At 35.1% G+C, this 72,089-nt stretch overlaps 1 protein-coding gene across 2 annotated transcripts; it reads right to left on the bottom strand.

Annotated features, from left to right (window-relative positions):
• Positions 1 to 31,738: 31,738 nt before the first annotated feature.
• On the bottom strand, positions 31,739 to 59,045 carry LOC125832110 (protein CHROMATIN REMODELING 19). Of its 2 annotated transcripts, none has more exons than XM_049511286.1 (12): positions 58,493 to 59,045; positions 58,277 to 58,394; positions 52,741 to 52,781; positions 52,388 to 52,638; positions 49,804 to 49,984; positions 48,562 to 48,747; positions 48,228 to 48,398; positions 47,989 to 48,147; positions 47,561 to 47,635; positions 47,338 to 47,474; positions 33,356 to 33,574; positions 31,739 to 32,345 (listed from the first exon to the last, which is right to left on the bottom strand). In XM_049511286.1, the coding sequence occupies exons 1-12, from the start codon at positions 59,018 to 59,020 to the stop codon at positions 32,189 to 32,191; spliced, it is 2,223 nt and encodes a 740-aa protein (XP_049367243.1). In that variant the 5' UTR covers positions 59,021 to 59,045; the 3' UTR covers positions 31,739 to 32,188. The 2 variants fall into 2 exon arrangements, with proteins under 2 accessions (XP_049367243.1, XP_049367310.1); XM_049511353.1 differs by having other exon boundaries at positions 32,294 to 32,379.
• Between the last annotated feature and the right edge of the window lie 13,044 nt (positions 59,046 to 72,089).

Here is a 72,089-nt window from a genome sequence, read left to right as displayed (position 1 = left end):
CATATCCTTTGATAAAACCTTTCCGTTACAAGTATAAGAGACATAATACAAGTCAACATTAACATATAAGACCATAGCCAACCATACATATACTTAACATAAATCCATATACAACCCATGCTTAACTTTAGAAGGACACGTGTCATTTTATTACCATAGGACCTCTACCTAATATAACCTTAAGACACACTTGAGTGAGACAAGAAGTGACCGCCCACACGATCCTCTTCAAGCACACTTAAGTGTTGCCCAAGATTACCTTAGATAAGGACTTTATAGGCAACGTGCATAATCATACCCGATAGATAGCATATTAATGAGATGATATGTATAATGATGCTTACATAAAATAAATCATATTTAGTAGGGCGTAGTACATGTGTGGTGAGTGACCATCAATATAGTATTTCCAAGGCCTACCACCCCCTTGGAGAGGCGAAAGAGGTACAAACCCCTCAATGTGGTTACCCGGACCTACCACCCCCCGAGCTAGGGACCAAGGTACAAACCCCTCGATATGGTTATACGGGCCTACTACCCCCCGTACTAGGCAACCAAGGTACCAACCCCTCGATATGGTTATACGGGCCTACTACCCCCCGTACTAGGCAACCAATTCCATAATTCAAGAGTTCATAAATAATCATAAGGACCCATAAACTTGAAGTAGAAATAGAGGATAAATGGTTGGACTTGTGGAAAGGAAGGTTTCCACAATCAAACCCACATACCTCAACTTGTTCACGAGTATATCAACCTTAGAAATACAATTACATAACTTATTTAACTTCTATTAGCTCAGTAATGATGACGTAAAATAGGATCATCATCATAAGTAAGCCTAGCATGTACAAATACAACTATGCTCCCAAAACAGGGAATCTGGCCAGCCTAGTACCTCATGTTGCATCTTAGATTTGAAAAGGAAAATGGCAGAACTAGACTTTATAACCTTCATGAAAGATGTAGATACATCTCTTAGGGTTGCAAACAAACAAGGATCACCGCAAAATATATTTTGTACAAAAAGATATAGTCAAGACACTAGCCGCTGGTCATGCAGGATTTCAATTCTCGGAATCTGGGCAGAACTTGCCCTATGTTGCGTCCCATATTTCGTATCCATAACAGTTAAATTAGAATTTTACATAAACATAAAAGTTGTAGGTATACGAGTTAGCTTTCCAAATCATATTTATTCACTGCAAACTAAGTTCTAGAGCAAGAGATATGCCTAAAATACCAAACACTATCCAGCTCAAAAACAGGTTTCGTCACTTACATCCGAAAGGAATGCCATATCCTATCGATTCATATTCAACAAAGCTTCTAATGTATCAAGAAGAGGCACCTAAATCTACCAAGTCAAGACACACATCACATTATAAAGTTCCTTCACATTCCATCATCATCACATATGAACAATAATAGAGGACACACTTTCAATCACAATACAATAACACTTTAAACAAGATCACCTTGAGATCACATGAACACCTTTATATTCACAACATGATTGCCTTTACTTCATTTGATTCTCATTCAAGTCCTTCACATCCCATTCACATATATGATATCATGTCAACACTTCAATTCCTCATATAATGCCTCCAAGGCCATAAACACAATACATTCAATAAGTAAACACCTCCACCATAAGTGGATCACACATCAATCTATCACAATTCTATATCAATTCTACCTTAACAATGAAGTTAAGTCCACTTACCCTTTTTCCCAAGCCACAATCACCATTCCTCAACTCTCCAACAATTCACAATAGATAAGCATAGATAATAATAGAAGTCAACTATTCAACTCAATCCAAGCATACTTCCGTCATCATTCAATCATAAATAATAAACCCACTTCATAAGCCAACTTTAGGAAACTTGCCAAGACATGGGTTCATGGAAATTTCTTTCTTAAAACCATCAATAGACACCATTAATAACGTAAATCATCAAAAAAAATCATTTAATGCAAGAACCCATGCTTAGAATCGAAATTAGGATTTTTGTGTTTTTGGAAGAACTTTGAATCATTTGAATTGAGCTCCTTGAAAGGAAGAATAATCAAGGATAAAGAATCCCCATACCTCTAAGTTGAAAACCCACGAGAATTGAAGAAGAAGGAACTCAAAATCTTCAATCCTAGCTCCAACATCTTCTTCTTCTTCTTCCCCTCTTCTTCTCTTCTTCACTCAAGGACCCTAACTCTTACTCTTTTAAAATGGAACAAAAATGATCCACAATCAGCCTAACACAATAATATAACCTCAAAAGAAAAGATTTGTGAAAAGACCAAAATGCCCTTAAATTTCCGGACGGACTCCTTGCTCACTGCCCAACTTTCAAAGGGCATAACTCGCTCATACAAACTCGGAATCGAGCAAACTCGGTGGCGTTGGAAAGATCGTTCCAAGGGCTTTCCAAACATAACTGGAACTACTCCTGGATCATTCTGAGCTAGGAGTTATGACTACTCAAAGTTGGCCAAAAACTCACTGATTTCCCACACTTAACCAAATTTCCAGGTTCTGAACTTTTTCCAAAAGTGACTACTTCCAATTTCAAGCTACTTCATATTCATTTTAAATTGTCGGATGTAACACAATTAAAATGAAATTACATAAAAACCCCTCATAGAACCTCATTATAAAGTCAACACAAAGTCATAGGCTCTTGCTTAACCTATAATTTTCCGAGTCGTTACATTCTGGTATTCCAACTAGTATGGCTGAATTCTGAGCATTTCTTCAAATTCTATCCACCCTCTTGGATTTATCAGCATATCTATGTAACTATGCATAATAACGGTATGTGAAAAAAAAAAATCACAGCCATCCTAACTACATTGTTACATTATCCCCCGCATCTAGAGTTACTCTTCTCAATGTGCCAACACGAGTCCTGTTGATCCATTCTTCATAGTTCTCTATTGTGTTGTGATGGTGATGAATTGGCCTTTCAGTGGCTTACGTACTTCAATTAAACAATTTTGTAACACCACATTTGCATCACCAAAAATGAAGTCGATGATGCCCAAAATTATACATTCTCTGTAGAACTGATTGCCATTGTTCGTGTATAGAGTGTCTTGAAAACCATTAAATTGACATCTATAGAGGGTGGAGGACTGGCCAAATGTTCTTAAAGCAACTGCTTGAAAGTTCACAACTCTAGCAATGTTTGGGAAAATAAAGTCTTGCACCATGAAGTATTCCCCATCCACCCCTTAGAAGGAAACAAATAAACAATCGTCAGATCAATGATATTAATATATATACTACGTAAACCTAATAGGAATAATAACATATATTTATATGGTTAATTTAGGTGATCTAATCAGAAGTTGAAGTACATTAACTTACCCACAAGAGTTGAGTAGTATGTCCATATTCCATCTCTGTAGCTCTTATTTCCCCATATTATTATTTTGTCCATTCCTTCTCTGATTAAAACAATATTCGTTTTTAAGGATTCAATTTGGACATATTTTTCATAGATTCCTTGTTTGGTTTGAATATAGTATTATACAATACTATTATTTAGACTCGTGAATACAACAACCATTACAATGTTATTATTTTCCAAATTCATCCTTGGCTACTATAACATTAGGAGGATGTGTAATATATTGACATCCTCGTCGATGTAATATAGATAATAACAAAATTTGCGATAGCCAGAAGTTTTGCGTTACACAAGTTGAATAAGCACAAAGGTTGAAACATATTTCTATGTTTATTTTGAGTGATCTGATCATAAATTAAAGTAAATTAAGAACATTGAATTACCCACTATAGCTCTTCCTTCTCCAATGATAATGATGTTCATTTTACATTCTTCAGTTTGAACATATTCCTCATGAATTTCTTATTTTATTTGGATATAGTATTTTACAATACTATTACCACGTGCATTTTGTGTGTCACGCGTGCATTTTCTGTGTTACACGTGCATTTTGTGCGTCATACGTGCATCAATAAGTAAAAATGAGAAACAAGTCAGTCTTTAACCAGGAACAAAGTATCATATATATGATACTCATGTATGAGATTTGCAGTACCAATAAAGAGTGTGATGAAGTGTTAAATATCGATTTATTCTTAATAGGACGTTTCTGGTTCGACTTCCACTGAGTATGGAGTCTCTTTTTTTTAGGAAGAGCTCTAACTCCATCCCCCCATGTGAATTTATTGAGGAGAATTCATATTTAGTTGGATACATATGATATATTTATTATACATAAACGATATAGATTTTTCTCATATCGAAATTCTTTTCTTTTCCATATCAATATAATATCACTTAAGTGCCTTTTCATATTCTATAAATTTGTGCTTAACTGATTTGGTGCAAAAATGCTTAAAATGTTGGAAAAATTCCTACATAAAAATTGGTCCAAATTGAAGAATAATACCTACATTGGTACAAACTTATCAAATCATTTTCTAACTAAGCATATGAACCACGAATCACAAGTTTGCAAGCTTAAGAACAATCTTCAAGCACAAGTTGTAGAAGTAGAAATCAAGGAGGAGCAACTTTTTAAAATTACAGTATCTAAAGCAAAGGAGGAGTGCAGTCATTTTTAAAAATAATAAGCTACCTAGTTTTAGGATGAATTTGAATTTTAACTATTTGTTAGGTTGTTTTAATTGTTGAGATTCTTTAGTATTTTTAAATTCTTGTTATGCAGATTTTCTGCAGATTATGTTATCAAGTTGGCTATTTAAAGCCCTATTATGATTAATAAAATATTGAGAGATATTTTCAATCTTTTTGTGTTGCCCCATTTTTTAAAAACACCAACAAAATGCAAGTTCGCCAACTCTTATTGTTTCCACGTGGTAGCCATTGAGGCAGAAATATAAGGCGACGTAGCAAATCATAAACAATTGGAACCCAATTCCTTTGAGTTTCGGGTTTCTCAATTTTGTTTAATTTGAACATAATTATTTTATTTAGGTTTTCTACATCTACAAATAGTCAGGAAAAATAATTCTTCCACATTCCACAATATACAACTTAGAACATAGAACCTACACATAGCATATAATTTAGATTTTTATAGCTTGAGAACTTTGAAAGAGATGTCGTGGAGGCCGGAGAAGTTTGGTTTATTCTTTCTTCTTCTCTATTATTTATTTGTATTCATGATTTTTGATTTTCACCTTGCTTCCTTGAGAACTTTACCATAGACTGATTATAATTGATAAATCTGAAGAAAAAAAGGGATAGTTGAGTGAAAAATGTAATCAATGATAACTACAAAGTGATGAAAAAGCCCTCTTTGAAGGAATGTGACATGAAAATAAAGAAAAAAAATATTGAAAAAAACATGATTGAAGCATTCTTGAGATGATGAGAACTACTTGTGAAACAATTGTTGAAGAGAGGGATGAAAATAAAAAGAAGAAAATAATGGGTGATGAAATCAAAAATTGTGAAGTTCTTACAGAAGTTTAAGTCACTGTTATATAGTTTTTCTACCCGTTCCCTAGCCTATATTACAACCCGTTAAAGTCTTATTTGATTTTATTCAAGCATACATAATTAGTGGAGATATACATAATGGGAAAGCCTATGGTTCTTTGTGAATACGTGTGAATTTCATTTTTGAGTGTGAGAGTGCTAAGTCCTTAATTTATATTATATCTTTTGAATTGAGTGTGTGAACTATTTCTTCTTTTGAGGGCACTTGTGTCAGGATAGATAGGTGATGTTTTAAGCTTTCTTTTATGTGAGTAGGTGAGCGCCTAAATATGATGAGTTTAGAGTCCTTTCTTGAGGTTAGGAGGTTAGAGATTTGTTGTTTATTTGTATATCTTGTATAATGATAGGGATGTGTACTTGATGTTTTGAAATTTGTATATGGCCTTAATGTTTGTATCAACCAAAGTGGTGGCATCCCAATTTTAAATTTTTTTTAGATGAGCTTTAATATTTGTTCGAGGGCGATCAAAGATTTAAGTGCGGGATGGTGATCTTGGGCGTATTTATATCCCCATTAACTTTGATTCACCCGCATGTGCCTAATGTTTCGAGGATGATTTTTATGATAATTGTTGTGTTTTTATTAAGTATTGCAATGAATGCACACTAACCTGCATGATTAGTATATGCGAAGGTTTCTAAAGGAATATGAGCTAAATAGGAGGCGACGATAGCGAAGGGAAAGTGAGCGCGAAGAAAAACACACCTAGAGCAACCTTGGCACACCACACCAGGGCCTAAACTATTGAAGACATGCTCCGGCATACTACTGGCGCGCCGTCGTAGCAGTCCTAGTGCTATAGTGGCGCGTTGCCCCACGAATGCCCTGACAAGAATTCTAAAATTTAAGGATTTCAAATCAAATTAAGATAAGGGATTATTTCCCCCAACTCTATAAATAGAACCTTAGGCTTCTTTTGTAGGGTAACTTATTCTTTTTCAAGTGCAAGAGGCAAGGAATAGAATTCACCATTAGGGTTGTTTTCTTCTTCATTTCTTAGATGTTAGTAGCTAAAGACTCTTGTTCTGGAGGTGTAGCCATGGGTAATTGTTGAACGTCAATTGTTTGAAATAATGTTGGTTATAATTTAAATTACTTTAGTATTCTTTTTTTGTATTTCATACTTGATCATCATAAAGATAAATATATTGTCTATTTTTGAACTCGAGAGATAGAGAGGAAGATAGACCAAAGAATACGAAGAGCTAGATCTCTCTTGCATATCACTTATTCACATTCATGTTCGGGATTGACACTTGGACGAACACCAAGCTTGTTACAAAACAGGATGAAATATAAATGCTCGCTAATCAAGTTTAGTCTATCCCTGCTTGACGATGTGGTTAGACATTCGATTGGAGCAAGTGATTAGAGGTCGAGAGATAACGATCATAAAATCTACCAGGTGATTAGAGGTCGAGAGATCACGATCATAAAATCAAACTTCTAAATCAGTAATTTGATAATTGTAGTTCATTCCTTACATGAGATGTGATACATGAAACATTACACATACTGCAACCCTAGAATTTCCCCAATCATTGTATGTAATTCTATTATTTTATTCTTACATTCTTCTGTTTACAAATAATAAAAATCAACTCCTTTGGAAAATGTGAATAAATAATTAGACTAGTATAGTTTAGTAAAATATTTAATAGGCAAGTGCTTTGGATTCGATAATCAGCTCTTCAAAAGCCACTATATGACTTGTGCGACCACGTATACTTGAGTGTGAAATGGGAAGCAACAATCGACAATGTGGTATGAGAGAAAATTCTTAGTAGAGTCTTGTAGATCGATGCAGAGACATCTATATCCTATATATATGAGGCTATAGGGAATTCTTAGGAAATTCCTTTTTTGACTCCCTATTGTGTCCTTTCGCTTTGATTAGCCTCCAAAATTGCTTCATTGCAATTTACTCTCTCATATATAGATAGCACAAAGAATTCAATGGGTATGGATGGAGCATTAGTATATTTCACTAGATTTTCAGCACATGATTGGGCTAGAAGGCCTCAGTCATGCAAGGACCTTGCGGTCTGAAGTACTCTTTAGCATTCAGAGAGTTTGGGGGGAGCCAAGGCTTTGAAAAGGTCATTGGCTACCTTGGTTCCTTGATATTCAATGTTAGGAGTTTTGATCTTCTTCGAGGGTACACCTCAAGTAGGTGAAGTAGGCTGAGAAGTCCCCAATAGGGTTTGTCATCCATTTTGGACTATGTGATGGGATTTAAATAGTGGACTGGGCATAGCCCCACATTACTTTTTGCATATCATGATTTGAGTCAGAGGTTTATCAGAGGTTGGCTTTGTCATTCTAGTTGGTGTCCGAGCATCTGATATTAGCAGACTCTACCTTCTCCATGTTGTGAGTCATGTAAGGGTTGTGCAGTAGGCATGCCTCAAAACTTACAATGATAGTTGCAAAAGGCCTTGCCATCAATACATCGGTGGTTTCTTAGAGCAGAGTAGGCTGAGAGGTCCCCAATAGGGTTTGTCATCCATTTTGGACTATGTGATGGGATTTCAATAGTGGGGTGGGCATTGCCCCACATTGCTTTTCCCATATCATGATTTGAGTTAGAGGTTCATCAAAGGGTTGGCCTTGTCATTCTAATTGGTGTCCGAGCATCTGATATTAGCGGGCTCTACCTTCTCCATGTTGCAAGTCATGTAAGGGTTGTGCAGAAGGCATGCCTCGAGACTTACAATGATAGTTGTAAGAGGCCTTTCCATCAATACATCGGTGATAACAATCCACTTCAAGGTGGGTATTAGTTCAGCCAGGGTCATCTTCATTCTTGACCTATAAGGCCTATGCCAATTGCATCTCAGGTCCCAAGGGGTTCTAAGGTAGGTTTTATTTCCTACAACAGGAAAAATTTAGGCTATACTTCTTTTGGTGGTCATTTTGGACCATCGGTGGTGTGTCTCATATTACTCTCACTAGGTTATTATAGCAGGTTACTCTTGGTGATGATTGTCATGAATGTGGAAAGGTAGGGCACTACGTTAGAGATTGTCTCAGGGCCCAGTGCAGCTAGCTAGGAGTGATTATGAGTTTTGCAAAAGTAGCTAGGGCAGCTCATTGCATTCTTCATATTCGGCTTCATGCTAGAGAGGTTGTTATAATTGTAAAAGGTTTAACCATTAGTCTAAAGAGTTCCCATGTTAGATTTTATCTCCCATGCATTAACAGTATCTAATAAACCCCTGGATATGGTGGCATTGTTGTATCTATGGGGAGCATGGCCATGAGTATACAACTTGTCCCAACATGGGACCATAAAGAGAGATAATTAATTAGATATGTATCATGGGTTGTTGACTCCTTCAATCAGAGATGGTGACTTTGGCGTTGCCAATACTACATTTGGAGTTCAGGTTGAGGTCGGGCATGATCTGTTATATGCTTCTACAGATTGGCCAGAGGCCGAGGCTCCAAGTATCTCTTCTTTTGATGCAATTTTGTGGTTTATCCTTTTAATTCTTATTTTTTGTGATTTGGGGTTTTCATGCCCATTCAGGTTTATTTGACTTGTTATCTATCATTAGCTTGTTACAGTAGCTTGATTTTAGGTTTTTGTTTATGTTTTACCTCCCATAGTTTATTCCTTTTAGAAGTGGATCGACTAGGTTGTGTCGCACCGACTGGGAGTAGTGTTTGGGTAGCTCCCTGTGTCTTTACTTCATAGTCTTGTTGTGGTTGTGGCCTTGGGATTGTTGGTTTCCCTTTTTACCACCCTTATTGTGTGATTTTTTATGATATCTATCCTTCTTTGATAGGTGGCGATTTGAGTTTTATGTGTTGTTGAACCTAGTTGGCTTAGGAGGTTGGCTTAGTTGTGTGCCATCCTTTTTTACTAGTAGTTGGGAGATTGCTAGTGTTTAGAGTATTGTGTTAGGTAGTTAGCCTTCTTTTGTTGTGGTAGTCCTTCTTGGTTGATTTCCTCTTCTGTCGTAGTTTTTCTTTGATAGTAGAGTTGTGTTTTTGCTCATTCGGCTCCTTTTGGATTTAGCTTCTTCTTGTGGTCTTGGGTTTTGGTTATGGCTAGCTAGAAGCTGGAGCTGTAATCCCTTATTGTGTCTGGATTAGCTGTTATGTTGGTTCGTTTTTTCTGTGTTCATATCTCTCGATGCCAATGCATGATTTAGAATCCAAATGGTTGTATTCATCGGGGGTTCAAACCTTAGCATCTATTGGAAAATGGAAATTTGCCAAGAAGGTTGATCTTTAGGATGGGGTCAAAGTAATTCTTGGAATCTATGAGTTAGTTCTAGATAAGGATGTGGGGTTTGATTTTATCATGCTTGCTAACTTCTATGGTTCGTGATGGGAATTGGTGTCCTGGGAATTTACTAGCTCGTTGACTATGTTAATTCGTCGCATGTCGGCTTGGTTTCCCTTAGATTAGGGTGGTTGGTTTAGATTTATGGTGGCAAGTAGTTTATGGACTCATGGTGTTGGTTTTTCGGAATCTATTTAGCTTGGAGTAGGCCCTTAGAGCTGGGGTTAGTGCAGACTTGTCATCCGCAGGATGGGATAGGCATCATTAGCTTTAGAAGGTTGTGCTCCAAGTGGATTTCTTGGTCTTTGAGAGCCAAAGGTTGGTTTTGGGCCTTGCCTTCAGTTGAGTTCCTTGTTTTGGCGGTTATTATTCCTTGACGTTCAGGTAGATCTTATTGTCCTTCCGAGGGTTGTGTTGTGTGGGTTTGTAGGCATGTTTTTTATGGTGCTAGAAATGTTCAGGAATACTAAGGACAAGTAGAATGCTTTTGGGGGTTAGAAGATGTTAGATGTGGAGCGTAAGTTTAGTTTTTTGATTTGGGAAATAGGTTGCACATTCCATGGTCCTGCAATGCTCGATTGTATGGTATTGGTGTTTTGTTGGTCTTGTTAGATAAATCTATTGCTTTTAGGAAATATCAGTTCCATTGGGCGGGAGTTGGAGCCCAAATTGGATTTGGAGATGTTTTTGAAGTTCTGAAGTGTATTTGAGGATGATCCTTTTAGCCTGAGTTTTGTGATGGAGTTGCTCAATCTGAAAGGGTGTTTGTGGGTCAGGCAGAGCACGCAAACCCAATATTCTCATATTATCATGCCTTCTACTATTTCTATCCTTCTACTTTTATAGATGAAAGATTTTTTAGCAGTGGATGTTGTAATGACCCTCTAGGCCATTTTCTCCATTTTAAATTTTTCAATATTTATAGCTTTTTTGTAGTGACCCCAAGTTATTTATGACTTTTTGGAACTGACAATTCGATTGTTGGGTCTTTCGTTTGGGTTTTGTGCAAGTTTCTATGTTTTGGAGCATTTGAAACTTAAACAGTTGACTTCGATCAAAAGTTTAGGAAGACGACCTTAGAATGTAATTCCAATGGTTTCAATAGCTTCAAAGGGGGCATTTTAGGATAGGGCATGTCTTGTTTGGTCCCCGAGACTTCTTGTGTGAGTTTGTGCGGTTAGGCGTTTTAAATTTGAAACTTTGGTCAAGATTTGACTTCGGTCAACATTCTTGATAAACGTGCTCAGATGAGAATTATGTCAGCCTGGTTAGCTACAGAATGTTAAGTTTGGCCTAGAACGACCTTTCGTGTGGTTCTTGGGGCTTCCGATCTCATTTTGAGCCTTTTGTGGATTTTAGCTTAACATGTAACTTGGGTGTAGGACCCACTTTTCATCAAGATGACCTCGGGTGGATGTTTTGATGGTTCTGTTGAGTCCAGATTGCCTAATTCAATGGTGTAGCATATTTCATTTGCACGCACGAAGCTCTGAATGAATCCTAACACCTAGTTGAAGAATTCGGAGTTGGAGCAAACCAACTGAAGTGTTGATATCTAGTTCATGCTTTTAGCGACCAGAGTTTAAGCCTTTAGAGATCGGAATCGACCTTTAACAACCATTTCCGGCTATTTATATCCCAAAATTTTAGCTTCAACGCTCATTTCTAAAGTGTCATAGCTTGAGCTTGGAAGCTCCGATTGAGGTGAATTGAAGTCGTCGACATCCAGAAACTTTGTGGCTACGTGTTAGAGTGTTCGAGAAGTGTTGGAGGCTCTTTGTTTGAGGTATATTACACCCCGAAAGGGCTTCCATCTCTCTTTTGTATTTCTTTAATTGGTGTTTTAAATACATGTGGTGGTTTGGGTTGTTCCGAGCATGAAATTGAGCCTTGCTTCAGGCACAAGCTCTGTTAGTCGTTCAGGACCTTTTGACAGAGTCATTTTTTGGATTTTTCTAGTATGGGTACCACTATCGCAATTTTACTTGATTTAGGGTCCATTTCCAATTGTTGCAATTTTAGTTTCAAAACATTTGTAATGACATCATGATCGATAATTTGATAGATTCGCAGTGTTTGGAGGCAATTTGGAAGTGGATTGCTATTATGTGGTTGATGCGAAGCTCTCGTGATCATCTTTGAGGTAGGCTTCGGTCAAATTTTTTGATTGAGCTTGTTAGGTAAAGCCTAGTATAAATTTATGTACTTTTCGATTGTATTTTCTGATTATTTAGCTTTCCTCTTGTTATTCCATCCTTTTATTATTTCATAGAAGCCTTGGGCATAGTATGGGTATTGGGGTCCTTAGTTTAGGCTTGTAGTTTTTCTTGTGGTATAGATGATGTTTCTTATCCTTATTAAGATTGATACTTTGTGGACTTAGATTAGGTTAGACTTTAGGTGCTTCAGATTGTGTTTTACCGCCCTCGAAGTTATAGTTTTCTCCTTCTAAGGATTGTATTGGGTTGTTCTCCTTGCGTTGGAGCTAGAGACTTTGGCGGCCCATTGTAGTCGTGGGTTGGTCCTAGCTATGTTTAGTCACGGACTGTAGCGGTATGATTGGGGTGGGGTGTCATCCCTTGAGTTGGTTCCCCTTTTTATTGATTTGAGACCTCTCATTTGGTTCCTTCGCTTGTTGTTTAGCGGTAAACCTGTTATACTATTACTTGAGGTTAATTATATTATTAGGCTCGAGACCGTATGCAAGGACCAATTGGATCCCACGTTAGTACTCTTCTCTTTGGTAGCGTGTTTTGGTGGGTTGTATGGTCATTTCACTTTAGTGCCTTGTTTTATTATTGGTGATGGCATGTATCGATTGTTTGTTCATTCTCATCCCGATTCAAGAATCAACATATTTATTATTCATGATGAAATAATGTTTTACATGACTTTTATCCTAAACTGGTTTTAACATTAGTAGTACCACCGAGACCACTTGATTTTATTGGCTTTTATATCACGAGGTGTCAGGGATGTGCTCTTTTTATACTTAAGATATTAGAGGCATTTGGGATGCACGAAAATTTTACTTGACTAGTCAGCGCGTCATCGCCCTTTCTTGCATGTTTTTGCTACTTTAAGATCATCTTCAGAGTTGACACGCCCCCGGTCACTCTTACTAGGTAGGAGGCGTACGCCCCTGGGAGTAGACTGGCTGGCTGGGTAGCTTTGATATATTGAGATCCTCTTCGGAGTCAACACGCCTCGAGTCACTCTTGCTAGCTAGGCAATGAGTGAACTAGCTGGATGGGCGGTCTAGAATTATTTGTCACTCTTGCTAGCTGGGCTAGGAGTTGACTATGGTTGTGGTTACTTGGGCTCGAAGCCTATTTTTTGCTTCTTGGGTTCGGATTCGTAGCACTTCTATAATGGTCCTACTGCATCCTCTTCATTCATATGCAATGTCTATCACTAGTATACTTGTGTTGTTGATTGTACCCTCCGATTTCTGGGGGTCGGTTGGGTTATGTTTGATGTATGTACCTACCGGGCTTATGGGCATCTAGTTAGGTTATTGTTTGACTATATTTTGTTCAATGATATTGCTTTCTTGTTAGCTTATAGGCTTTGACTTTAGAATTGTGGTTGTGGGTCCTCCAGAGCCTTGGTAGTTGACTTGTTATCTTACTTGCTCACGATTAGGTTGTTTCGCCCTGTTCTAGGGACGTTCTTGACTCCGCTTCTCACTCCTTGTATCATGTTTCTACTCTTTATTATATATGAAATTTAGCATTCATGTTTAGTTACTTGTGCTATGCTCTCCTTATTACTTGTTATTTATGCTTTTGTTATCTTTTAAGCTCCGATGTATGTGCCTGTTGAGTACCATTTTCGGTAATCATACTACACTTCTGCCCCCTGCAGATCCTTGTTAGGGTTATCGCCAGTTATTTGGAGTCGTGCGGAGCAGCTTGGAATTTCAAAGACTTGTGTGATCTCCTCAAATTCGGAGTTGTCGATTTCCGTCTATTTGTGGGTAGGCTTAGTCTTTATGTTGTATTCATAGACAGTCTTTAGGTATTTAGTATTTGCAAAAACCTTTTAATCTTATTTTGATTAGATGCTCGATTACTGATTGGTGTAAAGTCTTGGGATTATTAATGTTTTGTATTTTTGTCTATTATCCTTTCTTCGCTTCTAAGCTTTATGCTTCTTATTGTTGAATTTTGGTTGGTAGTTCGTTGTTTATGGCTCTAGGCTAAGGGTTAGGCTTACCTACCATGGGGTATAGTAGGTGCAATCATGACCTGTGAAATCGAGTCGTGACAGGTTTTAGTCAGTTCTCTTGGTCAAGTACGGCGAGGGATGCCAGTCGCGCCTCTCCTCAGTTTTGGGGTATGACACTAAGTCAATCCCGAAATCTTACATTGAAATGACTACATAGAAGATAGCATCTGGGAATCCTACATTGGATCATTTGTACAGACCTTAGCATATTTCAGAATCTTACATTGGAATAGTGGCAAGACTTACTAGCCCTTCCCAGAATCCCATCTCAGGCCAATTATAGCACTAAAAGGAATAGGATCCTAAACGAGTCTAGATAGTCATTTTATCAGAGTCAACCAGTCACACATACCAATAGGGCTACCTAAATTTCATAACCTAGCCTAGAGGGTCGTATCTAACCTAATCAATTCATTAATCTAGCCTCACAGACCACATAAACCATTATCTAAGGAAAATATCTGCCAACCTAGGCTAAGGTTCAATATCATCGACACTAAGGTATTTCTAGTCTATTCACAACTCACAGAAACAATATAATATCGAATTACTCGTGATCAATCTAATAATTCTCGATACAATCAAAACAAGGCAAAATCAATCATATAATAATAACACGAGAAATAATGTTAAATACCAACCCAACAATTGGCAAATTATCATGCTAGGACAATCAACCAGCAATGTTTAAGGATAGTAAGTCGTAGTCTCTACCTCGAAGCTAAACATGCGCACTTCAAACCTCTAAATCGATGCTTTCCCCTTTCGGGTCACCTCTTAATGATGTCACACTATCAAAATATATGGTGATCCTAACATAATATGCTCTTTTTACACTACTAAAAAACAGCTTAAAAACGACGGACAGAAAAGCGACAGACGGCGTCACTCCAAAAAGCGACGCCTTTTGCTACACTGTCCGTCGCTTTTTAATTAAAAAAATTATTTTGTTAAATTATTTTACAAAAAGCGAAGGACGGTATCTCTTAGTCCGTCGCTTTTTTCGCGGATTTTTGCGCTAAATATATATATAATTAATAATTATTTATTTAATATATATAGAGACGTCATCCGTCGCTTTTAATTAAAAATAATTATATATAAATTAAAAAATAACCACGTTGTTCGTCGTTTTAAATTTATTTTATTTTATTAATTAATTTTAAAAAAAGTGACGAATGGCATCTCTTAGTCCATCGCTTTTTGGTCAAAATATTGGTCAACTATATTTTAAAAAAGCGACGGACTTAGAGACACTGTCCATGGCTTTTTATTAAATATCTAAAAGACATATTGCCATTTTCTTATTTTTCTCTCTCTCTTCACTCTTATTCTCTCCCTTCTCTCTCTCTCTATATATATATATATATATCGATCCTCCCGTCGCCGTCGCCGTCGCCATCGCCATCGTCGCCATCGCTGTCGCCATCGTCATCCTCTCCCAGTGCTCCCCTTCCCCGTCCCCTGCCGCCCTTCCCTGTCGCTGCAGGTAGGGGGGGTTAAATTTTAGTTTTTTTTCAATTATACTGATTATAATTGATTGTTTGTTAGTATATTATTGTTTCTGTTTGTTGGGTTGTGTTATTCAATTGTTAGTTTGATTTGGTTATTGTTAGTTAGGTATAGATAATTGAAGATTTTTATTTTAGGGTTTTTTAAGAAAAAATTGGGCATTGTTAGTTAGTGAAGAATTAGCATTTTTGTATTTTAGGACTAGTTTAAACTTGAGAATATGTAATTTTAGGTTGAATTGGGATTTTTTTGGATTTGATTTTATGACTAGTTAGTAAAGTGTTAATAATTTGAAGTTAGAAATTAGTAATTGAAGTGTTATGAGTAGATGATGAATGTTTGAATGTCATGAATTTAGATGATGAATGTTTGAATGTCATGAACTTAGAACTTGAACTTGAACTTAGAATTAGAACTTGAACTTGAACTTAGAACTTGAACTTGAACTTAGAATTAGAACTTGAACTTGAACTTAGAACTTGAACTTGAAATTAGAACTTGAACTTGAATTTAGAACTTGAACTTGAATTTAGAACTTGAAATTGAACTTAGAATTTGAACGTGAGCTTAGAACTAGAACTTGAAATTAGAACTTGAACTTCGAATTTGAAGTTAAACTTAGAACTTGAACTTAGAACTTGAACTTAGAACTTGAACTTGAACTTAGAATTTGAACTTGAACTTAGAACTTGAACTTGAACTTAGAACTTGAACTTGAACTTGAACTTAGAATTTGAAGTTGAACTTGAAATTAGAACTAGAACTTGAATTTAGAACTTGAACTTGAACTTAGAATTTGAAGTTGAACTTAGAATTTGAACGTGAACTTAGAACTTGTACTTGAAATTAGAACTTGAACTTGAACTTGAACTTAGAATTTGAAGTTAAACTTAGAACTTGAACTTGAAATTAGAACTTGAACTTGAACTTAGAATTTGAACTTGAACTTAGAAGTTGAACTTGAAATTAGAACTTGAACTTGAACTTGAACTTGAACTTAGAACTTGAACTTGAACTTGAACTTGAACTTGAACTTGAACTTAGAACTTGAACTTGAACTTGAACTTGAACTTAGAACTTGAACTTGAACTTGGCTTAGAATTTGAACTTGAACTTGAAATTAGAACTTGAACTTGAACTTAGAACTTGAACTTGAACTTGAACTTAGAATTTGAACTTAAACTTAGAACTTGAAATTGAAATTAGAACTTGAACGTAGAATTTGAACTTGAATTTAGAACTTGAACTTGAAATTAGAATTTGAACTTGAATTTAGAACTTGAACTTGAAATTAGAACTTGAACTTGAATTTAGAACTTGAACTTGAATTTAGAACTTGAACTTGAATTTAGAACTTGAAATTGAACTTAGAATTTGAACGTGAACTTAGAACTAGAACTTGAAATTAGAACTTGAAGTTGAACTTGAACTTAGAATTTGAAGTTAAACTTAGAACTTGAAATTAGAACTTGAACTTAGAACTTGAACTTGAACTTGAACTTAGAATTTGAACTTGAACTTAGAACTTGAACTTAGAACTTGAACTTGAAATTAGAACTTAAACTTGAATTTAGAACTTGAAGTTGAACTTAGAATTTGAGGTTGAATTGGGATTCTTTTGGATTTGATTTTAGGACTAGTTAGTAAAGTGTTAATAATTTGAAGTTAGAAATTAGTAATTGAAGTGTTATGAGTGGATGATGAATGTTTGAATGTCATGAATTTAGATGATGAATGTTTGAATGTCATGAACTTAGAACTTGAACTTGAAATTAGAACGTGAACTTGAAATTAGAACTTGAACTTGAATTTAGAACGTGAAGTTGAACTTAGAATTTGAACGTGAACTTAGAACTTAAACTTGAAATGAGAACTTGAACTTGAACTTAGAATTTGAAGTTAAACTTAGAACTTGAACTTGAAATTAGAACTTGAACTTAGAACTTGAACTTGAACTTAGAATTTGAACTTGAACTTAGAACTTGAACTTTAACTTGAACTTGAACTTGAACTTGAAATTAGAACTTGAACTTGAACTTGAAATTAGAACTTGAACTTGAACTTGAACTTAGAACTTGAACTTGAAATTAGAACTTGAACTTGAACTTGAACTTATAATTTGAACTTGAACTTGAAGTTAGAACTTAGAACTTGAACTTGAACTTGAAATTAGAATTTGAACTTAGAATTTGAACTTAGAATTTGAACTTGAACTTGAAATTAGAATTTCAACTTGAACTTAGAACTTGAACTTGAAATTAGAACTTGAACTTGAACTTAGAACATGAATTTAGAATTTGAAGTTGAACTTAGACTTGAACTTGAAATTAGAACTTGAACTTGGAACTAATTAGCTTGATTATATAACTAATTAAGTTTAGAAATTAGATATGAACTTGAATTGAAAACTTGAATATATATATATATATATATATATATAAACTAATATTCTTGGATTTGAAGTTTATATTTAACTAATTTTTGAACTTTTCGTGCTAGGCAATTGAGGAAGCTCAACATCTAAAAAAGTTGATACAAGACTATGTTGCTTCTTTCATCAAAGTAGGAGATAAGGTTGGTGCTTCTAAATTTCTAAAGTTCAAGTACAATTTTTTTCAATAATGTGTTTGTGTCCATCTAGTATTGATACTTAGCTTTAATTTAGAAATAATATATTTGTTAAGCATAAGTACCAACACTAGTTGATCCTATTGATGACAAAATTGATTTTCTTGCAAGATCGATTTGTGTCCATCTAGTGTTGACACTTAGCTTTAAATTTAGAAATAATATATTTGTTAAGCATAAGTACCAACACTAGTTGATCCTATTGATGACAAAAATGATTTTCTTGCAAGATCGATTTGTGTCCATCTAGTGTTGACACTTAGCTTTAAATTTTGAAATAATATATTTGTTAAGCATAAGTACCAACACTAGTTGATCCTATTGATTACTAAATTGATTTTCTTGCAAGATCGATTTGTGTCCATCTAGTGTTGACACTTAGCTTTAAATTTAGAAATAATATATTTGTTAAGCATAAATACCAACACTAGTTGATCCTATTGATTTAGTTAATTGGTGGATTTAGTTAAAGTTGTTATGTTGTTTAAATAAGTTAAAATAAATAATGTGATTTAGTTAATTGGTGGATTTAGTTGTTTGAATTAAGTCAATACTAAACTAGTTAAAGTTATAAAGTTGTTAAGTTGTTTAAATAAGTTAAATTAAAAAATGTGGTTTTGTTGATGGATTTAGTTGTTGAATTAAGTCAAAACTAAACTAGTTCAAGTTAAAAAGTTGTTAAGTTGTTTAAATAAGTTAAACTAAATAATGTGGTTAAGTCAATACTAAACTAGTTTTAGGACTACTACTACTAAATTTATTATTAAATTTTATTTATAATATAATTGAATATCTATATTTTTGTAGATGGATCATCGTTTGTGGATGTATAATATGCATTATGAAACTGGTGCTGGTTAGAATGGACATAAAAGAATATTGTAGGAGAAAAGAGTTATGGCTGCAGGAATTACATAATGGAAAAATAGTTAAGCCCAAAGCCAGTTTTTCATTCACATTGGATGAGAAACGTGAAATTATTGAGTGGGTTAAAAATTTGAGGATGCCGGAGGGCTATGCTTCGAATTTAGGAAAGCGGACAGATATGAATGAAGGAAAATTGATAGGCATGAAAAGTCATGATTGTCATGTTTTCATGGAAACTTTAATTCCTATTGTTTTTAACCATCTACCCGAAAGGATATGGAAACCAATCACAGAGATAAGTAAATAATTAGCTAATTCATATATATCGTTATAAATTTCAGTTTTTATTTATAGGAAAAAGAATTAGGACGCACTCCCATTGAACCAGAGGTTTTCAAGAAGACTCATGTTAGGAAGAAAGAAAAGGAGTCGGATCCGGATGTGTGGGTGGAGGAAAGGGCCGAACGAACTTTTGTAAGTTATTTAATATGAATAATATATATTAATAGTGAATATATTTATGATATGTATATATATTGTTGTCAATTTTTATATTTAATATGCAGAATGACTTTCATCAATACGTCGCTGAGAATCTAGATAGTTCGGTCCAATTGACACCTAAACTGTCCACCCAGATTTGGAAAGAAAAAGTGGTAGGGAGGACACACAAGGGTAGATGCTATGGTCTAGGCTCTCTAAATGATGTTAGACGACTTCAGTTAGGCTTAAAAGGTATTGGATCGTCACGTCAAGCTAAGGCACTTGACGGTGTTCATATTGCTGCTATGTCGGATCAAATAGCTAAACTTACAGTGGCACTAGCAGAGTCGGAGCGGAGAAGAGTAACTGAACAACAAAGCATGAGTGAGACCGTTCAGCAAATCAAGGAACAAGTGATGAACCTCGCTCGTCGACCTACTACTTCGGCTCCCGATGACATCGACGACGAGAGTGATGAGGATGATTATGTAAATCTCACTCCCTAGTTTAGATCTCTGGACATTTATGAACTTTTTGAAATTTTGAAATGAATTTTAAAAGACTTTATAAGTCTTTAATTTATGATTTAGATACTTTTGAATGTTATTTTAAGTTTGTTGTTTTATGTTTTGTTTAGATTGTTTATAATTATGTGTGTTTGATTGGGCTGAATAGTGTAGAATTGAATTGAATTGCATTTGCAGGTGGGCAGCAGAAATTACCAGCTGCTGTTGTCAAAAATATTGCAGAAAAAGCGACGGACAACGTGGTTTAGTCCGTCGCTTTTCTGGGATTTTCAAAAATAAGATTTCCAGAAAAGCGATAGACTGCATCGCCTTTTAGAAATAAAAAAATTAAAATTAAAATAAAGTGACGGAGTCCGTCGCTTTTGTTAAAAAATTTAAAAAAAAAATTGTAAAAAAGCGACTCTGTCCATCGCTTTTAGCGATGCAGTCCGTCGCTTTTTGAAAAGCGACGAAATCCGTTGCTTTTTGAAAAGAGACGCAGTCCGTCGCTTTTTGAAAAGCGTCGGGTTAAAAAGTGACGGAGGTGACTGCGTCGCTTTTCCGTCGATTTTGACCAAAAAAACGACGCAGTCCGTCGCTTTTGGCCGTCGTTTTTTGACAATTTTTTTGTAGTGTTAGTAGAACAGACGTATGAATCTTAAGCTGATACCTCGCCACGAATGAAATTGTCCGTCATAATTTATTATTATGGTTTAAGTAACTTGAAATAATTGAAAATAGGTGCTACATACTTTTTAAATAAATAAATAAATGTAGAAATGAGATAATCTTTTACGGAAATGTTATTAGAGTGAATTAAAGTCTCATATTGGTTGAAGATTTAACGGTGGCATGTTTATGTGGACTTGGATAATTTCCCTCATAAACTATCTTTTGGAGCTAAGCATGCTCAAGTGTCATATCTTTACAAAATATTAAGATTAAATCAATTTTTGAATGGACTCCCGATCCATGCTCATATGAACTTGAACAATCTCCCGTTAGGAACGAACTTTTGATATTGAGTTATACTTAGTGCCATAAATTTACAAATTTGCCCCTTGTTTTCACATGTTTCAACACTCCCTTCGAAAGCATAAATAAACCACAAAAGAAAAACAATAGGAATGCATGTATTTGAAAAAAGAAATTACATCCCCCCAAAAGAGAAAGCAATACAAAAAATAGAAAACCATTAAAATGGAACAACATTTGGATGGTTTGTCTCTAGAATGTATAAATCGATTCAACACCACCTCCTTGTTGTATAGGTTGGAGTTCACATTATGTTCCATGATAAGTGCTTTTCATTGTTGGGAGAAAATATAAGCATGAAGAGGTACAAAGAATGGCACAAAACTTGCCCCAAAACAACATTGTAATTAGTGTCACCATTAGTATTGACCTCCAAATAACGTTAGAAGTGTCATGCTTGTCTTCTCCACTAGTAAAGCTTCTCAATAACCCCTTTTTGCAAGAGGAATATTCCAACTTTTTGCACTTCTCCACCATCATCTTTGCCTAACATAAATACATTGCGAGTAAAATTTTATAAAACACACAAATTACTTAATTTTAGTGTAATCTAAATAAAATAGCCAAGAAAATACTCCCTCTGTCCCTAATTATTTGTCCATTTTTGAATTGACACACCTATTAAGAAAACAATGATTGGCATAGTGAGTTTATCATTTTATCCCTATTAATTTATGATGTGAATGAGTTAAAAAACTTAAGATTTTCAAGAAGTTCTACCTTTTTCAAAATAATTAATTGAGGGTACAATAAGGAAATTATTTTTGTCCTTTCTTGATTTGTCAAAATCGACAAGTAATTAGGCACAACTAAAAAAATATGGACAAGTAATTAGAAACAAAAAAGAAGTATCATCAAGCGCTAAATTATTAATGAGGGATTAATCACCTTAGCGATTAGAATTAATGTCTTGACCAAGTTTCTATGCAATACCAAAAATTATATTTATCGTGTTCTCTCTTGTTAATTTAACATGCATATCTTAAAATATATATATATATATATAAAAAAAACATCCTTCTTTTCCTTTTTCTGATTTCTATATTTTTATTTTATATTTCAAATTTTAACATAAGTAAAATATATTTTGAATTAAAATCTTTCAAATAAAACATTTAAAACACAATTTCTCTATTGATATAATATTGATCGTAAAATACGCATCTTCTTTGTAATTTGACATCCAAAATACTTTTTGAATGACGGGCGAAAATTCGACTCAATTTTTTTAAAATATAATAAATTTTGACTGGAAAAAAGTTGTACTAAATTCAAGTAACATATATCCAATTTTCTCTTCTCTTTATTTTTTTTAAAAATTCTTTTCCAAAACATTCAAATTAGACTAAAAACAATTTGGGATGGGACAAAGTAACAAATGAAAAAACAAAATTTCAGAAGCAAGCAGTGGCGAAGCCAGAATTTTCAATAAGGGGGTTCAAAATCCGAAGGAGTAAACATATGAACTAGTCTTAGGGGGTTCGACATCTATTATATACATCTAAAAAATAATTTTAACCATGTATATATAGTAATATTTTCCACCGAAGGAGGTTCGGATGAACCCCTAAAGACATGCTGGCTCCACCCCTGGAAGCAAGCACAGTTGTTTTTACTAAAGGCAAGTAAAGAAAGTTTTAAATATATGTAGGAAAGATATCATGTATAACTAAAATTATGGAATTTAAAAAATATTTTAAAAACAAATATATAAAATAATTAATATATTAATCATAATTAAGACTTAATTTTCATTTATTATATCTCCAATCTATGACATGTGTCTCTCATTCAAATAAAAATATTGGAGAAATGGACAAAAAAGAAACAGAGAGGAACCTATCCAAAATTACTTAACCACTTTCCAATTTTGTTCCACAAACTGGGTTTTTCTTTCATAAATAAATTAAAGTCCAATTTTAATATCGATCGACAATCAAGGTAAAACATTAAACTATTCTTTGAACTCCCTCTATATATGTTTCTGAACTTTTGAATTCCTTGATTAAATATGTATAGCTTAGAATACCCAATATAATTTTTCTGAACATTGAATTCCTAAATTAAATAAAGTATTTTTTATGTCTCAATTTATGTAATATTTTTCGTTTTTTGAGAGTCATTTAAGTTTGATTGAAAATTTACATATCAAATTATCCTTTTTTAAATAAAATCTATATATTTATAAACTATGTAAAAAATAGTATAAATCATAACAATCAAAATTTAAAATATTTAAAAGAAATATGACAAATCTACTGTAAAAATATAGACTTTTTTGAATTTTAAAATTTAAAAAGTGTCACATAAATTGAGACAGAGGGAGTATGTTATAAATAAATTATTAGCAAAAACATATTGTTTATTGTTTACTACTCCCTCTTTCCAACAATACTTGTCCCTATTGAATTTGCACACTTCATAAAAAATTATAAACAGAAAGATTATTTTACTGTATCACCTTTGATTATACAAAATTCAATGTCTTGAAAAATATAACAGAGAAATGACTATAATTATTGATAAAAATAAATTAAGAACTAAATGTAAATTATCCATTGATTTGATAAAGTGGTGGACAAGAATTGTTGGACATTTCAAAATAATACGGTGGACAACTACTGTTGGTATATAGGGGTGTACATAGGTCGGTTAGGTTTGGTTTTTCATTAAAAAATACATAAACCAATTATGTCGGTTTATTAAATCTAAAAACCTTATCAAACCACATAAAGTCGGGTTTTTCAGTTTCGGCATTAGTCAGTTCTTTCGGTTTTTCGATTTTTTACAACTATACGGTGTTTGAAAAAGAGATCAAATATATTTTCACTTACCTGTGTGATAAGCTAAAGTTAAAAAATGTTAAATGAATAGAAATCTTCGAAAAGACGATAAAATTCACATAAGTACAAATATATCTTTTTTAAATATCAACGTTCAGTATGTTAAATTAATAAAATTAAATGTTACAATCAAACTGAATACAAAACGAAATATTTACAAAGTAAATTATTAACTTCGAATTTGAAAAACTATAACAATATTATTGTAACTTCTGATCTTAATACAAAATAAAATATTTACAAAATTTTACAAGCCCAAATTTGAAATAATATATATAAACATTGAAAACTATAAACTAACTAAAATTTATTAACAAAGTAGATTATAAATAATATTTTTTATCTATAAATAAAATAAAATTATATATTTATATTATGTCGGTTTGGTTTGAGTTCGATTTGACTTTTTTTCTTTGAATATCAAATCAAATTAAGAGTAGTCGTTTTTTTTTCTAACGCCAAACCAACCAAATCAAACCACAAATTATTATTTTTTTTCGATTTGATTTGTACGCCCTAATTGTTGGACGGATGGAATAATTTATAAAAGTGAACATGCCTTGCTGTTATCGGTAACCAGCACGTAAAGGGTAGTTGAAGTCGGAAGCTGCCGAGACTTGAACACATGAATTTCTTCTCTATTTTTGTTGATTGAAACTGTTTTCGCTGACGACCATTTTTTTCTGTGGAATTTGATAAAAGAGAAGCAGGAACTGTTTTTCCTTTTAATTTTGACAGATTTCACTTTATCCTTTTCATGATCGGAAAATCCAAAGCAAGACAGAAAAAAACAACTTTTTTGGGTTAGAGCCATGGAAAATTGGTTCGGGCATGGAGGGATTACAAGAGTACAATGTCGTTGGCTCTATAGCCCAACTCATTATATCGCAACTTCTCTAAACAAAATGGGTGTTAATTTGAACATTTCTCATCAAGTTATCCCAGGATTAATTATGCTGGGATTAACTATGCTATAATAATTTATCCCACCATGTATATGGATAGCTTATCTCATCACTATGATACAAATGATGAGATAAGTTATCCCAAACATGACAATCAAACAAGATATAAAAACTTTATTTCATCACTATTTTCTTTTTCATCACTATTTATATCTATCCCTCACACCAAACGACTCCTAATTATCCAATAATACTGTCCACTATATTATTATGGATTGTCTAATAATATTTGTCCATTTTATGAAATTAATGAATAATTTTTATATTAATTTTTAATTTATTCTTATTATTAATTATAATCATTTTTTGATATTATATTTATTATATATTCTAAGGTTGATAACTTGATATATTAAAAGTACACTTATATTTATAATTTCTTAAAAAATATCAAACTCAATAATGGACAAGTATTATTAAATCGAACACAAAGAATGGCACTTTGGTTTGAGGGTGAGGAAGACGACGACTTAGACTTCGTGGCAGAGAATTCTTCAAACACGATTTCACCTACTTTTAGGTTTTCTTTGTCTAGCAATTCAATGCTTTCTAAATAATATAAATATAATTATATAATTATCCTAGTTGTCTATTTTGCTAACGGATCGACATGTTTACAATTTTATTACTTTTTCTGTCCCTAATTATTTGTTTATTTTATTTTTTTAGTTGTCCCTATTACTTATTCACTTTGATAAATTAAGAAAGAATAAAATATTTTTACCTATTATATCCTCAATTAATTACTTTGAAAAAGGTAGAACTTTCTTGAAAATTTTAAATTTTTAATTCATCCACTTCATAATTAATAGGGGTAAAATGATAAACTCATTATGTCAATAATTGTGTTCTTAATAGGTGTGTCAACTCAAAAATGAACAAACAATTAGGGACAGAGGGACTACATCATAAACTATAAAATGCTTGAGCTATAAGCTATTGCTTTTGTTTTATTTTCTCTATTGATGTCGAATTCAACACGCTCAATATATTTGAGAAAATCAAACAAATGGGATTGCACACGTTATTTGCTAATCACTTAGATTTATACATGTATTAATAATATATGGATTAATTATGAGTTTAATTATATTTATGAATTATTTTATACATGTATTAATAATATAGAAATCATTATGAGTGAATTCATGTATTATTTTATGCGGAAATTAGTTATACATGGATTAATTATTTCACATTTTATTCTACATAAAATAATTTATAGATTTCGTTCATAACTTATATATGTATTAGTTATATATCTGAGTATAACCTACTTTCTATCTACCTACCAAATGTAGTATGAGTTATAGAATTTTTTACCAAAACAAGTCATTATTAAAATCAAATCACCAAAATAATTTTTTTTTTGAAATTTCACAAAGCTAGTATAATTGTATTTCTCAGTAATGTTTTAGATTATATTTTATTCAAAAAAATTCAATAACAAAAAGATAAAAAATCTGACGGAGTAAACAAACATAAAATGTTACTGTCTGTTTGCAACAAATTTTAAAGTGACAGAAAATAAATTACAATCACAAAAAAAGTATGAAGAAACATAATTTTATTCATCAAGATTGCGGGTACTATTATGTTGATATGTTTGCAACAAATTTTAAAGTGACAGAAAATAAATTACAATCACAAAAAAAGTATGAAGAAACATAATTTTATTCATCAAGATTGCAGGTACTATTATGTTGATCCCTTGATTCTTCTCTCATAAGATATTTATCCATAATTCAAGGGTCGTTTGTGGCGTATTTCCCAACTTAGGATGATTTGGACATGATCTACATAATTTGAGGGCCATTAGTGGCGTATTTCTCAAACTATGATGACTTAGACTTGATCTACATAATATAAGGGTTGTTAGTTGTGTATTTCTCAAACTAGGATGATTTGGACTTGATATTCGGCATTCGAGAGCCATTAGTGGCGTATTTCTCGAATTAAGATGATTTGAATTTGATCTCTTTATGAATATTTCATGGATTTGTGGAATATTTTAGATATTTGAGATGCCTTTTCAAGAGAATATAGTACCATTTATATAGGTATGAACAAGGGTTTAGTGTTGAGTAGCCTCCAAGAATTCTAATTGGATAGTTGAACACACCCTGTAGAGTCCCAACTCAAATTGAATATGTCTTATAGAGTCCTACAAAATTTCAATATCTACAAATGTCCCCTGCTTCAAGGCTTGTCGAAGTGTAGACTTGATGAAACTCAAAGATGAGGCTTGAAGTACTCATTCTTTCACATTTGCATCTTTAGATTTTCAAACTTTATTTAAGAGGGAAGAGATGAAGGGCAGATTTGGTCCCACTGAGCGTGTCAATTTGTTTACAACAAATTTTAAACATATAGAAAATAAATCAACCACACAAATAAAATCTGAATAAACATGAATGTTTTATTGATAATAGTACGAGTACAATTTTGTTCCCCCCTTGATTCTACTCTCCTAAAATTTAGGTTTGATTCATTTGAGATTTGACCTTGTGGGATACTATTGACAGATTCCACTAATAGCGTGAGATTGATTCATCAGTGTATTGTGACTACCCAGAGTAGGCAAAAGAGCTATGAGGATAGGCATGTTCGTGAACCTTTGTTATTAGTAAGCGGGTTTTTCATAAAATGTTGCCCGCCAAGAGTGTGATGAGGTTTGGAAAAAAAGGAAAGCTTAGTCTTCGATTTCTTGGCCCTTTTGAGATTTTGGAGAAGTATGAAGATATAGCCTATAAGTTGGTTTTACCTCCGAACCTTCTAGAAGTTCGTCTCGTGTTTTATGTTTCGATGCTTCAGCGATATCATCATGATGATTTCCATGTGATCCATTGGGACTCTGTTGCTTTGGATTAGGACTTGTCCTTTTAGAAAGAGTTTGTTGCTATCTTGGATAGGAAGACTAGATAGTTGAGATCCAAGCATATTGATTCAATGAAAGATCAATGGAAATACCAGCTTGTTGAGGAGGATACACGGGAGGTCGAGTTTGATATGCATCATATAGACACCTTCAACTTTTCACCAATCCAGGTACTTTATTTGTTTGTTTTTGTTTCAAGACAAACACGTGTTTTAGTGGTGGATGGTGTAATGTTTAATTTCGTGAGAAATTGCTTTTATGTGTGAAATGACCATTTTTCCCTTCCCCTTAGTGTTATAATGCTTATTATGTGTGTGGGATATGGTTGACATGATTCTCGATGCGATCGAGTGAGGTTTTAGTGATTTTAAGCTTTTAATTTGAGTTATATTGAAATGGTTGACTTTGATCAGGAATTTGTGATTCGAGCGTCGGATGGTGATTTTGTCAGTTTCATTGAATTTGAAACGTCAAGTTTGGTCTAGTAGGGTGCTCAGTTAGAGTCTAGGACCTTAAGTTGTGATTTGAATATTTAGGTAAAAAGTTAAAATTTTGGCCTAAATGGATTCCGAGGTGGTATTTATGTAATGAAATATTTTTTGAATCCGACAATTCCATTGATTTTGAAACATGGTTTATTGAATTTGCACTATTGGTTCGTGTTTGTTGGATTCCGAGTGAGTTTCGAAAGTTAGAAAAGATGTTTTAAAGATTGATGGTGCATACTTTTGGTGATGGAAAATGATTTTTAGCAGCGAAATCACTAAGTTAGAAATCTATTTGAACTCATTTCAGATTTTTGACAGTTTGGGAGTTAGAAAGGTCCATTTGAGGTGATCTTTTATGCGTTTTTCTCTCATAATCATTGGGTATGTATTTCTAACCATATATTACTTTTTTTCAATATCCCTTTCATATTTCATCATTTCTATCCACAAAGTGGAGATTTTAAACCTCGAAGTAAAAAATCAAAATTATTGATCTGAAGGTCGATTTGGAATGAGTTTTCATTGATTTTCGGAATTTAAGGTCCTTGTATTGTGGGTAAACTGTTTTTTGACAAAGGTTTTCCAATTATTTTCGTTTTTAACCGCATTTCAAATGAGATTATTTTGAGTTTTTCTCTTAAAGTTGAACAAATAATTTTTACTCGATTTCAACTCATTTTCACTTGGGTTTTCACCCATAGTCTCCTTTTGACTTGATGAACATGAATTTCCAACAAAATTCTAGTTTTACCTTCTTTTTTTTTTTTTTTATTTCGACGAGTTTTTAGGGTGATTTTAGATCAGATTCTAAACTTTAGCAATATGGGTATCGTTGGAACTCTTTTAACATGTAGATTTGATTCTCGATAGTTATGAATCATTTAAAGACTGTGGATAGAGGAAAAACATCAATTGAGTGATTTCAAGTGACGTTTCAGCCCTCGAGATAGGTTTGACTTATCTTTCTTTCAAATTATATTTGGTAGTTAACCATGCTTATAAACTACACTATAGGATGAGATCGTAGCACGAGGCCGAAATATTAGCAAGTGATGAATATATATATATATATATATATATTCATCCCGTGTGAGGGCTAATTGTTGTTATTACGCTCGTGTGAGGGCTTATTGTTGTTATTTCACCCGTGTTGAGGCTTATTTGTGTTGTTTTGCCTGTTTGAGGGCCTTTTATATGTCATTTGCTTTGAGAGTTTGTGTTGATATTTTCACATGCTTTATATGAGATTGCCCGAGAGAAGGGTTTGAGTTGATTATTCTAGCATGTTTGACTGGAAATACCTGAGTTAGGGGCTTATCATTTTTGAACTCTTTTAGGCATACATTGGATTGATTATGCCTTCATATTGGATTTGTTATGAGCATTCATCCTTATTATTGTTCATGGAAATTTGAGAACGTGAAAGTACGATCTTGAGAAAGAAAGTGAAACACCTTGAAAATCTTTGACCACGAGTTAGGTGGCAATGGGATGAGATATTGAGATTATGAGATTTTTGTATATGGACTATGAGTCCCCTATGGGTCCTTGTCTTGGGAGCTTAAGCTCGGCGAGGTGTATACGACCGGTTGTGTGACAACCTTGATTCCACCATATCATTCTATCATTGCATTGCATTGGCTAGCCTTGTCTATTTGTGTAATTAACCTTTCTATATAAAATTTGTGTATAGCTTTACTTTACTCGCGTCGTTCATATATATACAATTTTGGCATCGATGCCGATGTTTGACTTTTTTGTATGTCGGTGGAATCGTTTCATAGTCTATTTTATAAGTATTGGTATTCTACTTTACTCAGTCGGGCTAACCTAGTGAATATAAGTGGATTGTACTCACCCCTACTTCTGTAACCTTTTGTTGTAGCTCTTAGTATGACTAGTACTTGAGACGGCTGAATTGATTGTGCAATATTTGAGCTTTGAAGTTGTGGTGAGATCCTCGTTCGGATCATCATTCAAACTTCATTTTTCATTTCTGTCTTTATGCATATTTCAAAGACAACGGTTGAATTTTGAATTCAGATATTGTATTAGAATGCTCTTTAACACTTATGATACTAGGTTTTGGAAATTCTTTGTTGTATCTCAATTTTTCTTCTCTTATGGCCTGACTTTGTTGTAGAAGTCTCGTATGTGTACTTACCTTCTTTTTCGCAATATTTGATATAATTCTTAAGTTATCTTATTCGGCTTACACACCGGGTTGGGTTTGGGATGTGTGTCATCATGACCTTGATTTTTGGGTTATGACACACCAAAATTCAAAGATAAGTTCTATAGAGTGGTCGTTAGACCGACTTTATTATTGGGGCGGAGGGTTGGCTTATCAAAAACTCTCATGTTTAGAAGAGACATGTTGCGGAGTAAGATGTTGAAGTAGATGTGTGGTCATATTAGGAGTGATAAGGTTAGAAATGAGGATATTTATAATAAGGTGGGAGTAACCTCCGTGGTAGACAAGATGATAGAAACAAGATTGAGATGATTTGGACATATGAAGAGGAGATTCTTAGATGTACCAGTGAGGAGGTGTGAGAGGTTGGTTATATAGGTACAAAGTGGAAGAGGTAGACCGAAAAAGTATTGGAGAGAGGTGATAAGACAGGACTCAACTTCAAGTTACCAAGAACCTAATCCTAGGTAAGAGGGTGTGGAGGACACGTATTAGAGTAGAAGGTTTATATGTAGTGTAATGTTGTCTTGCTTAGAATGGACGGTATTTGGCATTGTCATTATCATAGTTCTTGTTTTGATATTTCATTTATCGCACTATTGTTATTGTTACTTAGTATGTTTTCGTCATTTTCTTTATCTTTTTTATACCTGAATTTATTGAACTTGAGGATATAGTCTTTCAAAAACAACTGCTCTACCTCTACGAAGTAGTAATAAGTCATCCGTACATTCTACTCTCCCCAAACTCGTGTAATTTCACTAGTTGTGTTGTTATATATTCAAAGTAGCAAATTTTAAGGTTACTAGGTTTTTAATTATTATGGCCATCCTTGGAAGATTCAAAAATCTACCAAAAATTCAACCAACCCAAAACTGAACTTGAAAAAATTCACACTAATCCAAGCTTATTTGGATTATAATTCTTCCATCCAAAAATCAAATAATTTAAATTATATCTTAAATGGCCCAGACACACATCCCAGTTATTAAGTCATTTTCGCAGTTAACCATTAAACTACTTTCTAAATGACGCAAGACTTTTTTTTTTTTACAAATACCAACACACAAAATAAAACAAAAGGTTTTCGTTTATAGCTGTTATATGACATATAGACTACAGCCGAAGAAGAGAGCTAGCAACAGAGAAGAAATTTCTAAAATTCGCTCATCCATTAAACAACTTTAAAATGCCTAAATCTAGGATAATTTGAACTACATTTAAACCGGGAAAAAAACTACATTTAAATTCGAAAAAAAAACTACATTTAAAAAAACGAAAAAGCCACTCAATTACGCGACTCTAGCAACTTTAGAATTAACTAAAAACGCTGTTAAATTTAATCAAAAAGTGTTCATTGCGGAAGTCCAACCAAAATAGGAGACTACTTTGAGCGATAACAGCAGCAAGGAAAAGTGCATGACCAAAGCTATAATAAAAATTACAATAAGGGCTTACCTACGACAAGACTTGAAGTACAGTGTATTTTACATTTTTATAAACTGGAGTCTATCTATTCTAGTATAATACAACAGGGCCATGGGATTGGCCCAATTTTCTGTTTCCAAAGGAAGGCCCTAGCGAACATGGCATTTTATGATTGACGGGGGAGGATGAGAACGGAGGGATCCTACATCAATCCCCACCCTCCAATTCACCCTCAGAAATTCTTGAGGGCAAACCAGAAAACGCAGAAACAGAAGAAAAAGAAAGCCAATAGATCAAAATGATATTGGTTTGAATCATGTCAGAACATGGCGCGCCTAACCAAGCAGAAGAGACGATAATATCTCACCCATAGTTTTTGCATCACCTTCATTCTCAATTTGGGCTCCAGATTCAAGTATAGCTGCATCCAATGTAAGTTTTCGCTTTGCAATCTCATATACATTCTCATCAACAGTATTCCTAGTCACCAGCCTTCCAGGAGAAAGCCAAAAGGGAAACGTGTGAACTACTAGAATTTCAATGTGAAAGTGATAGAAAAGAAAAGGTCAAACACATAACCCCTTTAACTTGCCTCAAAATTTCATTTTTGCACTTCACCTTAGCCTTGTTCCATTGTAACCTTCCAACTCCATTTCTCATGTACCATTTAAGTACAAAAAAAATTACCCAGTACTAAATGTTCAATGCATGTTAGACAAATAACATCTAATTTAATAATGTCATGTGTTTTGTTTTCTCCAAGTTATTCAAATTTACTTGGTATTTTACATTAATTGTATTAATTTATCTTCTTTAAGCAATACAAGAATATATATTACTTAGCTATATTCAATTGATTACATAATTTATACTTGAGATTGATTAGTGAAACAAATTAATATAAACATCTTTATGTTATTACAAATATATCCATCTTTTTGAATTTATATGGCATCAACAAAATATTTGGACACCATTTGAGTAAATTATAAATCTAAATTTTGATATGATATCGTTCTCCTCAATCTAACTCTTTACTTATTATTTTAACATTTTATTTAATCCTTTATAACGAAGAATATAATTGATATTTAAAATTTTATACATACAATGAATTATGTAAATTAAAAGAAGGGAAAATTATCTTTAACATAGAGAGAGTTAAATAGAAAAGGAGGTACATGAAGAAAACAAATGGATAAGTAAAGTAGATGAAGGAAAAATGAGGTTGAAGAGAAGATAGAGAAAATAAATAGCGAAGAAGGTTGTTGACGATAAAAATATTGAATATTAAGCTTAAAAAGGATCCATCACAGGTTTTAAAAGGTGAACAATTTCATTTATCTGTTCAGTCAGTATTTTGTGTTTAAATGGTACATTAAAAATGGAATTGGAGGGTTAAAATGAAACAAGGCTGAGGTGGAGAGCCAAAATGAAATTTAGGGACAAGTTAAGTATGTGTTTGGCCAAGAGAAAACCAAGATTATGAAGTCAACACACACCTGTATACTGTAACTGGTTTGTTTTGGCCTATCCGGTGGCAGCGATCTTCAGCTTGCCGATCTATCTGTGGATTAAAATCCATGTCATGTATGATAACAGTATCAGCTCCTGTCAAGTTTAAACCCTGTCCTCCAGCCCTTGTGGAGAGCAAACATGCAAATATGGAAGTGTCCTTATTGAAGGTGTCAACAATTGTCTGTCTCTCCGTCACCTGAGTACTGAAAAATGATGAAATTTAATCAAGACACCATGGTTAGGAAGACAGTAAGAATTCCTCCCTCAATTCTATTACTTAACACTTCTCATGAAACAGTAACGAAGTAATAAGAATGATTACTTGACTTAGCAACCAAACTTCTTTTTCCATCGACATCCAGAGCATGGTCAAATTATTAGAAAGTGTATAAAACTAGAATATCAATGTATGGTGTGCAGATCTAGAACTGTCTTATGTGGAACATTAATCCTTCATTCTAATTTTTAGAACATAGTATAGTCACGTGCTATCATACCTCAACCAAAGAAATATTTACTCGACATGCAAAATGATAGAAATCTATTTTAATTATGATTTCTTCAATATAAAACTTAATAATGAAAAAGGAAAAAATTAGCATCCTATATTGAACATGTAATCCATAAATATTACATTCAAGTGCATCACATTACTGATTTACACCCTTTTTATTCTCTACACTTTCACGCTTGACATATGCAAAGTCTGCATGGCTAAGTTGTTCGGACTCAGGTGCGGGTGTCCGATACGGGTGCGAATCTAGAGGTCCGATCCTTCATGATCTAATTTTTAAGATTTAGGGATATGGATCTATGTATGCATACGGGTGCAGGGGTTTGCCTAAAAATAATTAAAATATCTAAAAATAAAATTATATAACCTAAATCATGAATCCATGTAGTCCAGTTGATGTTTCTATGTACATGAGCATTGGAGGAAGTCTCCAATATCTCACTCTAACTAGACTTGGTTAGTCTAGTTTATGCAAACTACAAACAGTGAGCATCTTCAAGCTGTGAAAAGAATTATAAGATATGTGAAGGGTATTTGACAATATGGCTTGAGGCCTCTTGCAAGATAACCTCTCAGATTAAATGGGTTTTCAGATGCAGATTTGGGGAGTTGTGCTACAACAAGGTCAACTACAGGATACATGTTTACCTAGGTGCAAACTGCATATCTTGGGCCTCCAATAAGCAACACAGTGTCAAGGTCTAGTGCTGGGGCAGAATACAAGGCACTTACCTCTACTACAGCTGAAATCACCTGGATCACCTACATCCTAAGAGATATTGAGGTTTACTTGAAGACAGCTCCTACATTGTTTTGTGACAACATTAGTGGACTATAAATCCAGTCTTACATGCTAGAACTAAACATGTGAAATGGATTATCACTTTGTTAGGGAGAAGATAACCCGAGGAAATCTTGTCACGTGCTTTGTTCGATCAAAAGATCAGCTAGTTGACATTCACACCAAGACATTGACAAAGCAAGAGTTTACAAAGTTTTGAAGCAAGCTAGGAGTGAGTCTTCCACCTCTCACTAGCGTGAGGGGACATGTTGCGACGTAGAGTTAGAATAGAAGTAGTATACCTTGTATCCTAACCCTAATCCCATTGTAACTCTAATGTATCTCCTTAGCTTTGTAGTTGTAACAGGACTCTACTTGTTGTATGTAATTGTATATGGGGTCGTTTGGGATAGTATATTAGAAGAAATAATGCATGCATTACCTTGTGTATTAGTAGTACTTTGTTTGATACACTTTTACAACCTACGTATAACTAATGCACACTATTGTGTATTGAAGTGTGTTACTTATACATGAAAATCCATAGTATTAGTAATGCAAGGAGTTTTAATGCATGCATTAGCATGGTTAAAGACCCGATTGTCTCTCAAAATCTTTTTTGCATCTTTTCCACCATATTTGTGGAGGGTATTTTTGTAAATGAATATTTTTGAAAAATAATTATGCAGTGCATGCTATTTTTAATACATCAAACCTACAATGCATAAGAAATAATCTTTGTATAATTAATGCAAGCATGCTAATACAAGTCTTACTAACACAAACATTACTAATACACTCTAGTTAGCATTATTCTTGTAACACCCTACCAAACGACCCCCCAAGTATCATACATCTTTTACATAATGATTATTAAGAAATAATATCCTCCTTCTCTTTGGCTTTGTGTTTCTACTGCACCTATGAACTTGAATAATTGTTTCTTCGACCTTCAACTAAATGAAATTATGATCAATCTCCACATGTTAGTCTAATCATGTTGTATCATATTTTCTGCAATCTTAATAGCACTGATTGTCACAGTATAATTCCATAGAACCTTCATGAGGGAAACCAAGTTACCGCATAAGCCATTTCAATCATAATAGCTCCTGAATTGCTCTAACCATTGATCTGATTCAGCTTATGCGCTAGACAAGAAACCAACCTTTTGTTTTTAACTCTTCCACGTAACTAACACCTCCAACAAAGGTAAAGCACCCAGTTGTTGAGTGTCATCTCTCTCCTATGGCAACTCAATCCAAGTCATAATAACCATTTATAGTTGTACTATGATTCTTAACAGTGGCGGACCCAGGATTTTCGTTCAGGGGGTCGAAAAATAAAAGTATAAACGTGTAAATAAGCCTTTAGAAATGGAAACCTTGAATTCTTTTGGGTTTAAAACCAAACTTTTAGCACATTTTTTAAAGTAAAAAAAAATTGAAAAACAGAACTGAAATTTTTTAAAAAAATACTAAAAAAAACTGAAACTAAAAAAGAAAAAAAGAAAACGCTTTCACTGGGATTCGATTCGGTGACATACAGTTTAGTTTCAAGGGTACTTGCCACTATGCCATCAATTTCTCTTTGTTATTGAGAGGGTTCAAAATATATATATCTACAGAAATGCAGAAAATTTACCTTATATATACCGTGTAATTTTTTGCCGAGGGGGTTCGGGTGAACTCCCTGGATACAACGTGGGTCCGCCCCTGATTCTTAAGCATAGTGCCTTCCCCTAGTGTTGACTTCAGATATCTTACAATCCTTACGACATAATTCGTACAATCCCCCCTACTTTTTATTTTTTGACTTAAAAGTCATTTAAGTTTGACTTTTTTTATTTTTGACTTAAAAGCTACTTTTTTAAGCTAATCCAAACGGGCTCTAACTGCATAAGCAATGTTTGGTCCAATGTGATTAATAAATCAAGCGTCCAATCAACCTTTTTTTTTTTGAAATTGGTAACTTTGTCTATTCCTCAAAAGTCAGTACTAAAACTGTACTGGTCAGTATTTACAACATGTACTTCAAATCCTACTATCTTTTACTAAATTGAGTCTAGTACATCAATTATGGAGATAGTATCATTTGAGTATAATTGATTACACTAAAAACATAGTAGCATATGACAATTTAGTTTGACTTTTTGCACACTATTCTCAACACTATCAAAAGCGCTAGAGTTCCTTTCCTTCCATATTGCCCACCATATACTTGCTGAGACAATTCTCCATCTATCTCTGTTCTTGGATTGCTTTCCTGCTTCCTCCCAACTCTGGATTGCTTATGTGATCTTGGCAGGCATGGTCCATGACATACCCTTAAGATTTAGGAATAACCTCCATAATTGGCCAGTGATCTTGCAGTGTAGAAAGAGATGGTTAACTGTCTCAGCATTTTCCCCACAGAAGAAACATCTAGAACATAATGGTATCCCCCTTCTCTTTAAGTTGTCTTGAGTCAGTACAGCCTCCTTGGTTAACAACAAGACAAAACATGCCACTTTGAGTGGAATTTTTGACTTCCAGATTCCTCTCCATGGCCAGTGACTTTAAAGCTGATTGATGTGGTTCAACCATTTGTATGCACAACCCACCTTAAAGCTGCCCTTTCGATTGCCTTTCCACCACAAAATGTCTTGACCTCCTTCCAGTCCATTAAATTGCCCAATGGTGTTGAAAAAATCCGCTACCTTTTGAATCTCCCAATCATTTAATTGTCTTCTAAAGATGAAGTTCCACCCTTGAGGAGTCAAGTGATCTACTATGGTCTTCTGTTGGTGCGATACTAGAGAATATTTATCAGGATACAAGACCTCTAGCCTACCTGCCTCATGCCAAACGTCTTTCCAAAATTCTGTTTTCTCTCCATTCCTCACTTTGATCTTTGTGTTAGCCTTAAACTCAGACCACCGAGATCTAATGGATCTCCATACACTAACCCCATATGGTGTAGTCACTTCTTTGGTCATCCAGTTATCTTCCTCTTCATATTTTGCCTCAATGACTTCCTTCCGGTAGGACTGTTCTTCATTATTGAACTTCCACAACCATTTCATCAAAAGGTCTTTGCTTTGATTCATCAAATTCCTTATTTTGAGACCTCCATGCTTCTTTCCCACTATCACAGCATCCCATTTAACTAAGTTGTAGCCTTTGCTCTCACTGTTTCCTTGCCAGAAAAATTTTCTTCTGATTTTATCCAACCTAGTGATTACACTTTTGGGAATTGGGAATACTGACATCATATAGGTTGGTAGTGAATCAAGAACAGAATTAATCAAGGTCAACCTGCCACCCCTGGAGAGATATTGTGATTTCCATCTTGTGAACTTCATTTCACATTTCTCAACCACATTGTTCCAGATTTCATATGACTGAGATTTGGCCCCCAAAGGCATCCCAAGATATGATGTAGGCAGTGCTCCAATTTCCCCTCCCAGAACAGCATTTAAAGCTTCCATGTTGTGTACTTCAGTAATTGGATAGAGGTGGCTTTTCCTCCAATTAATGTATAGACCAGAGAACCCTTCAAACAACACTAGGATCACCCTCAACATCTCTAGTTGGCCTTCATCAGCATCACGTAATATCAATATGTCATCCGCATATTATAGATGGGTAATTTCCACATTATCTACTTCAGGTCTGCTGACCTCAAAACCTCTGAGCCATCCCCTCACTTTAGCTGATTTGATCATATTGTTCAGCCCTTCCATAGCAAGTAGGAAAAGGAACGGAGACAAAGGGTCTTCCTGCCTCAGTCCCCTCTTTGCACTAAAGAAACCAACCGGGGATCCATTCATAACTACTGAGAATCTCACAGTGGTGATACAATGTCTGATCCATTGGATCCACTACATCCCAAATCCCAATCTCCCCATTGTGGTCAAAAGATATTCCCAATTAACATGGTCATAGGCTTTCTCCATGTCTAGCTTACAAAGTATTCCTGGAATCTTTTGCTTTTGTCTGGAATCCACTGCCTCATTAGCTATCAACATTGCATCCATGATTTGTCTTCCTTGGATAAAAACCATTTGTCGGGAATCCACAAGTTTAGCCATTACCCCTTTCATTCTCTCTGTCAAAACTTTAGCAAAAAGCTTGTAGATGCTGCCTATTAAGCTGATGGGTCTGAAATCTCTCAATTCTTTAGCACCCTTCTTCTTTGGGACGAGAGTAATAAATGTTGCATTCAAACTTCTTTCAAACACTTCCTGCTCATGTAAGTTTTGGAAAGCTTTCATGATGCCATCCTTTACCACCTCCCAACATTTTAAGAAAAAACCCATGGTGAATCCATCAGGCCCAGGTGCTTTATCAATTGCACACATTTTCAGACATTTTAGGACTTCACTCTCCTCAAAGTTCCTTTGCAGATTCTCCTTTTCCTCCTCTATTAACCTGGGGCAATTAGCATGAGTATAGGCAGGTCTCCAGTTAGTAGTCTCAGTATATAGCTTCTTGTAGAAGTCTACTATCTCTCCTTCAATTCTTGTAGGATCTTGGGTTAGTTCTCCTTGGATTACTAGTTCATCAATGTTGTTGCACCTCTTGTGTGCATTGGCCATTTTGTGGAAGAACTCAGTGTTCCTGTCCCCCTCTTTTAACCATAGTGATCTTGATTTTTATCTCCATGAAATTTCTTCATATTTGAGCAATTCCTCAAACTCCAGTAATCTAGAATTCTTCCTTGTTACCTCATCATCTGTTAGTGCTCTACCCTTACTAACTTCGTCAAAAACAGCCAGCTCTTTGAGTAAGTTCATCCTTTTAGCTCCCAGGTTCACTTGATCACTCCTGCTCCAAACCTTAAGCTTTTCTTTTAATGCCTTAAGTTTTGAAGCAAGTATGAAATTTGGTCTTCCAGAGAAAGTGTCCCACCATTCTTTGATTCTGTTTGTGAACCCTACTGTGTCTAACCACCAGTTTTCAAACTTGAAATAATTTTTGTTTTGGTTCCACACTCCCCCCAGCAATGCAATAGGAGTGTGGTCTGATCCGAGCCTTTGTAAAGCTATTTGTTTGATGTTGTTAAAGCTTTCATCCCATTCTTTTGATATCAGAATCCTATCAATTCGGGAGGCAATATCTTGATTGTCTCCTTTGAACATACTGGCCATCCTCTAGTTGAGTGTCAAGCAACTTCAGATCTTCTATGAAATCTGAAAATTCTCTCATGTCTTTTGTTCTTCTCAAACAGTTTCTCTTCTCTGAGATGAACCTCACCACATTGAAATCTCCACACACAGCCCAAGGTCCTTCTATTAAACCCCTTATAGCCCCTATTTCCTCTCAGACAAGCCTTCTTTCTACATAACAGTTGGGGGCATAAACCCCTGTAATGTGGCAACTGAAGTTTTGAAGTTGAGCTTCAAATTTGCAAGTTTAGATGCCAGTCTCCAAAATATCCCCCTTCCACACTCTACTATCCCACAACATTAGAATTCCCCCTCTAGTCCCACTAGCTTCCAAACACGCATATTTAACCCATCTCCCTCCCCAAATTTGCCTAACCTCCTCTATCACATCCCCCTCTAACTTAGTTTCTTGCAAACAAATGATGTCTGCATTCCATCCCCCCATAACACTTTTGACTAATCTTCTCTTATCCTTATTATTCAATCCCCTTACATTCCATGAAACCAATTTAAACTTCATCTATCACTAATGAGCAAGGTTCCCAAGACTTTTGAACTCTTGGGAACCTCTGCATCTTGTTTTCTTGCATACAGCCTCTACTTCCATACTCCTGGCTTGTCTTGAACTGTCTAATTGAAGTAATAACTCCAAGGCCTCCTCTTCATGGCCCTGGAAATGAACGCCCAAAACTTTTCCCAGTTTGATCAAGTTTTGTTGTACCCAGTTTGAAGTCTCCCTCTCCTTATTCCTTTTTTCTTCTTGCTGTTGAATTTGCAGCGGTTCTGGTTCCTCAATCTCCCAGTCCTTCATGAGAGTGATCGAACCATTAACCTCCTTTTCTGAAATCTCCCCCCTTAGTTCATTATCCTCTGTCTCTATTAATTGGGGTTGAGATTCAATAATTGATTCCCCGACCATGTTTACCATCTCCTCATCCGCATGGGCAATTTGATTCAAGTTCTGTGTGGCTGTTCTTTCTGTTTCTTGATTGTATTGCAGCTCTGGGAGTTCTGGAAAATTACCACTGTTAAGTGGTATTGGGCATTTACAGGTTATGTCATTAAAAATGACTGACTTGAAAAGTCAAGCCCATTCTTGTAGAGTTTCCTCTTTCTATTGGGCTGCTGATGGCCCAAAGTTGCTCCCTCAATTAAATGAGATGTGTGTCCCATGTAGGGCTGGCAAGGGGACCGGGTCAGCCCACCCTGGCCCGCAACCGGCTCGAGACCCGTCTCGCCGGACACGGTCCCGTATGATTTCACGGGTTGGAGGGACTTCGGGATAGGGGACCGGTTAGGGGCCGGTTCACCCTTTGGTCCCGGTCGACCCGGTTTAGCGGGATCCCCTATTTTTTTAAATTTTTTTTTTGAATTATATCCGTTGGGGACCGTTGGGGCAACGGCTAGTGGGCGCCCCCAACGGATTTATTCACCTTTTTCACTTCCCCAACACCCTCTACCACCCCCGTACTTTTAATACTTTAATTTAAACCCTCAAGTTATCATAAATACACTTTAACCCATTTTTAATATTATAAATACCCCTCTATCCCTTATTATTTCTTACAAAATCATCTATTCTCTATATCCTCTCAATCTTTAAGTCTTAATTTTTTATTCCATTTAAGTCTCATATTATATCATAATACATATATTTCAATTCTAAATTTTCATATTATATCATAATATATATAATTCTCATATTTGTTATCAAGTATTGGAGTTCCAAATTACATGTTACAACAAACTACAAGCTTCAAGAATCAGTTATAACGTCTGCTATTAACGCAGACGTTTGGTACATTCGTTTCATAATATTTATATTTTATTTTTCGTCATTAATTTCTATGTTATTATTATTTTTATAGTACACTTTACATATAATTAAATATGAGTTCTAGCAAAAAAGATACCGGTAAAGAAAAAGAGAAAGAACCAAGTGGCATTAATAAATTATTTAATTTTAATAAAAAAAGTAGTAAGGAAAAAAATAAGAGTAAATGTGGCGGTACTTCTTCTAAATCAATGTCTAGAGTTAGATTTAATACAAATGATTCTACTTATGTTGATGATACTTCTTATGATATTGATTCAAATGTTCAACTCGATCATGAAATTTTAGAACGACATTATGGTAATATTAATCCTAATCTCGATGAAAATTCAGGTGAAGAAGTAGAAGTTGATTCGGGAGAATATAAATTAGAAGATACACCTACTAGTCCGGTGATAGAAGTTCCAAATGAAACTACAAATTCAACGGAGCAAAATTGAGGACGCTCAACCCTTATACCTCCTACAAGGGAGAAGGTGAAGTATCAACGCCCTAAAACTTTTGTTGTGTGGTAATTTATGACTTTTGATAAGGAAAACTCTATTGCTATTTGTAATAAAGGTAAGCAACCTTTTAAACATAAACAAGGTGGAGGTCAAGGTGGGACGGGGGGGTTAAATAGACATTTGTTATCTTGTGTGCCAATTCAATATAAAGAAGCTAAAGCATTAGCCGATAGAAAAAAAGGAATTCCAATTAATGATGTTGATATTAATGTTAATGAATCGGTAAGGGCTTCTAACATGATTCAAGGAACATTAGATCCTTCTAACCCAGTGGTCCACTAACACAACGTAAATATGATAAGGAAAGAGATCGCCAAAATTTAGCTAAAATGGTTTCTGTTTGTGGTTTGCCTTATAGTTTTCCTTCACATCCCAATTTTATTGAATATATTCAACAAACTTATAATCCTTCTTTTAAAGGTTTTTCAAGAAATATTGTTAAAGCTGATGTTTTTTTATATCAAAGTAAACATTGTCAATATCTTCGTTGTTTGTTTAACATATTAGATTGTAAAGTGTCTATAACTTCGGACATGGGTCGTAGTGTTAATGGACATGATTATTTAACTATTACAACACATTGGATTGGATTGATCATAACTGGAATTTGCAAAAAATAATCTTAAGTTATAAAGAATGTGTAGAGAAAAAAACTAGTGCATATTTAGCTTCAAATATTTTGAGTGTTTTAGATTATTACATGCTTATAGATAAAGTAATGTCTGTCGCATTAGATAATGCAACTAATAATACAAACGCTACTAGTATGTTAAAAACTAGATTATGTCCAATTGATGTTAATGTTTTTTATGTTAGATGTGTTGCACATGTATTAAATTTAGTTGTACAAGATGGTATTTCATTATTTGATTGTGGTTGTATTAAAATTGAATATGCTGTTGCCTGGATTTTTTATGCTCATAGAGCTGCTAGAATTAGGGAATTTAATGAGCGTTGTGTACTATGTGATTTGCCACCAAGAAAAATTCCAAGACATTAAAACAAGGTGGAATTCTTTTTACGAAATGCTTTCAGTTGCTTACGAATATAAAGGACCCATACAAATGGTGTTTAATGCTCATAATGCTAACCCATTAGATATAAATTGTGAAGAAGATTGGGAAGAAACTAATGAACTATTAGAATTTTTAAGACTTTTTTATGATGCTACAACCATGTTTTCTGGAATTTATTATCCTACTATTTCATCAATATTAATAAATATTTGTGCTATTACAATTCAATTTTCTAAATACAAAAAAATTGAAAAATTTAGAGTTGCAATTGAAGGTATGATTGAAAAAATTTTAAAAATATTTTTTTCCTATTCCTCAAATTTATATAATTGTTACTTTACTTAACCCTCAATATAAATTACGAGGTGTGCAGGGACTTGTTGAAACTTTTTATGATACTTTAGAAATTTTTTTTTTTTTTTTTTTTTTTGATTTGCACCGGGTGTCCGAGTCTCTTTGAGCCCCGACTAATCCCGGGGGTGCACAGGCCCTACCGAAAGAAATTCCAACTTGTGAAATGTGTAAGTCTAGCATAAAAGTAGAAGCAAAAATTTTGTATGAAAAATATAGAACTATAGGAAATACTCAAGGAGAAGTCGGTCAAACTTCTAATCCTCAGAGTAAAGATCGAATTAATAGTTTTATGCGAGGTTTTCTTGGTCTTGATTCTACTAACCGTGATGATTTTGAAGAATATCTTAATCAATCTTTAGAAACAGTGGACGACGACGATGGCAATGTAGAAATATTAGCATGGTGGAGGAGGCGGAGCGTTGCATTTCCAATTTTGAGTAAAATGGTTCGTGATGTTCTAGCTATTCAAGCTTCATCAGTTGCATCGGAGGCTGCTTTTAGTGTGGCAAGGTTTCAACTTGGCGATCATAGACATTCATTGGCGGAAGAAAGTTTGGAAACATCAGTTTTATTTAGAGATTGGGTCAACACTGAGAGGAGGAATTATAATTTGCCAAAGTTAAGTTCCAAACAAGAAACTTGGATTAATGCGGTAATTGGATCTAGTGACGATCAATTAGAGTCACACGAGTTTCTAGCAAGTTTGCCAACACTGAAGGATGTTACCGTCGATATGATACGACAATTAGAATTGAATTTTAAAGGAGAATACAAATATTAGATTACATCCGAGAACTAATTGAAACAGAACTCTTCCTAGAAGATGGCTGCGTAAATTAGTTACTCTAATATTTGTAACAAAAATTAGTTTTACATATGAGAACTTATTGAAACAGCACCCTTCCTAGAAGGTGGCTGCGTAGATTAGTTACTCCACTAATATTTGTAAATTGTAACTTCTAAGTTCTAATTAATATATACATACACATTTACATATATACTAAACTAACTTTAAAATACTTAATTTAAAAATTGAAATTTGACATTTGAAATTTCAAGTTTAAATTACTTTAAAATATTTAAAATTTGAAATTTGAAAACTTAAGCATTTTTTATTAGCTAAAAATGTTATTGAAAACCAAATAAACTAAAAATGTTATTCACTAACATATAATTTCAATACAAATAAACATATAAGAAAAAAAAAAATCCCACGTCCCGTCCCGCCAAACCCCGTCCCATCCCGTATATATAGTGGGACGGGATGGGACGTATTTTTGTCCCGCCAATCCCGGTCCCGACCGAATCGCGGCCTAGGCGTCCCCCGTCCCGTCCCGTCCCACGGTCCCCGTCCCCTTGCCAGCCCTAGTCCCACGTGTGGCCCCCCTCTCTACTTTTTACAGATGTATCCACTTGTTCCTCTGATGCAAAATCCCTAAATTGATGGGATTGTACTTTTCCACAGGCTTTACTACTGACTTTACCACAACCTTTACCACCTTCAGACTGCTGTGTAAAGGCATGTACTAGGTATTTATGTGCTCCCCCCCTCTCTTCCTTTTACAGATGTATCCACTTGTTCCTCTGATGCAAAATCCCTAAATTGATGGGATTGTACTTTTCCACAGGCTTTACTACTGACTTTACCACAACCTTTACCACCTTCAGACTGCTGTGTAAAGGCATGTACTAGGTATTTATGTGCTCTATCTTCTCCGATGACTCTATTTTCAGTTTGCAAAGATTCCGGTTGTAACTCTACTTTGACTTGGCACTCAACCCATATCGGAAAGTGGAATATTACTCCATTTCTGGAGATTGAAACTTCTTTGGGAATGTTTCTTCCATCATTTGCAACTAAAATTCTTGCCCACTTCATATGATTTCTTAGTTTTGTTTCCTCCTCAGAGGCCACCCAACCTCCGCATAAGTTTCCGATTTCTTGAAATACTCTCCCCGACCAGAGATGAAGGGGGATTCCAACAACTCTGATCCATGTTTCCATCTTCAAAGTATTATTGGGGAGACAACCCACCATCGAATTCCACCATTCTAGATTGAATCTGTGATTCTTCCAGTTCCACTGTCCTTGGAGGGTTTGTTCTGCCATGTTTATGTTAGGGAACTCGAACAGAAACATACCTCCATATATTTCATAGATGTTAACTCCAAATGCCTTTTTCCAGAGTGTTGACGACCATCTTCTTATCTCAGGCAAAGTTGGCTTTTCCTTCATCTGTCCTTCCAGATGACCTACTAGGCATCTTTCTAGAAGCCCATTCTCTTGGTCTTCAGCATGTGTGAGGACTTCAATAATGCTAGCATTGTTTGTAATCTCTGCCTCCTTTATAGTCTCTGATTGCCATTTACTATCCTTAACTGCTTTTGCATAAGGGTAGTTGGCTTTGGTTATTCTAGGAGGTCCTGGCACTTCCATTCTTTTAGAGCATTTAATGAACCTTTCAATTTTAAATGCTATATCGTGCCACCCTGCATTCAAGGCTAATTCTGGGATGACCAGTATGGACCTACCCCCATTATTGATGGAAATGATACTTATAAATCTTCCATGTTCATTATGTTTCCTAGTACAGAAATGCTCTGCCTCTCTTTCTGCAGTTTTCCATCTTCTGATTGTTTTCTTCTGATCGCTGGAAGCTTCTCTGAGAGTGAAGCAGATCCATTCCATGGTTTTGCTGCTCATGGAAGATCTCCTCATCATCTTTCTACTCCTCTCAACCCATTCGAACCACACAGAGCTGCCAGTGCTCCATTTAGTGATGTCGAAAGACTTTAAAACCAGCATTGAAATAAATCCTATTGTCACCCATTGCAAAGTCTGAAAGAAGGATCTGAATCTCAGAAAACTATCACGTAAGGTAATAGTTAAGAAAGGTAATGAAAGGAAAGGAATGGAAATGAAGGTTCCGGCGAGAGAGTGCCAGAAAGAGAGACCCTCCCCCCCTAGGAAGTAGGGGAGAGAGTTACCTCAGGACAGGTGCCTGGGAGCATTTTGATTCTATTTCAGTTTCCGTCCAATCAGCCTTTAATATCTCTCTTTATCAGTAAGAACTTGATTAGAAAGTTCTTGGAGATAATAATTTTGCTCAGTAGGAGTATCAATCAGCTGCCACTCAAGCATACAATATCCTTCCAGTCTCCGTCAACAAATTGAAATGATGGATATTGATTATAGAAGCAACTCATTTACCTGGTCCCACGCAGAAGTTTATCCACATTATACCAAGCGGTGTCACGTAACACCACTTCCTCCTAAATTTTTAATAAATAGGTAGATAAATAATACACAAAGCGTAAAGTATATATAAGGAATGATGACCCTGGTTGCCATAAAAGCTTTCCAGTTCTATTAGTCAAGTGCCTGAATGCCCTTCTTGAGGACTTGAGTTCTATCCTCTGCTGCATCAAATTTTTTTGGCAAATTTTGGAGCCTTTTTTGTTTGCAAGTATGGAGATTGTAAAGGATTGAACTCCTGACCTCCCTCGGAAATAAAAATTTCAATTAAACCAGTAAGCCAAATCCCGTCCCAACAAACTTAAGGGAAAATATATGGTATTATATTAATTAGTTTATTTGTTTTCTTCTTTAAATATGGAGACTACTAGCAAAATAGTGTGTACACCACTGGGTCCATTACTCCATTATAAGTTATTTCTTCCTCAAGACAAACATCTAATGTGTCATTGAGGATGAGATAGCTGTGAAACAGCATGTGCTAGAACTTAGAAGAATCACTCAAAAGGCTAGGCACCAAAGAAGGATCAGATAAGAAAAAGTAACATGTTAATACCTTCCATCCAGGCGCCTGTATGTAACACCAATAACATCTAGGGTCCACTCCAGGATATCAAGCATTGATGTCCACTGGCTAAAAATAAGCACTCGATGACCAGAAAGCTTTAATGAAGGGAGAAGTTTGGCTAATTCCTGCACGTGGAGCACTTGAACTATTTTGAGCAAATACAGTAGAACTTAAAATGACTACAAGAAATCAGAAGGCCTGTGAATTTAACCTGACATTTAGCTGAAATCATAACACGTTCATCTGACAGCACTCCCTTATTATTATCGCCATAATAAAGTAAAAGCTGCAAATAATAGAAAAATACAAATCCAAGTGATCATCCAGAATAACTAAGGAATAAAGAGCTCAATAATTGTAAAGCCCCACACTTTCGGGCTAAGGTTTGAACCATTCAACGTATTTAATTTGACCCAGGAAATTTGCTTGAGCCTAGGTGTAAAGGTCAAGGTTCAAGTGTATCACATGTTTAAGAACACGAGCTTTAAAAGTTCTAATTTCTTTCATAAACTTCGTGTTGAGCCAAACTATGACAAACAAATTGGAATGGGGGAGTGTGGAAGAAGCCATGATTAACCTAATGCATGCAAGCAGATACGTTTGTAAGAAGAAAAATGAGTGAAATAAAAGAAAGTATACCTTGTGGATGGAGAAATCATTATAGCTCTTCAGCTCTTCAATTACTCTGTCCACTGTACATTCAAAACCAAAGACACCTTTGGGATGCATAACTCTAGCAATTCGAACAACATCATCATCTGTATAAATACGCCTCACAAGCAGAGGATGGTTTGCAATCTGAAGAAACCATAGCATCATTGGTCAAAAATCAGGAGTTTTGACAATAATAATTCAGGTGGATCAAGAAGCTTCAGCACCTTGCGGAATTCAAGAAAATAATTGGAAATTTGTCGTCTCGAAAAGACACCAGCAGCATTATTCAAACTAACGGGTTGCTTTGAAACACGAGCTAGAGATGCAGCACGGTAGCTTTCAATCGCTTCTTTATATGCATCTTCTTGTTGTTTCTCCATGCCAACATAACGAACCTGCAGCAGAAAGTTCTTTACTCTCATATACTGAATCGAACATGTAAAAGTTGTAGTGATTACAAGCAAACCCATGAATAGCGAAGTCTAAACATGAATAGACCAAAGATGGAAAAGCTACCATAAAGGAAAAAAGAAAACAAGGAATGAACAAAATACATACCATCTGTATTTTTGGTACCAGTTGTTTCATCACATCCGATTTTAATCTTCTCAAAATGAAAGGTCCAAGAATGGACTTTATTCGAGCAATTAACTCTTTATCTTCTGCATTCAATAGTTTTTTCAAGTCAACATCTCCTGTTTCAAATAGATCAGGCATCATAAACTCCAAAATTGACCAAAGTTCCTGCAATAGAAAACCACTAACTGAACAACACATAATCAAACATAAAGATAAGCACTAATTGTGAAAACAGCGGCCAAAGCAGCAGATATGGCACAAAAGAAACATTACAAATAAAATAGCAAAGAAAGATATTTTTAAAAAAATAAAAATAAAAATATATATGTATATATGCCAAAGGTACTTGTACTTACTGAGAAATGTCCAGCAAACACATGATCAAACATAAAGATAAGCACTAATTGTGAAAACAGCAGCCAAAGCAGCAGTTATGGCACAAAAGAAACATTACAAATAAAATAGCAAAGAAAGATATTTTTAAAAAAATAAAAATAAAAATATATATGTATATATGCCAAAGGTACTTGTACTTACTGAGAAATGTCCAGCAAACACATGAAATTTTACGTACTGCCATGCAATAAAAATACTTAGTTGTACTTACTGAGAAGCCATGCAATAGAAATACTTAATTGTACTTACTGAGAAGCCATGCAATAAAAATACTCACTTGTACTGCTGAGAAGCCATGCAACAAAAATATCAGGCTAACAAACAATCGAAATTAAAAGTTGTTTGAGAAGCCAAGTAATCTGAGTTTTAACTATGTGGTTGATAAAAACTTCAAAACCCTAAATTTAGAATGACTTATCCTACTATCCATAAAAAAAGAGAATAGAGAATGAGCACTCATCACCAATAGAATCTACTCAGGAAATCAAGTGTAATAGAGCTAAAATGTCTCGTCGGACTTAAATATTGACAGTTTTTTCATCACATCCAAACATGGCAAAATGAGAAAAGATGGGGAAAAAATATATAATTGTTAAGATACAAGTATGACTACGTAACGCCACTAACTAGAATTTCTAACTTATTGCTTTTGGCTTATAAGTCAGAAGCCAAAATCCAATCCAAACAGGCTCTAACTCACATTAAAGAATGTCCCTAACAAACATTAACTCTGACATATGATAACATACATATAAGAAGTACAAATGCATTATAAACGACAAATCCTTTAGCAGTTTAAAACAAAAGAGTTGACGGCTATCATACATGCAAATCATTTTGTAGTGGTGTGCCAGTGAGCATTAGTCGCTGGTTGGCATTACATGCAACAGACATTAAGTTTTTCCACCTATAGCTGCCTTTATCCTTTAAAGCATGAGCCTCATCCATTAGCACACAGCTCCAACGCCAGCGCTTCAGAATTTTGCGGTCATCTTTTTGCTGTGCACTGCAAGATTGAGACACAGGTCTAAGCCTCAATGACAAAGATATGTACATACTAGCTATGCTTCATTTGAAACAACAACAAATCCAGTGTAAGCCCACAAGTGGGGTCAGGGGAGGATAGGATGTACGCAGAACTTACCCTTTACCTTTGTGGGGTAGAGAGGTTGTTTCAACTAGACCCTCGGCTCATAAAAAAAAAAAAAAAAAAAAAAGCTCTCAAAGAAGAGCTAGGCTTGATTCAAAAATTAACGTTTAAAGACTTCTTTTCAACAAATATGAAAGTTTAAAGATTTTTTCTATATTAAGAAATCTTTTTCAAGTTTGAACCACTTGGAAAGCAAATTTCGTCTTCTTAAGTAAAGATCATAATCAAACATATACTAGAAAATAAGAAATCAAAATAGATTGAATGGAAAACTTTTAAATAGATTAACACCCCACTTAAGACTAAAGTGCAAGTATATACAGGGAATCCAAAAAGTGAGCTCATATACTAAGACTAGATACCGGAGCACATGTTAGCACGGGCCCAACATATGTTAATAAATTTATTTCTATCCAATTATAAGAATCTTTCAACATATTTTATGACGCTTTTTATAAAGTAACATGTGAAAAGATAGAAGTTTTGACAGCAGGGGTTCAACAACTTATGATATAGTGTATCTTTTTTTGTTTCAGATTTATGTGACCTTGCTTCTTTTTTGAAAGAAATATGTTACTACTCACTTTTTAACTGCTAAACAAACCTTAACTAACATTTCAAAACTAATTGAACTTTAATTACTTTTTAAAATCTGAAAACATCATTTAAACTATCATATACCCCTAGATTAAAACGTGAAAATCTTAAAAACATCACATATATGCACAACTTGAAAAACAGAACCTCCAGAAATGTTCTTAGAGTTAGTATTAACATGGTTCATACTCCAAAAGATATTTATAAAGTTTGAAATATGCAGTTCAAACTCTAGGTATTATTTGAAATCATAATGTCTCATATATATGGTAAATATATGTCTATTGTGTCATATAACATGGACATAGATGTGGTATAAAATACTCTTTCTATCCTTATTTTGCTTGAAATATAATAATCATGTATGTACTATAAAATCATTTTGGCAATTTTGATGCTTCATAATTAACTTAATACATAGAAAAATGTCTTTTTGACAACATAATACTTATCTTAGTTTCTTTTTAGAAATTAAAGATCATGCATAATTTATTTCATCAATTGTAAGTATATTTAACTAATTTGACCACAAAATTGCAGTTAGTGGCGTTACTTAGTCATACTTGTATCTTAAGGTATTACTCCTTATTTATCACAAAATTTGATCAGTTGTAACTTTAAAAAAATGAAGCTTGATAATAAAATATTGATTTCAAACTAAAAAAGTAATTTTGAAGAAAAAGGATCCTTTACCAATATCTCTATCTATTTAACATTAACACCAACTACAGAGACACGTCGAAGCTATTATTGTAGGATATACTACAAAAAAAACCAATGAGAGAGACAAGAAAAAGCTGCAACTGTCACATAAAAACTTAAAAGGGATCCCACTTTTTTGATGAGTCATTCAAAAAGCCTGCAAATGAAGCGCATAGTGTAGAAATCCAAGTGAGGACCCACCTTTTCAGCAAAGTCACTTATGCACTTTATTGTCCAAGAAAGAGAAAGTACACACAAGACAACTGAATACAACATCTTTAAACCAAAAAAAATCGGAAATACCAAAATCGCCAATGCATCAGCAAGTAGGCATGTCACCTGCTTCTAGACTCTTATATTTAGTAGTAAAATACAATGAAACTGTCATCTTTAGCCTTAAGATAATTTGACATGCAACAACATCATTCTTCTGTTGCCTTAATTTTCAATTAAAAAAAAATCTCCAAGAAATGGCAAAGACTTGCTTTACCATTGCCTCAATTTTCACCTTCAAATGGTGAAATTCAAAATTGAGAGGTTCTACAATGGAAAGAACAGCAGTAGAGTATCTTCAGGAAGAGGACACTGAGATTTGATTTTCAGCAAACAAAACAGAGGCTCTTAACAATGGATTTGCCTCCACTGATAAAAATTGAGATGCATAGACCATTAATCCAACTAGCCTTTGCAAGTTGACCAGCTTGGGAATATAAAATCTGATCTTCAGTCACTGATGTTTTTTTTTTCCTTCTCAAAAAAATAATAATTCTGGGGCTACTTGAATGCATTTCTTCTAGCAGTTCTTTCAGAGGCATATAGCAGAGGTTTCATGCTGAAGGAAAAATATGAAATCTAAAACACCTTACAGTGATAAATGACTAGAAAATACCATAGCCACAGACAATTGGATGGTACATTCCACTTCAATGCAAACTGAAGGTCATAAAATGATGTGCAAACCTGTGTCGTTCAAAAAGCGAGTAGCACACTAGGATAACGTTAAATGGAGGTGGCTGTCCAGTCCTAGCAAGAGAACTCAAGTCTTTTGAGTAAGCTGATCGTGCAGAACCATGATATTGGATCACAGTAAATGCCGGACACCACTTTTTTAGCTCTCTTTCCCAGTTCTCCAAAACAGAGGCAGGACAAACAATTAAATGAGGACCAGGATCATCTTCCAAATGCTTCAGCAATGTTAAGTATGTGATTGCCTAATAATGAAGAATAAATCCATCATTACCTATCACTTAAAGTCAAAATAAAAGAAATAATCTGCATCAATCAGAGAAATAAAAAGCTAGAACTGTGCATACCTGAATGGTCTTACCAAGACCCATTTCATCAGCCAGTATAGCTGCACAAACCAGCCCCAAAAAGTTTAAAGTTGAAGTACAAGACCCCACAACAGGGATGCATGTATGTACATTTGCCAAGCTATAATTTGATTATTGGTAGCATATCTTGGTCAGAAACATCAGGCTTTATGTCTATATATGTACAGGCAAACAAAATGCTGGTCATGACTATTAGCTATACGCTAGAAACATGTTCATGAAAAATATAAAGGCTATTTAGGTGATATGAATTTCCCTTGTAAACCAGTATAGGAAACGAGTAGTTTTCCTGTAAACCTTTGGGAAGTACTTTTAATGCATATAAAACAGATCAGACTCAGTATAAAAAACATGGAGTAGCAACAGTCTTGTTATTTTGTATGAATAACTTAAAACTGAATGGAATAATGTACTTTAAGCTTTAACTTATTACTTAGATATTGAGGAACACTTACGATCTCGATCCATCAACCAATTATGCAGAGATTATAATACAGGGTCACTTGTGTGATGACTAATACTGAGAAGATTGTTATGAAGTGAATAACAATTAAGGGATTGTCATATGGTCAGAAATAATACAGAGGTTGTCATTCAGAGATTGCCTACTTTTGGTTTTTAGATAACTGATAAACTACAGAGGGCTAGTGGTGTACGGTTCGAAACTTGATGGATAGTGGACCCACACATCACGTACTGCCCTCTTACTAGTATTATCAAAGGCACACCTATATTCTGAAGCTAGGTTCAAAACATGTGGAGCGGTTTGCCTCACTTTATGTGCAGTTCAATGTCATCATCAAGGTTTTAAGGCATACTTTTCCTTGCCGATGAGCCTGTTTTGAAGAAGCGACACTAAACAATTGATATTTCACTTAATCATTAAGAAAAATAAATTTCTTTGTTCATATATTTGTCATTCATGCTTATAACTATTAGAATAGGAATAGGAAAATATATATATAACTATTAGAATAGGAACAAGAATATATATATATATATATATAACTATTAGAATAGGAACAAGAATATATATATATATATATATATATATATCTATATATATAATTCCAATTAGAATAGAAATAGTATATAGAATCCTACTTAGAAAAGGATTGTATATAGTGTCCTAGTTGGAAAAGGAGTCTAATGTAGTGTCTATAAAAAGGGTCTCAATGTAATAATGTAGATATACAATACAATAATATTCTTCTCCAATACTTTCTCACATGGTATCAAAGCTTCTACGATCCTGATAAAGAATTGAAAGTGCTTCCGTAGCCAACGAGCAGTTATAACTCATATAGTCGTCCGTCTGGCCAATGATTATGTTAGCAAAAGTTGAAGCAATACTATATACATGAAAAATAATCATGCTGAGAAGGACTAATTTGAGAAGCATCCAGAACAAAGAAAGTAGCACAATGCTTCTTTCTAATGGCTTCTAAGATCTGATTTGTTTAAAACTGTGCAATCTTTCTGATGACTACTTTTTTATATCCGATTTGCATAGCACCATGCATCTTTCAAGTGACTACTTTCCCATATCCAATTTGCGCAGCACCATACATCTTTCCGGTGACTACTTTCTCATATCTAATTTGCGTAGCATCGTGCATCTTTTTTATGATTACTTTGTCATATCTAATTTGTATAGCATCGTGCATCTTTTCTAGTGGACTTTCTCTATCTAATTTGTGTAGCACAATGCATCTTTCCGGACAAGTTTTTTATATTTTAGTTGCATAGCACCGTGTATCTTTCTATGACTCCTCAAATTTGATTTGCGTAGTTCCGTGCATCTTTTCGATGACTCCTCAAATATGACTTACGTAGTTCCAATTTTTATCAATGTTGTGCGAAATCCAACACCACCTCAAGGTCCAACAGCCTCCGGCGACCAAAGCCCAAGAAATGTCGCCGATCACAAATCCCTCACACCCGGCAAATCTAGGGTTCTATCAATCGTGTCAATACATGAACCTGTCCAGTCAATTTTCTAACAAATTTCTTGTATTTTGAGACAATATATATATTTTATACCATATTTCGAGCACTTTCCCGTGACCGTTGCATTGTTTCTGGCAAATGATTTGCCAACAAAATTCTCTCCGTTTCAAATTTACTTGTGCCATTAAATGGGTAAACTCAAATATTTGGGTTGAATCACAGTGATACTTTCTATCATATGATTAAACTAACATATGTCCGCCTTTTTCCATTTATGGTTGTCGTTCTCCATTGGCCTTTAAATCAGTTAAGCATTAGAATGTTTTTCTCAAAGATGATCTCGATGAATAAGTCTATATGGAGCCACCACCTGATTTTGTTGCTCAAGGGGAGTTTAGTAGTCTTGTATGTTGATTGCACAAGTCACTTTATGGTCTAAAATAGTCTTCTCAAGCTTGGTTTGGAAGTATGTCGATTGTGCTGATCACTCTGGTCAAAATTAGTCTTCTCAAGCTTGGTTTCAAAAATTCAGCATAATAATTTAGGAGTTTGGCAGGACTCATAGTGGAACTGATCATTTTGGGTCTAATCAACATTCTGCATCAAATCCCGCATTTCATGAGAGGACTAAGCACATTGAGATTGACTATCACTTTGTTAGAGAAAAGATACTCTCAGGAGATACTATTAAAAAATTCGTGAAGACCAGTGAGTGATCATCTTGCACACATCTTCACCAAGTGCCTCACCGGTCTTCGTATTAATTACATCTATAACAAGGTAGATACATATGACTTATATGCACCGGCTTGAGGGAGAGTGTTAGACTAAGAATAGGAACAAGAATAGTATATAGAATCACACTTAGAATAAGAATAGGAATAGAAATAGTATATAGAATTCTAGTTGAAAAAAGATTGTAATGTAGTGTCCTAGTTGGAAAAGGAGTCTAATGTAGTATTTATAAATAGGGTCTTAATGTAATAATGTAGATACACAATTCAATAATATTCTCTTTTTGCGCCTTTTTCAATTAAATCTCATGCTTTATTTGTGCTTTGCACTTAAATCACAATGGATCTTAGAGCTTGTTTGCGCTTTACTTTTGATAACATTGTCTCTTACCACTATACCAAAGCTCTGAGCTTGCCAATGAACCACTGTCGTCCCATTCTTCCATGAGTTGGAGTGCATCCATCTTATTCACTGAACTAGCTTTTTTGATGATGATACTTATTCACTGAACTAGCTAAAAGTTATCACTTCAGGTAGAGGGTTGATTATAATGCCTACATGAATAGTTTTTTGCCTTCAAAAAACACTCTTATTCATGAATTGCTATTACACTTCTTACTCTATGTTTTATTCTACATATTTTAACATGTGTTAAAATATAACATGTACATGCATTCGAAACAATGAGTTTTATACAACCAACAAAATATTGCATTAGCTATGTGAAGTTTAATACATCAATCGAACACTACATTAGTTATTAATGGACCAACCAAATATTGTACTCCCTCCATTATATGAGGCAATTTGACTAGACACCGAATTAAAAAAGTGAAGAAAAAAAAAAAGACTTTTAAAATTTGTGATCTAAAATAAGTAATAGATGTTTGTGTGACTAAAAATCATTTCATTACGAGTAACACAGACATTTAAAGTTAAATTATTACTATATAGAAAAATGTGTCATTCTTTTTGAGATATAAAGGAAAGTGTGTCATAAAAATTATGACAAGAGTATTACTTATGTGGAATTTTATCTAGAATTATTTTTGTTTTTGCAGCCAATCAAACAACCCCTTTGTAAATATCAAGCTGGAAGGAAATTTGATCTAGATAATGGTACATCGTCTAAAGCTTAAAAAAAAAAAGACATGTAGCATCTTAGCTTTATCAGTTTGTACAACCAATTCCAAGACACTAAACGAATGAAGTATTTGAACCTTTCTTCAATACTTCATACCATCCTCTATTAGCAGGTCAATTGAACTTAGAAGCAACAACCAAAACTTCAGTTGATTTTCTCTTTTTTTCCTACAAGGTAGGTGGCAGGCCCCATGGGAGAAATGGGGGAGAGACAATTTTTTGATATATAAATATAAATATTATATATATATATATATATATATATATGAGACAAGTATGATGTCAATACAGTTACTAAACTTGTGGTTAAAAATATCAAAGTTATTCTGGTTTATTTTCAATTAACATAGACACCATTATCACCCCTACATCATTGATGCTTATCATAATTAATCTTGAACTAAACATATATATAAGTTTTTTTTCTCCCATTGCACCTTTTTTCATTAAAACTCACGCTTAATTTGTAGATGTGGCTTAAATCCCCAACGGATCTTAGAGTTTGTTTGTGCTTTGCTTTTAATAACATTGTCTCTTACCACTAGACCAAAGCTCTGAGCTTGCCAATGGACCACTACCATACCATTCTTGCATGAATTGAAGCGCACCTATCTTACCCACTAAACTAGCTAAAAGCTATCACTTCAGATAGAGGGTTGCACAAATTGCCTACTTTAATGTCATCTTTGCCTTTATTTACTATCATTCATGTATTGCTAATACACTTCCAACTCTATATTTTATGCCACATAATGTAACATGTGTTCAGATATAACTAGTTCAGGCATTAGATACACTGAGTTTAATACAACCAACAAAATATTGCATTAGCTATGTGAAGTTTAATACCGTCAAACAAACACTACATTCGTTATTCTAGAATAACCAAATAATGAATTACTTATGCGGAATATTATCTAGAATTATTTTTGTTTTTGTGGCCAATTAAACAATCCCTTTGTAAATACAAGTTGGAAGGAAATTTGATCTCAGTAATGGTACATTATCTAAAGATAATAAAAAGACATCTAGCATCTCAATTTAATCACTTTGTACGACTAATTCGAAGACACTAAAAGAATGAAGTACTTGAACCTTTCTTCACTACTTCATACCATCCTCTATTAGCCAGGTTAATTGAACTTAGAAGAAATGACCAAAAATTCAGTGGATTTTTCTCTTTTTCCCCTGAGGTAGGTGGTATGCCCCATGGGGGAAAGGGGGAAGAGGCAATTTTCAGATATATATACTAGACAAGTATGATGTCCATACAGTTACTAAACTTGTGGTTGATAATATCAGAGTTACTCTTGTTTATTTCCAATCAACATAGACATCAATATCACCCCCAAACCAAGCTTTAAGAACAAAATGGGAACTGTTAAAGACTATCAATGATTACCTCAATTAAACAGATTATATGTATTTTGAATTTTGATGATAAGAATATTCGTTCAATGACAGGAAAATGTTAACCGAGGTTGCAAGCTAATTGTGTTATTATCAATTATTCAAGGAACTCAGACAAACACTTGGCAATAACCTGTCATCAAAAAACACAATGACCTACGCTAGGTAGAAAAACTCTTAAAAGTTTAACTTCAGTAGCACCTAAAAACTTGACTGAGAAATCATCATGCACTCACACAACAGTTCCACGCTACAAATATAAAAAATAAAGAAGTACCTCCCCCGATTTTCTTTCTATACAACAAAAGGAGGAAATTGACTCCAACGAGCTGGTAAGGTTTTAGTATTGGCTTAAAATCCGAATCTTCTTCTCCACATGCCAGGTCTATATCATCCTTGAAAGAAAAAGGTTTCAATGAGAGACAAAAATACAGCATTTTACAATAGTAAAACGCAAAACTAGAAGTGTTATGCACTAGTTCAATTATCATACCTGAGTGACAATTCTTAGTGACGAAGCCTCCTCCACTTCAACAAAGGAATCACATTTTGCAGCTGCAGTACCAAAAAGCTCTCTCTTAAGCTCCATAGATATTTTCCCACACTTTTGCAATGCATTTCCTACAACATCCTCCTCCTTTTCACTCTCCTGGTTGTCGGAAAGCTCAAACTCCTCCTCCTCCTCCTCCTCTTCATTTGAGTTAAATCCTTCCTCTTCATCATCCACCACAAATCTTCGGCGGGCACGGCAGTTGGTCTGGTTGATAGTGGATTCAATTTCAGCATCATCGTCCTCCAAATTCTCAGAGGCATTTCCAAGTCCGATTTCTTCGGAGGAACTATCTAAAACTTGGATGAAATTGGAGGATTTTGAGGTATTTTGATTGGTGCTGTTGGAGTATGCGAAGGACTCGATAGGAGGAGGTGGAGCAGAAGGCTTGTGTTTGAGGACGCGAGAAGGATTGAAGGAATTGTCTTCCGGCCATTCATCGTCGGAAATCTCGTAATAGTCGCGCTTCATGGCAACAAAAACCCTAGAGGCTGGAGTTGGAACTTGGAGGAGGGAATTTTGAAAATTCACTCATCAAAACTTGATTGAATTTTAGGGGAATGAAATCGATTGCTCTTTTCCACTTCCCCACGCATACTTCTGACACTCTATTTCACCAACGAAAAGGTGAAAATTATTTACGAAACCTCCCCTCTTCTTTCAATAAAATAATATACACATTTTCTCCTAACAGCTTAGTAATTACACTGACACACATTTGTTTAGCACATTATAATCATAAGATTACTGTTTGAAAAGTCATCAGATAATTGAAATTGGCGTAATTACTATATAGTAATTATTAGCCGAGTAATTACACATAATTACGCTGATTTGTTTGTTTACCACAATGTAATTGCAAGTGTATTGTTTGATTGCACAAGTTGTAATCATAATTCATAAGGTTATATTGATTATTTTTTAAAAAATAATTATTTAAAATTAAAATTTTATATTAGTCAAATAATGATCTTTATAAATGATAAATTGTTGTAAAATATAAGCAATATACTACAAATAATATACAAGATATATATATATATATGGGGAGTAGAATGTAGAGATCATCTTATTCAAATATCTTTTTGTCTCTCATTGTCTTTACAATTGTGAAAAATCCCTATTTATAGGTTGAGAAGTCACTCCAAAAGTCACCATATTAAGTGTCATGATAAATAGATACATTTTTATCCAAAAAGGTTCATAGAACCTAGGGAATATGAATAGTTGTTCATGTATTAACTCAATGGACAATCCACTCATTCAATAAATTTATAACACTCCCCTTGGATGTCCATTGATAATGTGTCTCGTTAAAATCTTACTAGGAAAAACCAATGGGAAAAGTCTAGTGAAGGAAAAAGAGTACACATATCTCATAATACGCTTTGAGTGTTGCCTTATTAAAAACTTTACCAGGAAAACCCAATTGGGACAAAATCATGGTTAAGGAAAAGAGTACAACGTGTATTACACTCCCCTGATGAAAGCTTTACTTGATATCTCGGAGATAACACATTTGAATCTTATATCTCAACTTCTCAAATGTTGATGTTGGCAATGCCTTAGTGAATAAATCTGTAAGATTATCACTTGAACAAATCTTTTGAACTTCTATCTCACCATTTTGTTGAAGATCATGTGTGAACAAAAACTTTGGTGAAATGTATTTTGTCCAGTCTCATTTGATGTATCATTCCTTCAATTGAGCTATACATGCATCATTATCTTCATACATGGTGGCTGGAATATCTCTTTTCAAGGAAAAACCACAAAGTTTTCGGCATCTGCATAATCAATAATTTGTATGTGCACCATTTGCACTAATACATGATATTTTTTAATCATTTTCATGAGATTGAAATTGATCTTTCTTTATGTTAAGCAATCTCACAACCATTAGGGTACTCAATGGAATTGCTTTAAATCTTTCATGGATTTTCATATAACATTCATCGTCTAGCTAGACATGAAAATCATTCATTACACATATTCAAGTATTTCATCTATTGCCAGACTAAAACAAACTTCATTTCATTCACCCAGGAGAATATATCTCCATTTAATAATGTCGGGACTTTTGCAAATAACCCTTTATGCCCCAAGGCACAAATCGTACTTTATATCTTACGGTTATACTTCCGCACAATAATTTATTTGTACCCCATTGACATTATATCTTGATCCTTGGACTATAAGTCCAAAACATCACTTTTCAAAGTGAAACATAATATACTTATGTTGTGCATTTCATTTGGCCAATCATTTATCTGTCCACATTATATGACAGGTTTGAATTCAAGATCCTCGTCAGCATATGTAGCATTGAGCGTTACTTTATATCAAAGACACCATCAACGATCTTTTGACTCGATTCCAATACGACATAACTTATCGAGATCTCTTCATATTTTGTTATTTCAGGTACCCGAACCTTTGACAACATTTTATGGAATGTTATGTCATCATGCTCCTTTTAAAGCACTTCCCTCATTATCATGACCATCTTGATCATTTGCTCCTTTCCTTCCCTAAGAAGTTTTTCATTAGGAATCGATTGGTCTATCACGCTTCAGGCGTACCATAGACTATGTCCTTTAAGGACTTCTCATTTGAGCATTTGCAACTGAATTATAACATAGGGTCAGTAAATTTATCTAGCAATTAATTTGCAACATTATACAAATGAAATATCTCTTGAACTTCAAGTTTACATTTTTTAACGAGGATTTGGATAATTCATAATTCATCTCATAATTTTCAACTGTCAATTATTTCTCCCCCTAATGTTACAAAATCTAACATTACTTTAGATGGAACCCAAATCCACTCGGGAAGCGTCACAATATACTACAAACCCTTCGGTGCCCTCCGAAAAGGTCAAGACCGGAGCAGAGGTGAGCTTGTCTTTCAACAATTGGAAGCTCCTTTCACAAGATTCCGACCATTCGAACTTGGACTTCTTTTGAGTTAAGGCCGTTAATGGAGATGCAATAGATGAAAATCCCTCAACAAACCTCCGGTAGTAACCGGCCAAACCCAAAAAGCTTCGGATGTCGGAAGGACTCAAAGGTCTAGGCCAACTTTTGACCGCATCGGTTTTCTTTGGATCAACTTCTATACCCTCACTAGAAACAATGTGACCAAGGAAAGCAACCGATCTTAGCCAAAACTCACACTTGCTAAACTTAGCATAGAGTTGGTGATCTTTGAGGACTTGCAAAACTATCCTCAAATGATTCATGTGATCATCCTCACTTTTAGAGAATATCAAGATATCATCAATAAAGACAATAACGAATAGGTTTAGATAATTCCTAAACACACGATTCATAAGGTCCATGAAAGCCGTCGGGGCATTTGTAAGACCAAAGGACATCACTAAGAACTCAAAATGACCATATCTTGTTCGGAAGGCTGTTTTCGGAACATCAACACCTCTCACCCTAAGTTGGTGATACCCCAACCTCAAATCAATTTTTGAAAAGTAACTTGCTCCTTGAAGTTGATCAAATAAGTCATCAATCCTAGGGAGTGGATACTTGTTCTTAATGGTCACCTTATTTAATTATCGGTAATCAATACACATACGAAGAGATCCATCCTTCTTCTTCACAAATAATACCGGTGCACCCCAAGGTGATATACTAGGTTGGATGAAACCCTTATCCAACAAATCTTTGAGTTGAGTTTTCAATTCCTTTAACTCCGTCGGGGCCATACGGTAAGGAGGGATTGAAATGGGTTGTGTATCCGGCAATAAATCTATGCCGAAATCTATCTCCCGTTCGGGAGGAATCCCGGGTAAGTCATCGGGAAAGACTTCCGAAAAATCCTTCACTACGGGGACCGACTCTAAAGGAGGAATCTCGGACTCAAGATCCTTAACCCTCACAATATGATAGAGACAACCCTTAGAAATCAACTTACAAACTTTTATACAAGAAATGATCCTTCCCCTAGGAGTGGAATTACCCCTTTCCATTCAAAACTGGGTTCATTAGGAAATTGAAACTTCACAATTCGGGTCCTACAATCTATGGACGCAAAACAAGCATGAAGCCAATCCATCCCCAATATAACATCAAAGTCTAACATATCAAGTTCCACCAAATCAACCAAAGTGACTCTATTGGGCAATGATATGGGGCAACCCCTATAAACTCTTTTAGCAACTATGGAATCACCCACCGGGGTAGAAACCAAAAAAGGTTCATCTAAGACATCGGGAAACATATCAAAATTCATAGCCACTAAAGGGGTTACAAAAGACAAAGTGGCACCGGGATCCAACAATGCAAAAACATTAATTGAAAATACTTGAAGCATACCGGTCACAACATCCGGAGAGCTCTCTTAATCACCTCGGGATTGGAGAGCATAGAAACGATTCTTCTTTGGGGCATCGGGATTTGGGCCACTTGCTTGTGCTTGAGCATTCTCCCTTCCTTGAGCCTTTAGCATAGGGTAGTCCCTTCTCATGTGGCCACTCTTACCGCAACCATAGCAATTACCCATGCCAACTAGACACTTGCCTTCATGTTTTTTACCACACTTTGCACAAATAGGCTTCCCAACATAAGGACCACCACCTCTTGCTTCTTGAGGTTTGGGGGTAGACACTTTACCTTTGTTGACTCTTGGCGTGTTAGAAGGACCTTGGTTGGAAAACCTCTTTTTGAACTTTGGCTTATCTTGGATTTCAAACCTAACCTTAGAAAAATTTCCATCATCAGCCCTTGACCTCTTCAATTCCCTACCAACTTGCTTAAGCTTTTGCTCCTCAATTTGTTCGGCATGAACCATAAGACGAGAAATGTCCATGCTTGGGATTAGCATAGCCGACCTACATTCATTCACCACAAGATCGGATACCTCCATAACGAATTTGTTCATTGTAGCTCTAGAGTTCGACACCAAAGTAGGAGCAAATTTGGACAATTGAGAGAACTTGAGGCCATACTCCTTCACACTCATACCCCCTTGACGAAGGTTAATGAATTCTTGCATTTTCCTCTCCCTTAGTTCCAAGGGGAAAAACCTATCAAGAAAAGCCAATTTGAATGTAGCCCAACTTATTGGACCCTCTCTAATAAGTCTCCCCTCCTTCCATTGTTCATACCACACTTGTGCCACATCTTTGAGTTGATAGGCGGCTAACTCTGCCTTTTCTTGAGAAGACACACCTATAGCCTCTAGAACCTTAAACACTTCGTCAATGAATCCTTGTGGATCTTCTTCCACTTTGGAGCCAAAGAAAGTAGGGGGATTCATTCTTGTGAAATCCCTTATCCTAGAAGCGATAGTGCTAGCATTAGGGTTCACTTGCACCCTAGCATCCCTAGCAACTTGAGTGGCCAACACTTGAGTCAAATTATGAATAGCCGACCTTATCTCAACATTAGACATCGCCCCTTCTTCAATAGGAACTGGAGGGTTTTGAGGAGCTTGAGGGGGAACCGCCTCATTTACATTCTCCTCACCGGCCCTCCTTGCATTATTCCTTCTTGTATTCATTGCCTATAAGCACAAGAGAAGGATTATAAGAAAAGGACTAAATAGAGTTAAGACTTTTAGGCACGACTATGGAGTAACAAAAGAGTGAAAGTTCCTAAGCACCTCGTAGCCTCTCAGTCATAAGTGTGGCGCACTTCACACCTATGAACAAGACTCTACTCGACGTGGTATCTTGTGACATAGATCCTACATTATTCTCAACCTTATGCTCTGATACCAAGTTTGTAACGACCCGAGAGCACCCCCTAGTCGTTACCGGCGTATTCGACCTCAAAGAGGTCTTATACAAGCCCTTAGCCTTCATCATAGCATGTATCATAGAATAAAATTACGGAAAATTTTAAAACTTTTACTTGGAAGTTCAACTTCACTTCATATATGGAAATAGAATCTAACTTCGTCACAATGTACCATCTAGACATAGAAGTATCGAAAATGGGACTTAGTCCTTACATCATTTAGAAGCCTAGAATAGGAAAGTAAAACAATGTCTTTCAACATAATCAAAAGACTAAACATAGAAGCTAGATCATATGGTCTCGTCCTCGGACTTGAGGACTCACCAACTTGGGGAAGCAACTCCAAGTGCCTTGAAAAGTAAGCTTGAATCTTCAACGGACCGAACCTAAATGTGTGGGGAAAGGGGAAAAATATGGGTTAGTACTACACACGTACTAAGTATGGCTACTATGCATAAAAACCATTTGAAACATGCATAAAAGGACATTTAGCCAAAGCATGCTTTTTACCAAGTAAATCCAATGTGCACACGAAGTAAGCATCATGGCACCACTCAACATGATATCATCTCAACATGTAGACAACCCAAGTAATACTAGTGCAATGCAAAGAATAGAATCCCATAACCCTACTCAAAGCCAAGTATCACACTAAGTCCCAAGCTATGACCAAGACTTACGGTCCGTAGACTAGTCTACTAGCCGTAGTTTGGGTCTCGTAGGTGAAGCTGTTTTGACAGCTTTTGGGCAGATGTTGGGGTCCTCCTCAAAGGCCCCTTGGGGAGTCGTACCCGAATGTTTAACCCCTAAACATGCCCATCTAAGTGTGAGAGTCTTTTTTACAAGTTTTCACCCTCAAACAACTCGAAACTTCAACGACAAGACCCTTACAACTCACTAGTTCAAATGACTAGTTTTCGGACGTCATAGTCGTTTCTTGACGTTTATGCCCTAACACCTCCAAACTAATTTAGTTACATTAGACTAGGTCTAGAAACATTTTTTTAACCATTTTTAGGATATTAACCATTATGTAAGGCTCTTGCTCACCCTATCGTTTTCCAGAGTGTTTCAACATATGTCATTTCTATATTCATGATGGATGTTTTCTAATGTGTGCACACATTATAATGTATGTTTTCATCAATTGTTCGATAGAAAAGTGATGATTAGGAAAATCTAGAAACGAATTCTATTAACTTGTTTTAAAGATTCGAGCTCGAGAGAGGATAATCTTCTTAACAAGTATGCAAGGGTAAGATTCAAAACACTCTAAGACCGATAGGAGAAGAGTAAAAGTCATCTAATAGGGCTGAAACATGTTTAGATGTACAAAACTTCTTATGAACGTATGAGGTTGACAATAAATCATTATTCATGTAGAATTTGAGTTATAAGTTAACGGTCATGGGAAACACAATCCTAGTCTCACTAAATCAAGCATCAAATCTTGAAACTATTGTTTGTTACTATTAACATTCAAAGTTAACAAAAATTGGTTACTTGAATTCAAAATAACCTAATATTTACTCTTCACAATTTATTTCTTTCGGAAATATTAACCACAACTAAATATAAGCGTCAATAAGTTTATTTCTGTTGTAAATTCCCCATGGGATCGACCTCAACTCCAGTTGAGTTCTATAATTGACTTCGACAACTTATACTTTTTAAGTGAGGTGTGGACGTATCAAATTTTGGCGCCACTGCCGGGGAATTTCGGTTCAGAATACTCTACTAGTTATCACTTCAGTTGTAGTTGTATTTTCTAATTTTACTTCTTGTTTCTTGTCTGTTTCATCTAGAGGTGAGTAAACTAGTGCATGCCAAACACTAGAAGTAAGAGAGCACATTTGATTCCTTACGATCACGGGTTGAGACGAACTATTAAAAAAATGGTGAATGCACAAGAACTTGAAGCTCAAAGACAGAGGTTGAGACAAGATGTTGAGGCTCTAGCTAGAGGTGCTCAGAAAATTGAGCCTAAAGAGAGGACAACATGTGCAACCCCATCTTCATCAACCGTAGGTCAAGTTGTTTCTCTACTGATAACGTTATTTGAGAAACTTGTAGCAGAATAGTGGAAGATGATCTTAGGCGTATTTATATGCCTAAGTTGTTGAGATTTGCCTATGTTTTGATTGAAGTAAAGAATAATTCTAAGACTATTAGCTTGATTTTGTTAACTTGTGATGGTTGTGTACTAAAGCATATGATTAGTTGTTTCAGGAACTCTTGAGGGAATTGGAGTTGATACGAAGAAACAAAGAGCAAAGAAACGTGAAAAATGGCTAAGGCAGAAATCACTAGTGGTTGGCGCACTTGTTGGCGCGGTGCGCCACTGGTGGAACTTCAGAGATCCTTCTCAGGCACGCTGAGAGGCGCGAGGCACCAAGGGCCAAAATTTAAAAGCCTTTCTCAGGCATGCTGAGAGGCGCGACGCGCCAAGGTTGGAACTTCTGGGACTCTTACCTGGCGCACTGCCAGGCGCAACGCGCCAATGAGGACACTTCAGAGCGCCAAGCTAGGCGCGACGCCCCAACCTCTGCCTGAATTTTCCAGCGAAAACAAGATTAAATAGGACTCCTGGTTGAAGTAGAATTTGGTTCTAATTTTCCTATCATCTATAAATAGACCCTTGGGGCAATATTGTAAGGAGTTCGACATTATTTTGGTGTGCAAGAGCAAGTTTCATCATTTGTAATAGGTTTCGATCTCTTAACTCTTTTATTTTTCAGAAATCACATGAACAATTGTATTTTATGGTTTTCTAATAGTATGAGTGGCTAAACGCCTTAGTTCTGGGGCTGTAGCTACGAATTGAATGTTGAATATTTAAGGTTTATGAATTAATTCTTGGTTGTCATTTTAATTTACTTCTATATTCTTGTTTTAGTATTTTATGCTTGATCACCATAACATAAATCTATTGTCTATTCTTAAAATCGAGAGAGGAGTGGGTAGATAGACCAGAGAATATAAAGAGCTCGATCATCCATTGAGTTGAGTTACTTTGTGTTTAGGAGTGACGCTCAGACGAACAACTTGTTTGGTTACGAAACGTGATGAAATATAAATGCTCGCCAGTTAGGCCTATTTATCCCCGCTCAACGATGTAGTTAGCCAACTAACTAGAGTAGGCGACTAGAGGTCAAGAGACCCAACTCATACAATTAACCCTGTAAACCAGTAACTTGACAACTAAAATTAATTATAAGCCGAGAATTTGATACATGAGATTCATTGCATCCTGCAGCCTCAGAATTGTCTTTTAATTGCTGAAACATCATCTTAAAGTCGTTTGCAATTAGTTACTTTTAATTTACTGCATAATTAGGAATAGTAGTTAAACAATCATCACCATCTCTTTGAAGAATTACTTTTACTTTATTTGTAGAATTGAGTGTTAAATTGATTATAAGTCCTTTGGGAACGATAACTCGTTTCTTTAAGAATCTATATTACTTGAGCGACCACGTACGCTTGCATGTATATTGGGAAGCAACAGGAGACTAGAGCTATACTTGATCAGGTAGTAAAAAATGTAACACCCCGAAAAAATAGCAAGTTGAACTAGTGAGTTCTAGAGCCTTTCGTAAGAGTTTTGGAGTGTCGTATGAGGATTAAAATCAAAACAAATGGTTCCCGTACTTACAATAGGGGTTTTAGGGGTTGATCATTCGTATACGACTCCCCAAGGACCTACCAACGGATCCTTGAGGGGACCCCAAAAACAGTCCCCTAAACTGTCAAATGTGTGACCTACGGATGTCCATCTACGACCAATAGATCAATCCACGCCCTGTAGATCATGGGCATAGGTCAAGGCCTGCCAAGGCAGGTGCAAACCAAGATGGTGCAGCATGGGCAGTAGACCCATCCACGGTCTGTGGATGGGTGGGCGTAGATGCTGCCATTTTTAGAGTTTTAGTTTTAAGTTGGGGGTTTGGGAATTAAGTTAGTTATTAATTAGGGGTTTAGGGAGGTCAGTTAGTTAGTTAATTTACCTCCTATATAAGCTTAATAGGCCCCTAAACTAACACATTAATTCATTCATCTTAGAACTCCCAAATTACTCTCCAAATATTCCCTATCTAGAAGCAAGAAGAAGAAGAAGAAAAGAGAAAAGGGAAGCACCAAGGTCGAGTTTTATCCATGGATTCAAGCTTTATTTAGGGCTTTGAAGCAAGGTATGTGAATCTTATTCGTCTATGGGTCCTTCAACCCATAGATCCCCCATAGTTTCCCCACTTGTGAAATAAAAAATCCCATTCTAGCTAGGGTTGTGCTTACATTGTGGGTAGGGTTTGGGTATGATTCCAATCTAGTGGATAATACCCAATTATGATTGATTTAGCTTTGTTTAATGTTATTATGATGAATTCATGTGATTTATATGGTAAACCTTAATCTAAATTGATGAATGTGATATTTGTGGGTTTATGCCATTAGAGGTGAAATTGAAGGTTCATGAGTGATCTTCCTAAATCAATGTTATGTATAGTAATTGATCAAAGTTAGGGTCATATAATCATGAATTTAACTAGACTCTATTGTATTTGATGAATCTTGGCATGTTAAGTTGAATTTGAACCTTTATGATCAATTGTGACTAGAATCACCTAGTAACGAAAGATATGATCAAAATACCTTGAAATCTAGGTATAAATATGAGATTAAGAAAGAAACCTTGAGAGTAAGGTTTTTGATCATATTAGCTAGGGATTTTGGGTGAAGCTAATATGACTAACTATATATGCTAAGGCCTTGAGAGTAAAATCTACATGTGAGTACAAGGCTAGTGAATAGAATTGTAATGAAAGATATTTACCTACCTAATTCACCTTATGAATCGTAGATGGTAGGAAGTGATAGAATCACTTAGGTCATGATGTTACCCTTGTCTAAGGTAGAGTTCTAGACATGATGTTAGGCATGAAGATGAACTTAATATGAAAGACTTCTCACATAATAATGGTTCTAGGGTTGAAGGGATCCTCCTACCTATTTGAACCAAAGGCTATAGAGCCTTTATACCTAGGTCATGGATGGTGATAATTTCTCACACATGGTCTAAAAGAGGTATTAGCATGAATTGGTTGTCAAGAACATCATTCCATAAACTTGAGTCAAAGTAGAGACTTAATGATTATCTTGTGGGATTTATGCCTAGCACCGAGTGGATATTGAAATGAGATGGACGTTCCCACCTAGTTGAGTTTGGGCTTTCATAGAGGTTCCCACCTAGTTTAGTTTGGGATTCCCACATGGGATCTCTCACTTAGAAGAGTATGGATTTCCCCAAGTGTGTCTCATGAGATGGAAGCCTCACTTAGTGGAGTTTGGGTTTCTAGTAGCAATCTCCGTATCCCATAACTATATGCCCCGTAGGAAAGTTAGCTAGTGGATCCGACTAAGCTAACAAACCGGTCCTACCTTAGGCAAGTGGACCAACCCTGATGGTGTGGGTAACACCATTAGAGATTATGTGGTAACTCATACATTCTCATGTCGGTTTAGGCTATATCCCAATTGAACAAGATTGGTGATGAACTAAGATTGTGCATAATGTAGCATCTCCTAGTGCCCAATGTAAGTAATGGTCTAAGATTGTGCTTGAAGGAGCATCTCCTAGAGATCAAACTTAATGAACTAAGATCGTGCTTTAAGTAACATCTCCTATAGTTTAACCTTAATGAACTAAGATGTACTTAATGTAGTATATCCTAGGGTTCTAAGTAATGAGGGACTAAGACAAGTTAGTAAGGGACCTCATAATGTTCAAGAGTATAAATGGACTTAGATATGCTTGAGTAGTGCCTCCTAGAGTCCATAATGATAATGAACCTAGACATGCTAAAAGAAGTATCTCATAGGATTCAACTTCATAATGAACTAAGATTATGCTTTAAGTAGCATCTCCAAGAGTTCAAGTCTAATGAACTTAGATTATGCTTTAAGTAGCATTTCCTAGAGTTCCAACATGATGAGCTAAGATGTACCTAGTATAGTATCTCTTAGGGTTCAAAACAAGAAGGGACTAAGATAGACTTAGTAAAGTGTCTTCTAGAGTTCCTATGCTTTAAAAAGAGGGTAAGTCCCTAATTAAGGAACATGAGTATGATGACCTAGAAAAGTACTTAGTATGATCAGTAGTATGGGATGCTACTCATGCCTTGCACAAGTATGACTTAAGGTTACGTTATGAGTGTTGTCTTACATGAGTTATGCTTGATGGATTGTTGCTATAGATGCCTTCCAAGATATGGTTGACTAAAGGTGATAGTTCCCTTGTCTACATGAAGTAAGCCAATAGTGATACCAAATGAGGGTGAATATGACTAGGATGACTTCAAGGTTATGCTTAGTGTGAAGGGTAGTATGAGATGCCTTTCATGCATTGCACAAGTGTGCCTTGAGGTTACTTAGAAGTATGGTACCCTTATGGTAGAAAAGCTTAAAGACTTAGACCATGTATATAGGCTATGAGTAAGATGACTAAAAAGAGATACTTGGCTTGGGTGGTATTATGGGATGCTATTCTTGCTTTGCACTTGTATGCTTTTAAGGTTACTTGAGAATGGTGCTATTATGGTAAAGATGACCAAGAGTCAATTATGCTTATGTGATGCCTATGATGAAGACTTGGCTTGTTATGATTATGATTTATCTCCTATGCTCATTAACTATGTCTTATGTTGACTTATGTTTATATGATGCTTATGTTGGAGGTTATGCTATGACTATGATGATTATGCTATGACTATGTTATTATCTCTTATGCTTATGTCTAATGTTGACTAACCATTTGAGATGCTCTTATGATGTTGTGCTAGCTTTCATACTTGGCACATTTTGTACTAACGCATATTGCCTACATTCTAATCAAATGTAGGGTTGAGGAGATTGATTAGCTTTGAAGGCTAGGTTTCCAATGATCAAGAAGAGTTGAAGAATTGGTGAGTCCTTATAGCTTCGAGGACAAACCCATTATTCCTTTATGTCATTTCTTTATGTTTTTAGACTTTGTATGGGCTGCATCCCAAGACTTTTATTCATGAGTTTGATAGATGGTTTGAGACAAAGAGTATAGAAAGACTTCTGATTGCTTCTATGAAATATGACTTTGATTATAAAAGTTTTAAATTTTCCCGTATTTTCTATTATCTTATGTTTAGGATATGCTAAGGGCTTGTATGCGACACCTTCAGGGTCAAGTACGCCTTGTTACGCCTAGGGGGTACCCCTGGGTCGTGACAAAAAAGCTACCACAGGTGGTCCAGGGCCAAGTCCAAAGTGCATAGCAGAGGTTGTGCAATGAACTCCGACAAGAGATTTCTGTGATGAAGAACATGATTCATGACTTAGAGGCTCATGTCACTAGCTGGATAGATGTTTTGCACCCTGCAGATGCTAACACTATGCAAGCCTAGGTTACTACGATGAAGGCTGGAATTGAGAAGCTGGGTTCCAAGCCAGTTGATCTACCTCCCACACTGGCACCAAATTCACTGATGAATCTCTTCAGCATGCCTCTGGCCACTCAAATAGTTGGAGACATTTGAGGTGATTTTACTAGGCCCACGAAGGGAAAGGATAAGGACCTTGAAGTTGATCTTCCTGATAATCTCCGCGGGAAGAATGGATGAGACTCAAGAAAGCCAGGAGAGAGTCCAAGAAAGCTTCCAGAGAAAAGGAAGAATTGGAGTGACAACAACGTGAGGGAATGAGGTCTTGAGTTTAAGGTAGTGGTCCTTTTGCCCTTGCAGTCACTTAGGCATTTG

The sequence above is a fragment of the Solanum verrucosum genome, unplaced genomic scaffold (assembly GCF_900185275.1).
Source record: "Solanum verrucosum unplaced genomic scaffold, falcon-dt-bn FXZP01001080.1, whole genome shotgun sequence".
NCBI classification, from domain to species: domain Eukaryota; kingdom Viridiplantae; phylum Streptophyta; class Magnoliopsida; order Solanales; family Solanaceae; genus Solanum; species Solanum verrucosum.
The sequence above is the reverse complement of the archived record's forward strand: the minus strand, read 5'-3'. Positions and strand labels throughout refer to the sequence as shown.

Coding starts and splice junctions, on each gene's coding strand:
- LOC125832110 (XM_049511286.1), bottom strand. CDS start 59,020: ATGAAGCGCGACTATTACGAGATTTCCGACGATGAATGGCCGGAAGAC. Junction 48,148..48,227: donor ATTTTCTTGAATTCCGCAAG/GTGCTGAAGCTT, acceptor TGGTTTCTTCAG/ATTGCAAACCATCCTCTGCT. Junction 32,346..33,355: donor AAACCAGTTACAGTATACAG/GTGTGTGTTGAC, acceptor TTCTCCTGGAAG/GCTGGTGACTAGGAATACTG.